This window comes from Theobroma cacao, chromosome 2, assembly GCF_053813885.1.
Source record: "Theobroma cacao isolate CCN51 chromosome 2, ASM5381388v1, whole genome shotgun sequence".
In the NCBI taxonomy this organism is placed as follows: Eukaryota; Viridiplantae; Streptophyta; class Magnoliopsida; order Malvales; family Malvaceae; genus Theobroma; species Theobroma cacao.
This window is the reverse complement of record NC_142640.1, coordinates 11577716-11649804: the sequence shown is the minus strand read 5'-3', so window position 1 is coordinate 11649804 and position 72089 is coordinate 11577716. Positions and strand designations below refer to the sequence as shown.

The 72089-nt window shown below is 33.8% G+C and overlaps 4 protein-coding genes and 1 pseudogene across 7 annotated transcripts in view; 2 read left to right on the top strand and 3 right to left on the bottom strand.

Annotated features, from left to right (window-relative positions):
• Nucleotides 1-15670: 15670 nt before the first annotated feature.
• LOC18608742 (protein TPX2) lies at nucleotides 15671-20655 on the top strand. The gene is made up of 19 exons (XM_018115988.2): nucleotides 15671-15978; nucleotides 16653-16738; nucleotides 16829-16969; nucleotides 17048-17109; nucleotides 17208-17499; nucleotides 17599-17712; nucleotides 17802-17909; nucleotides 18024-18173; nucleotides 18317-18379; nucleotides 18457-18537; nucleotides 18650-18805; nucleotides 18884-19012; nucleotides 19137-19214; nucleotides 19308-19427; nucleotides 19513-19679; nucleotides 19761-19869; nucleotides 19959-20018; nucleotides 20106-20200; nucleotides 20297-20655. The coding sequence occupies exons 1-19, from the start codon at nucleotides 15834-15836 to the stop codon at nucleotides 20415-20417; spliced, it is 2277 nt and encodes a 758-aa protein (XP_017971477.2). The 5' UTR covers nucleotides 15671-15833; the 3' UTR covers nucleotides 20418-20655.
• Nucleotides 20656-20722: 67 nt separating this feature from the next.
• Nucleotides 20723-28605, bottom strand: LOC18608741 (putative E3 ubiquitin-protein ligase RING1a). The gene is made up of 10 exons (XM_007043575.3): nucleotides 28124-28605; nucleotides 27979-28021; nucleotides 26451-26509; nucleotides 23754-23835; nucleotides 23513-23633; nucleotides 23346-23387; nucleotides 22337-22870; nucleotides 22018-22125; nucleotides 21280-21468; nucleotides 20723-21066 (listed from the first exon to the last, which is right to left on the bottom strand). The coding sequence occupies exons 1-10, from the start codon at nucleotides 28386-28388 to the stop codon at nucleotides 21034-21036; spliced, it is 1476 nt and encodes a 491-aa protein (XP_007043637.3). The 5' UTR covers nucleotides 28389-28605; the 3' UTR covers nucleotides 20723-21033.
• A 1884-nt stretch (nucleotides 28606-30489) lies between these two features.
• LOC18608739 (squamosa promoter-binding-like protein 4) lies at nucleotides 30490-34662 on the bottom strand. 4 transcript variants are annotated; one of them, XR_016024643.1, is made up of 6 exons: nucleotides 34482-34662; nucleotides 34053-34399; nucleotides 32627-32833; nucleotides 32030-32119; nucleotides 31704-31818; nucleotides 30490-31586 (listed from the first exon to the last, which is right to left on the bottom strand). XR_016024643.1 is itself a non-coding variant. In XM_088803653.1 (4 exons), the coding sequence occupies exons 1-4, from the start codon at nucleotides 34608-34610 to the stop codon at nucleotides 31815-31817; spliced, it is 687 nt and encodes a 228-aa protein (XP_088659779.1). In that variant the 5' UTR covers nucleotides 34611-34661; the 3' UTR covers nucleotides 30490-31814. The 4 variants fall into 4 exon arrangements, 2 of the variants coding, with proteins under 2 accessions (XP_088659779.1, XP_007043635.3); XR_016024642.1 differs by having other exon boundaries at nucleotides 30490-31818; XM_088803653.1 differs by lacking the exon at nucleotides 32030-32119 and having other exon boundaries at nucleotides 30490-31818; nucleotides 34482-34661.
• A 6109-nt stretch (nucleotides 34663-40771) lies between these two features.
• Nucleotides 40772-44349, bottom strand: LOC18608738 (glutamate receptor 2.8-like; annotated as a pseudogene).
• A 26352-nt stretch (nucleotides 44350-70701) lies between these two features.
• The window catches only part of LOC18608736 (protein kinase and Mad3-BUB1-I domain-containing protein), a 5521-nt gene continuing 4133 nt past the window's right edge, over nucleotides 70702-72089 (top strand). The window contains exons 1-4 of the mRNA XM_007043568.3: nucleotides 70702-70839; nucleotides 70926-71073; nucleotides 71619-71776; nucleotides 71863-71953. Of these exons, the coding sequence (XP_007043630.3) occupies nucleotides 70772-70839; nucleotides 70926-71073; nucleotides 71619-71776; nucleotides 71863-71953 (465 nt within the window). The 5' untranslated portion in view covers nucleotides 70702-70771. The remainder of the gene's footprint in view (nucleotides 70840-70925; nucleotides 71074-71618; nucleotides 71777-71862; nucleotides 71954-72089) is intronic.

The following is a 72089-nucleotide window of genomic DNA, read 5'->3' as shown; positions in this document are numbered from 1 at the left end:
GATGTGCACGATGTGGGGGGATGTACATGAGCTGGGGAGGCGGTGGATGTATATATATACATATATGTTTGCATATGTTCACATGTATTAATGCAATAAAGATTTTATGAATAACATGTGTGACTATAATGTATGTGGAATCCTGCTTGCTGAACCTTGAGTATTTTTTTTTAGTGTTCCAAATTGATTTGCATTGCAGTGAAATGGTTTATTTGGGATGAAAGGAAGTCTTTCTTGTTACTCTGTTTCTCGCCGCAGCGAGAATGAAACTTTCTGTTTCACTTATCATTTGACGGGTTTTTTTCCATATTTTCCACTTCTCCAATTTCATGTTGAATATGAATTTTCTATTGTCACATGATTTATCAACCAAGGGTTATATTTAGGGTTTTAATAAGGACTTAAGCTAAAGTGCATCGTTTTCAAATAAGTGCATTATGATTTCAAACTTTTTCTTATTATATTACTTGTTTTCTTCATATGTTCACTCACTGGGTTTATACTCATCGTTTTTAACTTCATGTTTTCAGATCAAGAGGCAGCTGGTAAATAGGTTGAGGTGTCTTTGTATATTCGACCCTTGGTAGGTGTCTTGACATTCTGTAGCTGTACATTCGTTTGAGTCTCTCTGCTGAAAATCGAGTCTTCTTTTTGATATGTATGGTCAAACCTGATGTAAATTGTTAAGACATATATTTTAGGTAATGTATGTATATTTGGATTGGTATGTCACTAAAAGTCGGAAATGGTTAGCATTATTTTGGTTTGAAATTACAAAATGTGACTTTAGTAACTTTGATGGAATAATGAGCAAGATAATATAAATAGGCTTGCTTGGGCTTAATAGACTACGTCCATTGAGTCCATGCGACGGTCACGGCTTGGAAATCGGGTCGTGACAATATGTTTCGCCTAGCCATTGCCTTTAGTTTCCATAATAATCAAGTTTTCAAGTATCCGAATTTTATGAAACTGGTTGAGTAAAACCCACCAATAGCTCAAACATAGTTGTGTAAAAGTGTGACCTTGAGTGTGCTCAACAAGTCTCCGATGAAATGAACAACAAGGTTATCCTGCTATATGGTTAAAGGCAACTTAATCATGCGTGGCATATGACTCAATGTAATTACTTTTGATTTAGTTAAGGTCTCATCTTTGCATGCATTGTATTTATTAATTACATAAAATAAATCTATTTCATGCATACTACTTACATCACATAGCATTTATTAAACAGCATAAAATAAATCTATCGCATGTATTCTACTTTGGATGATTATGGACTTTATCTATACTAATTTTCTTGAGCAATCGAAGGAAATTAGTTTGATCAAACCTGTTAGCTTTAAAATTATTATAGTTTTGATTATGACAAAATGATCAAATTTGCTTGAACATTATTTGAGTAATCCTTGACAATTTCTTGAAATGATTTAACTCCTATAAATTTGTTCTTACATAGACACAAGCTTGACTCTTGAAGTTATTGAACTATATCTATAAGCTTGTATGACTTAGGTGTATGAATGCTTATGATTCTCATTCATTAAAGTTTGATTTAAAGATTAAAGGAAAATCTTGATGCGCTCATTAAAGGAGAGTTTTGAATATCTTGTTTAATGATGAAAAAGAAAAATGAGAGAAGGAAGACTAAGTTAAATAGAGTTTGATAGGTCTTCATGTTTAATTTATGTGTGTGATGCTTAGTTACTTATGACATTCTGTTGTGATAATTGCTGATGGTTAGGATTTAACATTCTGTTGTGATAATTGCTTATGGTTAGGATTTGGATGCTGATGACTTTCTTTTGTTATGCTTTTATGTTATCTTTGTTGGCTTGTTAATGACATTTGATTCTAGAATGGATATGGTTTGTTGATAATATGTTGATAATGGTATAAATGGTCATAATATTGATAATATCTTATTACCTATAACTGACAGCTCTGCAAGCTCGTAAGACAATTCATGAATATGCTCTATCAAATGTCTGAATCAATGCTTGTTATTTTCATTAAGAAATAGATAAAAAAATTAACTGACCTGCTAAGTTGGATAACAAAATAACTTGAAAAGATCATGCATACATTAAAGGGGAGCACACACTTAGGGGGAGAAATTCCTCATCTTGTGCAGAACAAAAAGAGCTAATAGACATTATACTATTAATCAAGGAATGTTTTGTCATCATCCAAAAAAAAAAAAAAAGATTGTTGGCTCCATAAGTTTTTGATGATAATAAAACTGTCACGACCCAAATTTCGGGCCATGACCGGCGCATGGGCCCAATGAACGTAGTCCACTAAGCCCAAGCAAGCCTAATAGTCCGACGTATTCATCATTCCATCATAAACTGCTAAGTCATTTTTCAAAACTTAAAATCAAATAGTAATAGACATTGCCAACTCGTATTGGCATTTTTCATTTATTATATACATACATTATCTACAACATGTATTCCAATAATGTACATTAGGTTCGCCTATACACCTCAAAAAGAAAACTTGACTTCCAGTGGAGGGACTCGGATGAATGTACAACTATTGAATGTCGAGACACCTACCAAAAGATGGACAAAAGTCTACAAGGATACCTCCTAGTTACCGGCTGCCTCGTGATCTGAAAACATGAATTTGAAATGGTGAGTATAAACTCAGTGAGTGAACAAGGAAGGGAACAAGCAACAACAAAGGAAAATTTAAAATCATGATGCACTAGTTTCAAAACAATGCAATTTGGTTCATTCCTAATAAAACCCCTTATCGAGCCCTTAAGTGATTAATCATTTAAAAATCATGAACCCATACATAGCGAATCATTTGGAGAATGAAAGCTTCAATATTGCACAAGCAAGTCAAACACAATAATGAATCTTCGCTGCAGCGGAAAGGCATTCTCGCTACAGCTACGCTGCAACGAGAATGAATTTTCGTTACAGCGACGTTGGAATTTAGTTATTAACCAAACGAGGGTTTCTCAACTGGCCGAGGGTTTCTCACTAAACCTCATCATTTTAAAATTAACTCTTTTAATCCTTAATGTTAGAAGTCCATGCTCTCATATGGTAGCAAAGAAGTGAAAGATAGGGTAGCAATTGGACAAGATAAAAGACCAAAACAGAAAGTTTTTCGCTGCAGCGAGATTGAAAGATAGAGCAGCAACCCAGAAAACAGAAAGTTTCTTGCTGCAGCGAGAAGCTACAGTGTCATTCTTGCTACAACAAAAATGCATCATCGCTGCAGTGAGTTTTCGACAAATGTACCCTTCCAAATTAGAGAGTTTCTCGCTGCAGCGAAAGCGAAATACAGGGCATTAATGCAAAATTTACCTTTCTCCCAAAGGAAAAACCAACCTGCCAAAATGTCCAAACCAACATGAAAACACATAACAATTTCTCAAGGTTTAATATGTCAAGTTTCACATGCATTACAACCATAACCCATTATCCATCAATTTTCTATAACACACATATTTACACATATATATATACATATATACCCATTATCATCATCACACCATCCCATCATCATCATCACCAGCTCATGCGCACTCCCTACTCGCACATGGCTGGGTCATCACCGGGTTATGCGCACTCCCTACTCGCACATAACCGAGTCATCTTCGGCTTATGCGCACTCCCTACTCGCACATAGCCGAGTCAATATAATTACACAACATTATACTCAAGCATATATGTATATCAACATAATGCAGCCACATAGAAATCCATAATAATCACATTTCATAACATAAACCTTTTCTCAAAAGCTTGTTCCCAAGGCATTCATTTTCATGAAAAATTGTATAAAATCATTCAAACACTTTGTCAAATCCATCATATTCCCAAAATCAGTTTTGAAGGTAGTCCACTCACCAATTGATTGTAGAACCTTCAGTTGACTCAAATTCCCCTAATGATCCAATTGGAATGATGATGCTTCCTTAAAAACCTAGGATCACATTAACATAAACAATAGATTACTTTACACACTATGAACTCTAAAAGCTATCTCTTAGCTAGTTTTCAATTGCCACTTTAAATGGCTATCTATGTTCACTATCTTAATCACTAAAAAGTAATGGACATACTAAACAATAAAACAGCTCATAAATCACAATTACTAGCCATTTTCTGCAGCTAAAATCAAACTTGGTGCATCACTCACCCTAGGGTTCCTTTGTAGTTGGATTCTCTTCCAATAGCTTTCAAATCAATGAAGTGATTCTCTCTTTCTCTTTCTAGAACGCCCAACTAGTGAGAGAAAGTATGAAAACAAGATATTTCAAGATTTTTGAAGTCAGAAGATGAAATAGCACAAGGGTTTATGGAAGGGTGCACCAAAAGCATGAAAATTAGAGCTAGGGAGAGAAAGTTATGGAAGTTTGAAAGTCAAGCTTCCATGGAGTTTGAAGAAACGTGAGAGAGGAGAAGGGAAAAAGAAGACCAACTGCTGGAAAATTCAAGAAGATGCTGGACATTCAAGGTATTTATAGGCAATCTTATCTTTCCTTTAAATTTACGAAAATACCCATCCACCAATTAACTTACTCTCCTCCAATCTTTTATGCAATCTTTTTGCTCTTTTAACACTGGGACAATATCCATAATGGTCTAAACATGTTCGGGTTCATAAAAACTTAAAATTTTAACTCGAGGTGAAAAATGACCATTTTACCCCTGTTATGAAAATTGTTGAAACTTTTAGTTTTCTTCGTGTTTTCATCAGCACACATCATTTATACTGTCTTATGCCTATTTAGGCCATAAAATATCATAAAATTTTCTTCTGGAAGCTTATTAGAGAAAATAACGAAACTACTCCTAGCCCATATTATTACACATCTATACTTAGTTACAAGCCTATAGAAGTTGGGGTATCACAAAAACATTCCCATTCATTTATGTCTAACTCTACTACTTGAGTGTGCAGGACAAAATATATGTCAATAATAAATTAATAAATCAAAAATGAAGATGGTAGGTTCAGAAACAGAGAAGACTTAGTCGACCAAGAAGTAAGTTAGTCGACTAAGAGCCTACTGCCAGAAATCTGGACTTCAAGATAGAAACAACTTAATTTACTAAGAAAGAAGTTAGTCCACTAAGAGTTCACTGTCAAAAACTAGGATCAGAAGATAGAGACAACTTAGTTAACTAAGAGCGCAGTTAGTCGACTAAGATCATTATGCCAGAAAATTTGAATTGAGCACTAGAAGAGAAAATAACGGCTAGAAACGGCTAGTTTTTGTCTCTAAAGGTCAGAATTGATTTTGCAAGTATTTAAAGCCTCTCCAACAGTCAAAAATAAGAGAGAAAAGCTATCCATAGTGATTTTAAGCTTAGAAGACCAAAAATCTTCTCTTTACACTTGTACTTCACTCTCATCCTTTGATCAAGTGTTTAAGCTTAGCTTTGTACATCTTAGATCAACTAGGTGATTAATTATACTTCATCATTTCTTCTTTTCTTGATTACTTAGAGTGTGCAAGGCACTCTAAGGGATTTATTCAAGCTTGGATTGCTTGATTGAGTGTATAGGTTCTAACTTAGCCTTGAAAAGTTAGTTGTTGGGTTTTGGTTGATCCCGTGAAAAACCATTGTTGTAGGTTGTGGTTGAGCCTTTGAAAAATGACTTTAGGTTTTGGTTGAGCCCATGAAAAACCATTGTGAAAGGTTATGGTTGAGCCTTTGAAAAACCATTGTGAAAGGTTTTGGCTAAGCCTAGTAAAAGTCATTGTAAAGCTTGGTGAAAGCTTGTGAATTTTTTCGTTCTTAGTGGATTGATTGGAAAATCCTTGGTTGAGCAATCAAGGTAGTGGATGTAGGTCTTTAACCGAACCACTATAAATCATTGAGTATTGTCTCTTCTGTTTTATTTTTCATTTTCATTCTTTCTAAAATCGTTTCTTCATCTTGCATCAAATTTCCCATCATTGATCTTCAATTTGCTCCCAATTTGAAATCAAGTTTAGTAAGAGCCAAAAAGTGCTATTCACCTCCCCTCTAACATATTTATTTGGGACCAACAAAACCTAGGGGATAACAGACAACATATTGTAATCTTCTTCCCTGTATCTTCATGGCTCTTTTAAGTCTTCATCTTCGAATTGTAAAATAACTTCTAAACTAATCCTAATTCTACTCTTATATGTAACTAATTACATTTTAATAAAGAACCGTCGTGGTATATCCTATGGGAGTTAGGTGATGAGAGAATTTTACAATCCCTGAAAATCAAGAAAAAAGCAAAGTGCGTAGAACCTATTTAATAGATAAATACCATGATAAAATTTATCCAAACATCCACAATCATATTAAGCTTAGTCCATAATCATCCACATTTATCCATCCACATGAACATAAAATTAAAACTATATCTTATTCTAATCGTTAATCATAAGAGGCATCTGAAATTATAGAAAGTCTTTACTAATCAGTATTAGTAATATTATCTATTCATAATCTTATTATAATTAGAATTAAAATATTATTACAAATTAAAATGTTTTTAATCGTAATCTTTAAACATTTTTAGTAACTTTAACTAATCCTTTTAAATTAAAGATTTTGTCTCTTTAATTATCTAATCTCATTAAACAATTTAAATCTAATATTTAAGACAACATTATCTTTAATTATATTTAAGTGTTCCATTCGAATTTCTCTTCTTAAAAGAAGAAAATTAATTCATGATAATTACCTTGTCCATATTTATCATACTCTCGTATTTATAGGAATCAAATTCCTAAATTTATGAATATGATTAATTAAATTCTGATATCTTTATTTTAATGAATCAAATTTCCTAATTTAAATATATCAAAATTTATCTTTCTAGAAATTTTCCATAAGATATTGTTTAGTGAAGTAGTATTTTTAATTACACCAATTTAGGTTGCAAATATAGACACCAAAATCTTAAAAATCATGACTTTACAAAATTCTAGCAGCACTGTACCAGTCTCGATTTTGTGGCTTGATATGGCACCAAATCAAGGAATTTAATTCCCAAATTTTAACCATGGTCAGCTAACATATGGACCCTTTTCATATTAAAATTTTATAATTTTTGAACTTGTGTTAGATATCCAAAACCTAAAAAATCATAGTCTATGTATTATATACATAGATGTAATTTTTAGGGTGCATAAGTGGCATTATGGTAGCATAAAAAAAAAGGATTAAATTTCTTAATTTTAGTAATCTTTCTTGGCATCTTTTGAACATATTCAAATTTTAAAATTTATCCAAAAATGTACAACAATTGCACAATTTTAGAACTCTTTGAAGATGACTTTCTAAGCCAAAGTCGTGACCTGAAACTACTGCTAGCAGTAGTGGTTTCAGCTACGATTTCATGGCCTTTCCTTCACCGTTTGCATCTGGTAAGCAATCATATTGAAACACTTTCAAATTTTTCAGAATTTTTAGAGACTTTTAGACTTTTGTTAAAAACTGAAAATCAAACCATATGCAAATTTGCGCAAAATCGAATTCTGTCACCAAACCGCATCTTATTTCCCATGAATTCAAATCTTTTTCTTGCCAAATTCTTTTGTGCATCTCATGCACATATTATTCTACAAAATTGAGACACTTAAACAAGATTAGTTGCTGAAATAAATAAGTATTAAAAATCAAAAATTGAATCTGTGATAAACTATTTTAAAACATAATCAAAATTTAAAACTTACTTGATCTCTGCCCAATGCGTCACATCCAATCAAAATTGGAATTAAACAATAACAAGACATACCTTTACATTAAAGCGAGCTAAGGGAGGCTCTGATACCACTCTAAGAATAACATGATTAGAGCATCAACGCAGTGGATTAACAAAGATTGAAACAAAATAAAACATACCTCCTACCTTTGGATCACCTTTGGTTGTTTAATGCAAAGTTAAACATCATAGAAAATCAGAAAAAGGTTTCTTTATCTTTCCAAATGATGTCGTAATCAAATGGATTCCTTTTAATACTAAAAAACATGAACACCTTCTTAGTGAAAAAATCTCAGTCACTCAATTGTTTGGCCTCCAATGTTGCACACACAATTACAACGGGTCATTCTCAAGGAACTAGCTTCATGTCATGGGCTTGTGCTAGCAAGTGGACAACACTTTGTCCTTTTTTCTTCTTGAATTTTCAACAAAGAATCAATGGAGAAGTTTTTTGAAAAAACCCTCTCAAGAGTGGCGACACTTAAGAGAAAAAACTTTTAGTTTTTTTTTCTTTTGTTGTCGTTTTAAAAAAGTAGGTATGATGTGAAATTTATATCTAGATTTAATTTTATTATTAGACTTACTAAAATTTACAAAATAAGTCCTTAATATTATAACAATTATAATATTTAACTAATGCCTAATTAAACTCCTTTACTTAGCTTTTTAGTAGTTAAAACCTAGAATTTGATTTGTGTCTAACATAAATCATCACACTCTCAATTGAATCCAAATTGCAACCTTTGTGTGTGACGTATTAGGTTCCTAATATGTTGGTAATGGAATTGAATTATAATTTTATTAATTAATTAATTTAAATTAATCATATTCAATTTTAAATTAAGTAATTCAATTTCATAAACCAAAATTAGTATCTAACAATATATGATAGCCACCCAATTGTTAGGAGAGTCAAAAGATTCTTTGACAACCTTTCAGTATATAATTTATTAGTATAATTCATTCATTCATCATATATCTCAGATATGATAAGAGCTTGGTATAGTGCCTACTCTTATTGACCTCCATATTTGTTCTTACAGTTATATCATTAGCTCTATGGAGACTTATGAAACTCATTTTATAATATCCTAATCACCTTAACCAAGGATTTGATTCAGCTAATATCAATCAAGAACTAATGAGATATTTCACCTTGAATCATTTGTGGTGATAATTCTTATTTTTACCACTCATTTGCCTTCATATGCTTCATACCATACCCAAAACATCTTGTTTTGGCATCTTTGGCTAGGCACCTATATGAATGAAATCAAAGCATAGTATTCCTTATACAAGGTAACCTGGTGTCTCAAGTCTAGGGAGTAGTTACACAATTGATACATAAGAAGTATTGCATAGATACTTGAGTGAGGTACCAAATGCACTTCTCATGACGGGTCATGTTCAGTGAACTCGCTCTCCCATGGCAACCACCCACATGCTAGTTTCAAGTATCTATATACTTCAATCTATAAGAGCAGTTGTTTACTTTACAAGAAAGGAACATAACATATGCTGATCTTTAAGTATTATTGATGCCTCGTCTCAATAATACAATGATCAAGAACTTTTAGGAACAATACTTTGCTGCATAAGGATTTCATAATTGTATCTCAATACAATTCCTTTGCAAGGCATATATAGTTCCATGGGCTTTATCTATATAAATTCAAAAAGTAATTAAATCATAAACTTATGGATAAAGAACTACCTCAATGTTATTATGAATAACAAAATGTCATACATGAATATCTCAAAATTACAATTCCCAATCAACCACAAATTGGCTTGTAGGGCTCATACTAAAATTACCAATTATGCTTTTTCTGATGAAATTCTAACAAAAAAATCCATCAAAATTTTTGTCGATATTGTCACATACTGACAAAATTTCTACTATTACCTACGAAATTTTCTGTCAGTAATGACCTCTTTTTTTTTTTTTTAGTGCTTGTTTAATACAATACATAAGCTTATTGGGAGAAACTCACTCTAATGCTCAAGATTAGGATTCTTAGGTAACAAAACAAAAGTTGTAGAAGTTACCCCTTTCGGTGAATTCCCTCCATGAAAACAATATGTAATAGCTTATAATAAATCACCAAAAATTATTTCCCAACAATGCTGATAAAATAATAAAGAAAATCCATCTTACCTTGTAACACTATTTTTATCAATATTAAAAACTGCATCTCTAACTTCCTGTAAGGTTGGGTCTACAAATAAATAGATTGAGGCACTTTTTTGTGAGCAGTTGCTGAGGAACTTAATTTGCAAAGGATATATATATATTCTTCAATAGATCTTGTTCGTCTATTCTCATGGCATGTACTTTTTTCATCCTAAAAGGATCAACTATCCACGTGCATGATGCATATGTATCCCTATAAACAAAGATTTCCAAATAGATTTTAAGTGGATAACATAATCTTGCCATTAATACCATAATCAATTGGCGGTATAAACTAGTTTCTCATTTTTAGCCTGAATTTTAACCTTAAGCCCTCTTCGTTTTCACCCCTCAAACTAAACAATGTTTGAGCATCACTCTTACAAAAAAAAATTGTTTGAGCATCAAAGCTGGAGGCCATAGAAAGACAATTCATTCTTGAAGCCAAAAGCCCAATGCAAGGACATATTCTTGCTGAATCATGAATAAACTTTTTAGTATCTGATTCAGTTCTTTCACACCATCACAGCAAAGCGTGGTTGGTATGGGTAGGAGCTCCTAAATAGATACTAAGCACGGTATGGAGTGTTAAATTACATCCCCGTAATCCTACCTGTGGTACCACGAGACATGGTTGTTCCAAAAGAAACAAAAATGAAAAAAAACCTGAAATGCAACAAGGTGAGCCATTAATGCTTACAGTACACAAAGAAGCATTGATGAGGCTCGCCTTGGTTAGAATTAGAGGGTTATATTTAGACACTTCATACCGTGTTTGGGATTTATTCAGTTGCTCCAGTGATATCATTTATATAATGCCTTGGGCTAAGCCATAAAACTTGTAGACTTTATTATCAGTTATGTTTCGTAAATTATTGTTATTATGTATAGCTAAAAATAGTAGGAATCCAACCTGCATAAACTTTGTAAATTAAGTGCATATTGGCAAAACAATAGTATGTTGGACATTTTCAACAATAATAATGAAAAAATGAAATGAAGAAAGTTCTTTGAATAATTATGATTGCTTAAGAGTTGTGTTTTTTCAAATAATTATGTTGGAAAACAAACAATTATATTTGTTAGAAAATAAACAATTGTGACTATTGGAAATAGACAATTGTGTTATGTCTATTGGAATCGTCACTTAGGCCTATAAATAGACTTTCTTATGGGACAAAAGAAGACACAGAATAGAGAAAACAACAATCTCTCTTTCGTTTCTCAATATTCTTCAATTTTTTTTAAGATTATTTTATTATAGAGAAATTTTATATAAGTTACGTAATCTTGTCATACACTGGTGAATGTTCGATAAATTGATTTTATTAGTACAAAACACAAACAATTAATAGACTTCATTGTGTATTTGAAGTTTATACGTCAGTAACTATTTTACACATTATAAGTGGGGACGAATAAAATCTTAAAGAAAATGGCATAGATACATGCCTTGAAGCCATTTCCTAACATTTCCTTATTTTCCAATTATGTGCTCTAATGAAAATATGAAAGGAAGAAAGTTATTTGAAAAATTATGATTGTTCAAAAGTTATGTTTGTTCACATAATTATGTTGAAAAACAAACAATTATGTTTGTTGGAAAATAAACAATTATAATTGTTGGAAATAAACAGTTGTGTTGCATTTATTGAAATAGTCATTTAGGCTTATAAATAGATTTTCTTCTGGGACAAAAGAAGACACAGAATAAAAAACGCAACAATCTCTCATTACTTTCTCAATATTCTCCATATTTGTTTTATATCATTTTGTTGTAGAGAAATCTTATAAATTTAGGTAATCTTGTCATACACCAGTGGATGCTCAATGGATTGATTTCATCAATGCAAAACACAATCAATCACTAGGCTTCATTATATTTTCGAGGTTTATATATCAATAACTATTTTGTACATTATAAGTAAGGGCGAATAAAACCTTAAAGGAAGTGGCATAGATACACGCCTTGAAGCCATTTCTTAATATTTCCTTACTTTTCAATCATGTATTCTAACAATCTTAAGGTTTTATTTCGTTTCAACAATAATTGTTGTAAGTGAACACTAAGGGAATTGGCTTTTGATTTTTATGAAATTGGACCGAGTTGATGTTGACAAAGAAAATAGCAAAATGATTCCTCATCGAATTACAAGATAAGTTTTCTTTCCTTACTTGATATGCTTAATATTGTATGTGATATGCATGAAAAACGTATGTTAGTTGGAAAGAAAGATATTGTTATATTCATATACAATCTTGATAAAGATAAGGTTATTGTTATGTTTTCTATAATTGACAAACTTCCCCCCTCATGGAGAAATATTAAAAAATTTCTAAAGTATAAGAAAGAGTATATGCCTCTTGAGGATCTTGGTAATCATGTTTGAATAAAAAAAGATTGTTGCAACCAAGATGAAGTCACAAACAAGATCAGAAAGATAAAGGTTCTAAAGAAAAGCATCTTGTGTTGGAAAAGGTCCATGTGATAGAAGACAAACCATCAAGGTCCATGTGATATGTGGGCATATGGCATTCCTATTATACATTAAATTATAATGATGCCAATATGTAAATACCATCAAGGTCTATGTGATGGAAGACACAAGGTGTGGGCATGTAATGCTCATATTATACATGAAGGTATAATGGTGTTAATATGTAAATCTAACATCTTGATAAATGGTGCATTCATATTTTATCATCAAAGGTATAAAGGTGCAAAATAGATATTCTATATCTTTGACATGGCATTCCTATTGTGTAATAAAAGCACAATGATTCTTATGTGAACATATACCTTGATGCGTTATTTGAAATTTCAATTGTACATTAAGGTAAAATATTGTCAATTGAGAAAGAAAGGAATGTGTGTAAGCTTGTAAAGTCCTTGTATAGATTAAAACAAATGCCTAAATGATAGCATCAAAAATTTTGATGAGATTGTGCTAGCTAATGGCTACAAGATAAATCAATCAAATAAATGTATGTATAATAAGTTCCATAATGGTAAAAGTGTCATAATTTGCTTATATGTGAATGATATGCTAATATTTGGTACCAATTTGGAACAAATGGAAGACATAAAAAGGTTTTTGTCAAAGAAGTTTGACATGAAATATATGGGTGTGATAGATATTTTTTTTATTATAAAAATAATGAGAGACAATGATGGCATAACATTGTCTCAATCTCATTACTTTCAAAATATTGTAATGAAGTATGGTAAGTCAGATTGTATACCCAACAAAGACAAGCCAATAGCACAAGTAGAATATGTAAAAGTAATTGGATGTCTAATGTATGCAATGACGTGTACAAAGCCAGATATAGCATTTGTTGTTAAGAAATTAAGTCAGTACACAAGTAATCCAAGTAACTTGCATTGACAAGCAATAAAAAGAGTATTTAGGTACTTAAAGAAGACTCAATAATGGTCTTTGTTATAATGGACATCCATCAATGCTAGAAGGATATTCAGATGTTAATTGGATTACAAGTTTGGAAGATCATGTTCTTACTAGCAAATGGATTTTCATCTTGATAGGCGTGCCATGTCTTAGGGGTCTAAAAAACAAACATGTATAACAGATTTCACCATAGTAGTCAAATTCATTGCATTGGTTGCTATTACCAAAGAAGTCGAATGGCTAAGAAATTTACTCTGCAGTATACCTTTATGGCCTAAACCAATTTTTTAGTTTCTTTTTGCTGTGATAGTGAAGCAACTCTATTAAGAACGTATAATCAAGTGTACAATAGAAAGTCTAGACATATTGAATTGAGATATAATTATGTTCGACAACTAATTTCAAATAGAGTGATCACTATAACTTTTATGAGGTTTAGTGAAAACTTGGTAGATCCTTTAACGAAAAGTCTTGCTAGAAATCTTATAAATAAGACCTCAAAAGGGATGAAGCTTAAGCTCAAAAATTAAAATTCACCCATGGTGGAAACTTGACTCAGCACTTGGTACAACGTCAAGTCTTAAGTTCAGTGAGACAAAGTACATCATATATGTATGTGGCTGCTAGCACTATAATATGATATATAATATTTCATCTCAAGTAAAGTGCTAAGGTACCCGTAATGGTGAAAAAAGGATGAGTTATAAACTCTTAATAAACCCATAACATAAATTTGTTAAAATGCTTTAGTTACGAAGACATTCTTGATAGGATCTATTTATGTGAGTCTGAAGTGTGGTTGTTTTTACGAGCTCAAGAACTTGGCTCTAACCACACTCATGTAAAGAGGATACTGATACATGGCCATAAAAGCGTCACTGGATACTATACATTCATTAATGCTGAAATCATTTTGTGAGAACTGTTTGGTTAACCAAATGGAATTGCTGGTTCAAAGCATAGTCTACTATGGAATTTCAGTTAGCTTTAACATATTTCACTAAACGAAGGTTCAATCAGAATACACATTCATTTATGCAATCAATTTCCAAGATTATCGAAAATTTGGATTATTTTGAAAATAGTGGGGGATTATTCAACATTTTCAACAATAATAATGGAAAAATGAAAGGAAAAAAGTTCTTTAAACAATTATGATTGTTCAAGAGTTATGTTTGTTCAATTTGTTGAAAAATACACAATTGTGACTATTGGAAATGGGCAATTGTGTCTATTTGAAACAAACACAATTATCTGTTGGAATAGTAACTTAGATTTAAAAATAGACTTTCTGTTGGAACAATCACTTAGGCCTATAAATAGACTTTCTGTTGGGACAAAAAAGACACAAAATAGAGAAAACAACAATCTCTCCTTCCTTTCTCAATATTCTTCAGATTTTTTCTATATCATTTTGCTGTAAAGAAATCTTATAGAAATTAAATAATTTTGTCATACATCGGTGGATACTCTGTGGATTAATTTTATCAGTGCAAAACACAGTCAATCACTGTTCTTCATTATATCTTTGAAGTTTATACGTCAATAACTCTTTTACATATTATAAGTAGGAGCAAATAAAACCTTGAGGAAAGTGTCACTTCTTAACATTTTCTTATTTTTTAGTTATGTATTCTAACAGAGTGGCATCTCATGGTCACTTTTGCTAGAATTTAAGAGTTTAACCTTTCCTTCTTGTCAAAAAAAAAACAAAAGTTTATTCCATGTGTACTTTTCTTTTATATTGTCAATTGGCCACTGTATCTTTGATGTAAAAGATTCACTTTCACTTACACTAGTAATTAGGAACAAAACAAAATGTCTAGCTAAACAACTAAATTAGTTTGACAAGGTTAAAAATCTTGCTAAAAAGAAAAGATCACCCATAATGAAAGGTATGGATTATGAACACACCATACACACGAATGAGTAAGCAAATTACAATTGAATTTTTCAGGCTCGTTATAATTTCCTTTTAATTTTTATTAAGGAATTAATCAACTGGAATTTGATCACGTTTATAAGCTTACTTGATTTTTTTGTGCAGAATAAAGCAAGTCAATCATTTTACTTGAATGTGCAAAAAACATAGATAGTTAGGAACTAAATGCATAGCTGAGAAGAAAAATGCATTAAGGAACTAAATGCACATGCAAACAAGGAAAGAGGAAAAAATAAAAAAGAAAAGAAAAGAAAGGAGAACATTGAAACGACACGCTTTGGAAGTCCAGAGAGCGTGGGAAAGTAGCCGTTAGAAAGACACCTCATGCACCAAATTGTCACTAACCTGACCGTTAGAACACCTTCCCCAAAATTCAAAAAAAATTCGACCGTTGCGCTACTCCAACGTTTAACTCCAATCTTCCTCTGCTTTCCTTCATTTACCACTAAATCACATCTTCCGATATCTTAAACCGGAAACCAAAATCCAGAGACATTCCGATTCGATTTCTCTCTCATCAATCCCCCACCCCCCTAACCCTCCAAGAAGAAAATAAAAATTAAATCTCTCTGTTTTGAATCCGATGGATGAATCAAGTGGGACGATGATCGACGAGTTATACGAGTTTTCGGCGCCGCGTTTCTTCGACTTCCTAAGAGGGGAGTCGGAAGAAGATACGGGCAAAGCAGAGCTCTGGTTCGAAACCGCCTTAAGCTACGCCCCTTCTCGTATGTTCTTTCCCTTTTTGCCTTACTCTTTCTTTCTTTTTTCTTTATTTCTTAACTGCAAAATTAATAGAATTAAGTACTCTTCAAAGAATATATTCCTTGAATCATTTCTTTTCTCTGTAACTGAATCATTTTTGTCGGCGGTTCTTGATTTTCTTGGAATTTTAGGTTTTTTAGTGTATTTCATTATTGATAAGTAAATTGTGATTCCCGATTTTAACTATCTATTACTGAATCGTGTTCCAAAATTGTAGGGCTTGAGGACCTCGTAATTAGGGGAAAAGGGAAAAAAATTTTACCATATAATTCGAGTATGGTTATTTCCACTATTACTGAATCCCGTTCTCCCACATCTTTTCAAATGGTCGAATAGGTCACTGTTGAATGATGGTTTCATCGAGGAATGATTTGTGTTGGGTTGCTTAGATAAGATAGCCAAAGAAAGGAAAAGTGATATGAATTGAACTAATCATCATTTCTTCTCTCAAAATATTTACTTAAATGAATTAAGCACAACCTAATTAGGTTAATCTTCAAGGATTTGAAGTGCAAATTTAATCATGGAGTTTAATTCAGTTTCCATATATTATCTGCAACCAAGCAAAACTGTTGCATTTTCTATCAAGGAGAAAACTGGAGATTTCATTTCCTTTTGGTTTATTTCCATAATGCAGCTTTTATGGCTAGAATCAAGGCTGGTAATAGATCCTTTCAAGTGGAAAGTCTCTGCAATTTTAGTGAAGCGGATCAAATGCAGAAGGTGGAATTACTTTATCCTTACTAAATTCAATAGCTTATAAAGCAATTTCTCTCACTCAATTTGGTCATGGTGAATGTACTATTGCTGCAGGCTTCGGAATCATCAGAAGAAAAAGCTCCCAACAGTACCTCAGAAGAAAAAGCTCAATTCGAGCCCGTGCCTGATAAAGTGAAGGAAGATGACGTTAAACCCTCAGAGGCAAGGGTTGAAATCAGTCAAATTGTCACTCAGGTAATTAGCGAATTTTTTTTTTATTCATTATCTTACAGATTATTCTTCTGTTTTCTCATGGGCATAACTGTGCCGCAGATTGCTAATGATAATAAAGACAAGGAAAAATTAGGGACTGTATGTGGTCAAGAGAATGGAAGGTATCTTTGGATTTTGCATATTGTCAATACTGATGAAGTTCCATTTATTCTCGGATTCTCATAATTGTATTTTTCGTTCTTTTCTGTTGATTTTTCAGTGCCCTGGCCAAAAAAGTGCCTTCTACTGTAACTGGTGATAAAGAGAAGAGCAAATCTTCTGTGCAAGTAGAAGTTGAAGCTTACACCCCTAAACCATTGATGAATATTCAGAAAAAACTGGTGAGTGACCAGAAGAAGCACCAGACAGCTAAAAAGATCGCTAGCATGGTACGGAATCCATCTGCCTTGAAGCCAAAAAACCAGTTACAGGGCAGTACTGGAACTCCCAATTTGGCTCAAGAAAACCAAGCCGTTAAACGTCAGAAACTAGACGGAGGGAGATCTAGACAGGTATCTTATATGCTCTCGTCCTTTTGCATGTTAACTACAGTTGTTTTGTAATTTTTATCTGAAGTTTTGTCACTTTGTTGCTACCCTTCTATATCTCAGATCCTAAATGTAAAACCCCACAATTTTCCCCATAAGTCAAAACTTGGTATTACCAGTGGCAGTTCCAACTTGTGCTCTTCTACTGCTAAAACTTCTAACAAATTGGAAAGAAAGGTGTGTTTCTCTGTGCTAAGTTGCTTCATTGCATTTTTTCACTAACAATTGTGAGTTGGTGTTAAACAATCGGTTTATTTCCCTTGAAGGTTTATGTTCGAGAACCAGCAGCACCTTTTGTTTCAATGGCAGAAATGATGAAAAAATTTCAATCAAGTACCAGAGATTTGTCGCTTCCTCAAAGCTCTCTGTCACATGTAAATAAGATACCTGGCTCCAACATGGATTTGGTTTTTTAATTCTTTTCAGTTCCTTTTTCTTCTTTCACAAAATTCCCTATGATTAATCAGGATGATGCTATTTCTGCTCAGATGAAACCTATCAAATTGACAAGGCCCAAAGAACCTGAATTCGAAACAGCGCAAAGAGTGCGCTCGGTAAGAGTGAAGAGTACCGCGGAGCTTGAAGAAGAAATGATGGCTAAAGTTCCAAAGTTCAAAGCAAGACCATTGAACAGAAAGGTGCCTAATGCTTATCCCATCTATGATTTCCAGCTTTTATTTGGTTTTTCTGAATCGAACTGATCTTTCTTTGTTCTTTACAGTTAAAGATATTTATAATAAGTTGTAAACTAATTTGTTTTCCATTTCCTTCTCTCGTGCAGATTTTTGAAGCTCCAACACTACCTGCATTACCAAGAAGTACTCCAAAGCCTCCAGAATTTCAGGTAAATAGGTGGCAGCATGAGATGAAAACTTGAAGACAGTCTTTGCTAATCAGACTAAAAAAGTTTATTTGTTTCAGGAATTTCATTTTAAGACAATGGAAAGAGCCTATCAGGATGCGGAGACTTCTTCAGTAGCTTCAACAGAGGTTTCTCGTCAGGTTTGGAGAACTATATCTTACATTTGATTCACTTTCTTTTGGAGACCCTGAACACTTACCTTTCTCTCGCTTTTTTCCTCATTCCTTTTTGGTTCACTACTTTCTGTAACAGAATAATCAGTGGAAACCTCATCTCACAGAACCTAAAACACCTGTACTTCAAACATCGTTAAGGGCGCGGCCTCCAAAGGTCAAAAGTTCTATTGAACTTGAACAGGATGAACTTGAAAAAGCACCTAAATTTAAGGCAAGGCCATTGAATAAAAAGGTACTCTCTCGATCACATCAATTCTGCTCGGTATCTAGCAACCAAAACCTTCAGTAATACTAATTTTTGCTTGTGTAGATATTTGAAAGCAAAGGAGAATTGGGTATCTTCTGTAATGCAAAGAAACAAGTGACTATACCTCAAGAATTCCATTTTGCGACAAACGAGAGGATACCACCACCAGCAGTTACTGATTTATTTGAAAAGGTAGTTGTACAAACGCACCAGTTATTTATTCTACTGGTCCTAGCACATAAAATGCAAACATATAGCATGTATGATAGATACCTCTCTACTAGTACTCATTACATTTTTTTGTTATCCTTTACAGCTTTCTCTGAAGTCAGAACCTAGCCACGATCCAATTCCAAGAAACACCATTCTCAATCCATTCCATCTCCAAACAGAGGTATTCTTGTTTTTTTCATTCTCTTCAGGATGGTATAATACTAGAAAAAATGGAGAGTTGTGCTTTAACAAGTCCCAAATGGACGTACTTCAGGAAAGAGGAGCTGAGAAAGAAAGGAAGTTTGTAATGGAAATTATAGAGAAGCGATATGAAGAGGAAAGAGCCAGGGTTCCCAAGGCTAACCCATATCCTTACACGACTGACTACCCTGTGGTATGTTGGTTTCTTTCATGTCTCATTTCAATGCTTTAGTTACACATAATTATAGAGAATTGAGTTAATGGTGATAATTGTGCAGATTCCTCCAAAACCAGAACCTAAGCATTGTACAAAACCAGAACCCTTCCAACTGGAGAGTCTGGTGAGGCATGAGGAGGAGATGCAAAGGGAGATGGAAGAAAGACAGAAAAAGGAGAAAGAAGAAGCCCAAAAATTAATCTTCAAGGCCCAGCCAATTGTGAAAGAGTAAGAGTGATCCACAATTTGTGATTTGTATTTATAAAGTTAAAAGAAACCTTGTAAATTAATCCTTTCAATTTCTTGCAGGGACCCAATTCCTGTTCCAGAGAAAGTTCGCAAGCCTCTGACACAAGTGCAGGAATTCAATCTCCATGTTGATCATAGAGCGGTGGATAGAGCAGAATTCGATCAAAAAGTAATTCCCAGCTTAATTGGATCAATAAAATAAGCCTCTCTTGTATTGCCACATGATAATCATTCTCATTAAGGATTCCTTTTTTACAGATTAAAGAGAAAGAAATGATGTACAAGAGATACAGAGAGGAGAGTGAGGCTGCTAGGATGGTATGCATGCGCACACATAATCTTCTGTCCTACATTATATAGTGTCTGTCTTGAGAATTATAACAACATTATTCTATATATCGGCAGATCGAGGAAGAGAAGGCATTGAAGCAATTGAGAAGGACGATGGTTCCCCATGCTAGGCCCCTTCCCAAGTTTGACCATCCTTTCTGCCCACAAAAGTAAGACTAGTAGTATTGCAGCATTCTTGTTTGGCTGGCGAGTATCCTGAATTGATTATTTTAATGTGTGTATGTATGGATGATAACATTGGCCAGGTCTTCCAAGGAAACAACAAAACCGAAATTACCAAATCTACGTGTTCTCCAAAGAAAAGAAAGGAGGAAAATGATGATGACGGCTGCTGCAACTTCCAGTCCCGCCACGCTTATGAGATGAGGATTGTTTGGTTGATGGACAAGGCTGCGTGTGTGTGTGTTCAAGAACTTTTGAACCCCTGTGAAACCACCATTATTAAACTTTTGCAGGTTACACTTTTTGAACCCGTGTAAAATTTCCGTATTAAAAGCAAAAAGGTCAAAACAATCAATTCTTTGTATCATTTATTCCATTAGACTCCAGAAATGTAACGTGTTCTACTTGGAAGGAATGTTCTACAGACAAATTGCATGTTGCATATTCTTCAAACAAATTGCACCGCAACTTGTTTACTCATATTGAAAATAATTGTTGAAAGAGATATATCTCACAATCAAAGCAGGTTAAGCAAATTGTATGGAAACATGTATATAGCCCGTGTTAGCAATCTGAAGACAGTTACTGTTCCCTTTTTGTTTTATCATCAAACAATTTAAACTAAATTTTCCTATACATAATAATAAAACTGTTACTTCTACCATCCTCGGAAATCTCAACTCCATTATCCTAAATTCTACTTCACCCAAGAAGGCAGCAACTCAAACAATGCTTCCATCAAACGACCAGACACCTCTCGCTCTGTATATTTACATACAACTCATCTATGAATTATCAAGCCAACGTTGGCACAAATTTGCTAGCTAGTTTGCTTCTGCCGATATGCTAGAATCTGAAACACCAGAGGAAACAAAATAATGATATTCAGACTTGATTTTATTCGAAAACAGTTAACATTCTTCACAAATAATAATATAGACAGAAATGATTGTGACCCCTTAATTTAAGAATACTACATATGGATATGATTAGGAGCTATTCTCATATAAAGCTTGAAGAATGCTACAAGACAGAGATAATATCAAATACCAACAAATGTACTAACCAAATGATTTCTTCCAGAACTGCTCTTGACTTTGAGCCCTGCCAAAGTTTCTTGACCTTCCAAAATTTGTAGCGCATCCTCTGAGGTCAAAGGAGTTGGGATGGAGTGGTTGTCATCAGTGTTGTATTGTCCCTTTACCATTAGTATTTCTACTTCTTCAGCTCGCAATGGTGTCTGGAGAGCAATGTACTGTGCAACATAATCACTTTAATTTTTAGACAAGCATCATAGAAGTTGAAGCCTACTAAGGAAAAACATAAATGATAGATCCTTAGAAATAAGGGAAAAAAGGGTTGGAAGAGCAGTATAACATCAAAAATGCATCCAGCATACAAATAAGTTAAAAATTGAATGAGTTAAATTCACGTCAGAATCTTAAGTGGATCCAAACCTTACCTATATGGGCACAGCAATTCAAACCCTATGTATTAAGGTGACTGGGTTGGATTTGCGTCAATTGAAATCAGTTGCTCTCACATCGGAAATTAAATGGACGCCGAAAGCAACTCAAACACTATGTAAGGTGACTGGGTTGGATTGGGTCATGTGAAATCAGATTTTGCCCAATTTACATGCCACTATCTTTCTATATAATTCATTATACCCATTCAACCAATGCAAGTCAGCATTTGGAGAATGTCAAGGCTCATTAAAAAAGGTCATTTTCCTAGCATCTACCTTCAGCTACACAAAGATTGAGACAGTCTACATATTAAGCTGGTGGGAAAGAAATCTCACTTCGCATAGCTGCTTAACTGACAGACTGGGCCGACAACAAAGGTAGGGTTGCTGCAAACTGGATGTACTGTGTTCATCCACAGATATAAGCTTGAGATGAACATCCAACTGCAGGCAAAGAATATGCTTTAGTTATACAAAATGTGGAACTGCATACAGAATGGGGAAGGAGAAAAGGGAAAAATGAAAAAGAAAAGGGGGTGGGAGGGCAGAGAGCACAGAGAGAACAATCCCATAGCAATAGTGGCAGCTTAATACCAGTGATTGACCTAATCAGAAATCATAAACTAATAAAGAGTCCAACAATGTCCTATCATACCTCATCATTGCTTTCCTCCAAGCTCCGCAGGTACTCTACCAGTCTGCTTAAGCGAGCACGAGAACTCTTGCCACTGCCACCGCCAGAATTTCCATGTCGAGTGTGACTCCGAGCACCACCTGCCCCCCAAGCAAGCTTGTCTGTGTTCCAGACAAGCCCAGGAGAAATTCCTCTGCTGTCTCTAGACACCTCTGTATCATTTTCAACACAGCCACCATCTGAGTTTACCACTGATGAAGAAGGCTGGGATGGCCGAATTCCAGCCCGTCTTTTGCGCCTTCTCTGCCTCACTTCTGTGCAGCGCTCATCAGTGGAAGATGAATCTTTGCCTCCATTGTCATCATTTTCATCCTCATTGTCTTCAGATCCTTGATGCTCAGCCCCTCGAGAGTTCCGTCTCCTACGTGGATGAGTACTCCGATGATTGCGTTGTGACCTAGTCATAAAGCCACCTGTGCTCTCTTTACCAAGACTACGTCGTTTAACGAGTGCTTCTGATTGTCTCTGAAATATTTGGGCAATTGATGCTTGAATCTGGACGACAAAACATTGGGACAACCATTTGGAAGAACAGAGAATATGTGTCAAGGTCTTGAGCTTATAATAGTCCAATGATAATTCTCAGAACGAAGCTGTGAAGAGGGAAAAAAGGGTACCAAGCAATCATCATTTAACAGTCTATCCAGGTCACTATCTAGGACAAGGAATTGAGTTCTTCCATTTTTGGTATGATATCCCAGATCAAAGTCAAAAAGACAAATTGCAACAATAACACTTGTATCTGCTTTAATAATTATACAATTGCATAAATGAATGCACATAATGCAAGTAACATCAGGAAATTCATGTTAAGCACGTTTCAAGCCAACTGTATGAACAGAAATCACCACCACTATCTTCCAGGACTCTTATGTAGATCTAGAACATAGGATGATTGACCATAACCATGAACACAAGCACAGTAGTGAAAAATAAATGCATGTAGTAACAAAAGTACAATATATCTGACCTGCTTATTGCGAGTCCTTTCTTCTTCATGAAAAGCCAATTCCTGAGACCAAATGCACAGTACCAGTATTTGATTAGCAAGATCATGATGTAAGAAAGTGATAGCAGCATGAATAAAAAAAATACCTACTGAGCAAGCAAAAAGTAGAGAAAGGAAAGAACGTATACCTCCTCTTCATACTTATCAATATCTGGATATAAAGCTGCAATTAATGCATCATAGTTTGGATCATCTCTGAGAGAACGTCGACTTGCACAATGTGTACGGCAAGCCGGACACTCATTGTTCCTGCAATCAAAATCAAGTAAGCAATTTTGATTCTATGAGTCATCTATCCATAAAATTTTCAAACATTTACAAAATTAACCCAAACAAAGGCAAGACAGTAACAATCCATTTATAACATACCCCAGTCGCATTGATTTGTCAATGCATTCTCTGCAAAAACGATGCAGACATTCCATTACAGTTCTTGTTTTCTTTATGATTCCTGTACACACAAAAAGAATAAATAATGGTCTTCTACCAGATTAATGTCCCGCTATGGATGATAGGAAAATCTGACTGAGCTAACTAATCACATGAGGGTGTCAGAGGTTGCTTCTGATCAAATTCCAGAGCTAGCTAACAAACTGCAATGCACTATAAATACCTCAAGCAATAACCAATGGGATAACTGCTGATTACATAACAGCAAGATTAACAGTAGACTAACAAGCATACCCTGATGCAATCAGATATAGCAAACATCTGTTTCCTGTATGTGTCTCCATAATTAAGTATAAGCAGAACATCCATATTACATGTGTGAATACAAATACTATAGAATTACCCTTTCATGGTTTTTCCTTCAGAGAAATCATCTTTGTATATTTATATATATTCAACTAAATTCTGTTCTATAGACATGATAGGTCTAAAATATGACTAACCAACCTCCCCAGCTACAATTTACCTATCCCAAAAAGTCCCCAAATTGATAAGTGCTTTAATAATACATGCTCATATGATCTAAATTATCTGCATTTCTTAAGTAATCACTTCTCGTATTTCACTAAGGCTACATTTGTTTTGCAGTAAAATGTTTTCCAAAAAACATTTTCAGGAGCTAAGGCTGTTTGGAAGACTGAAAACAAAATCAAAATGGAAAACATTTTACAGGTCAACGGGAAAAAGACCCGTTGACCCCCGTAAATTGTCTTATGCCTTGAAAGGGAGCAAGACAATTTCCAAAAAACAAGCTCCCTCTCTGTCCCGACCTTCTTCTTCCTCTCCCCTCCTTGTGTCGCAACCCTCCCTGTCCCAATCCATTTTCTCTCCCACTTGATCTGCTACTTCTCATTCCTCCTCCCACCATTGACGGCAGCATCACAAGTCGTCTTGACCAGCAACCTTTCCTTTGTTTCCTTCTTTCCTCTCTTTCTTTCTTTCTTTCTCCTTTTTGGCTATCAAAACTCTCTCTCTCTCTCTCCTATTGCAGAGGCCACCAGTGGCCTGAACCTCCCACTCTCTTTACTTTCCTCTTTTCTTTCTTTATCTTCCTTTTCTTTTCCTCTTTTTCCTTTCTTTTTCTCAAAAGAAAACTCCTTTTTCTTTCAATAACCTTCCCCTCTCAAGATCTGTTGTCGGTTTGAAGAGCTTGGTACAAAAATTCAAAGCCAACCACAAATACTTCAATGAGCAGTACTATCTACCCAAAGAGCAGATCTCTAATTTTTAGATCCCAAGATTCAAGTTATCATATCAGTTTGAGGCTTAGAGACTAGTTAACTATAGTTAATCCCTCAAAAATAAGTTTTTTTTATCATGTACGTAATTTGAGCAATCTTTCCTTTTTTTTTTTTTCCTATTGCATTTGGATAATATTTGTTGAGTTTAATTAAATTGGTAAGGTTTTTTTTTTTTTGAAAATGAATAGTGGAAAATATTTTTCATAAGACGATCCAAACAACAGAAAATATTTTGAACAGTTTATCCAAACAGCAGAAAATATTAGATTTTCCCACATATAAAAAATTTTCCTTCAACAAGTTATTTTACAATTACCAAACAAACCCTAAAAACCATGTTATAGAATTTAGATTTACATAACATCAAAATCCCTTTCTCCTAATCCATTGAAAACATCAATAGAAAGACATGACCTGAATTTAAGCACCCTGAGTCAACAATCTTCATTTATCTTTCTTCTTATCTTCTCAACTTTAGATCTTTTAAGGAGAATCCAGATAAACAACTTTCTCCCTGGTTTTCTATATTAATTTATAGGTACTTGCCCACTCATGGTTAGAAAACTTCTTAAAATTTCATTAATTTTAGACTAAATCTTCTAATAGCATTAAGCAGAACGGTGACAATACTTTCCAACTCAAGCGATGTCAGAAGGAAAAATGAAATGACCATTATGCCTGATAGAATATTCAGCAAAGCATAACTCTATTCGAAGAAAAGGGACGGGAGGGATCTATCATTTGGGAATGAAATTTAAACAATCATGTTTAAAGTCACATTCAGTTATGTACAATTAAACTTTATATTTCATTGTAGGACACATTCAAATTAGATTGTGGATTTGTTCTGGTAATTCATCTTTAGTTACACAAAAAGCCTCATTTTAACTTCAGCACAAGCTAGAGAGAGGGGGAAGACAACATTTGAATTGTACAAAAACCAAGCAAAAAAGAAGATCACCATCAGACATTGCAACTGGAAAAATTCAACATGAATCTTAAACATTTAAGGAAGAAACCTCTCTGTTTTACATAGATATCAGGTAAATAAGACACAATTTGTTAATTAATACTACAATATGTGTATAAAACACACAACAATCAATTTGCCTCTTGCCCTTGTGATGGTTTATATGATTTTGAAAAGCAAAATTGAATAACAATGTATGCTCACAATAAAGATTTATGCTAATAGGATTCAAACTTTTAAAAAGGTCATGGGTTTGACCTCCACAGTATGTAAACAAATACAATATTTTTCATAAAGATACATTACACTCACATTATACATGTATCCCAACTCCTAACCAGACACATTCAATGGAAATACCAGAAGAAAAAATATCGAATGATAGGAAATTGAAGTAAATATTACCTAAACAAATTGGACATTGAACATCTTTGCGAATTTCTGGAAGTTCCACAAAGACAAATCTGGAAGAAAAACATATAATGTTATTAGAACTTTCTATCAAGTCATTTAATAGATATAAGTTGCAATATAAAATTCAGTGCATGTGCTTGAAGCTGGCAGCAAGCATGCCAGCAGAGAAATACATCTATTGCTATCATCAAGATAAGAAAATATTCCAATCAATGTGAAGCAAGTAAATATATGACTACAAGAATATTTGCACTGGATGGGTTTGAAGAGCTGGGTTTACCTACTTTAAAAGGGTAAAATGAATGTTTCCAAGCAATCATATAAGTAAAATGCCATAATGAGCAAGGAAATCCCAAAGTGTCAACTGACACATTACAATTATTCTGAAAACACTATGAGAAAACAAAAAGAAAAAAGGTGTTATTTTTGTGTGCATCTAGACAGATTAAGGGTGTAAGAAATACAAGCAAGCCCTAAATCTACTCAGTAAAAGAATCCTCACATGTTCTATATATATTAATATATAGTACTTAAACTAACAAAGAAAAGAATGGTCAAATATTATGGTTTGTACATAAGACAACACTCCCTTTCATTGTAAGTTAGTACCCAACCTCTGATTCCTATTGGTGGCTAGAATTGAAAATGGAACACTACTTTTTAAAACCCTACTAGATTGTCTCCACTCTTACTTTCTTTCTTGCTCACAGAGCCATCAGCACCAAATCAATAAAATTGGTAGTAGTATTTTACTGAGATGATATTATTTGAAGAAAATTTAAAAGACCAGGCATGTAGGCACCACCCCAGTACCGCTATATGACTCTGTGACTCACTGCTTAGCAAAGTTAGGCTAGTGACTTATTAAGGTTTTATCAGATTCCATGGAGTTGAACACATATCACATAATGGAACACCAAAAATCAAGGGTGAAATAAGAGGGAAAAAGAACAAAAAATAAATCCAGAATCAAAGATAAAAGTGATTTGGTTTAAAATAAATCAAGCACATTATGGACGGTAGAAGGCAACCAACTACAAGTATACAAGCACATGTTAAGCTAGTATTTCTACAAGTTGGTAACGAGCATGCGAAGTTTTTTACTTGATAAACATAGGACCCTGCACCAATAAAGACAATAACAAGAACAAATTTCAGTATTTTCCAGCTTTATGTGGTTACGAGCATGGACAGCACAGGACACGGATCGTTGACATGCAAAATGCAATCGACTAAACGATGAAGAAATAAATCACAAAACACAATGCCATACAGCGACTAACATAAAAACCCAACAAATAAAACGCATATCCCTTTCTTTTTAACAGCTAAAACCACCCAAAACATAATACAGGCTCCTTAAAAAATAAAGAAAACAAAATCGCAGCACACCCAACTACAAAAGCAAAGCCAAAGCTAATTATGCAGCTAAAACTGGATTCAAAATTTATTAACGACAACAAAGCAAAAGAAAAAATGAAAAAAAAATTATTGGCAGAAAAAGAGAGAGAAAGAGTACTCGGGTTTCTCTTGAGAAGTAGAAGATTGGCTTCCATCAGAATCTGAGAAAACAGAATCCAACAATCGCAATCAACTTCAAAACACGTGTTTCCAACTATGCATCGACCTACATATGAAAATAGTAAAAAGGAAAAGGACGTTACCATCTTCATCTTCTTCATCTTCATCTTCGTTGTCGCCTTGGAGTTGTACTTGGTGGTTTTCGTCATCTGGGTCGTGTTTATGATATTGTTGTTGTTCTTGCTCTTGCTCTGGCTCGGGCTCTTGTTCTTCTTCCAGTTGCGTTGTCTCATCTTCAGGTTTGTGTTGGTCTTCTTCGTTTCGAGATTGCTTGGAGAGGCTTTGGTGATGAAGGCTGGACTCTTCATCGTCGAGATTCTCTGGCAATGACCGCTTCTGGGCTGGCATTGATGCCTTTGCTGTCTCGATTCTCCGCCCTTTTCCTTTTCTACCAGAGACACCCAGCCGAAGAAGAGGAAGACGACCCAGAGATTGTTCACTTGTTTTTTTTTTTTTTTTTTCTCTTTTTGTATGGGTCGATAAAAAGAAAAAAAAGAAAAAGAAACAGTTGGGGAGAGATTTAGCTACTACTGCCCTTTTCTTTTCTTCTATTTTTTTTTCCTCTCTGTGCCAAGGCTCTAATAATGTTTATATTTAATTAATTAAGAAGAGATCACAATCAGCTGTTAGAAGAGCATATGTTGGCTCGGTGGGCGGCCTTCTATCTCTATCTCTACTCTTCTCAAATGGCCTGCTTCGGTCATTTTATTCTTTTTCCTTTTCTTTAAAACGATTATAGAGGTTTCTAAAATTAGGGTTAAACCTTTCTATGTTAAAATAAGTTGGCATAATATTTTTAAAAAATTTTAATCATTAAAAAATTTAATTAATTAATTAATTTTTGATTATGTTGAATCTAGTATATATATTTTTATTTTAATCAAATAAATTCTTATAATTAATGATTAATTAACTATTATTACTCAAAATATCAATCGTGACCAAAAATAAAAAAAAGAAAGAAAAAAGAAAAAAAAAGGCATGTTGCATTGGTTTTTTTAACAATTAAGTTTAAATCTATTTTTTTAAATAAAAAATTTTACTATTTAATTCATATTATACATAATTGAGTTGTTTATTTCAAATGACATAATATTTAAAAAAAATCTTTAAACGATTTAGAAAAATTTAAATAAATCTTTAATCTTTTATTACATTTAATTAAGTTTATATATTTTCATTTTTAACTTTTATAACTAATAATTAATTGATTGTCATTAATCAAAATGTACGTTGTCATTCTATGCTTATTTAACACTGATATGACATTGATGTAAAAAAATAAAAAATATCAAATGACCATATCATCATGTCATGTAATCATCTACTATGACATGTCGATATATATCATGTCAACACCACATTATATAAAATAACAAATGACATATTAACTAATAATAGTTAATCAATCATTTCAAATTCATTTTATAAAAAAGTAACTAATTTAATATTAGCTCCTTCCTCATATGACTTAACGTTGTGAAGTTATTTTAATTTTGCCTATTTTCATGATTTTCCATTAGGATATCACTGTTGCCAATGAGAAAAATCGTTTTTTAGTAAATAGTTCTGTATTTTGTTTTTTATTTCATTAAAATGGCAACAACAATAGTTACAGAAAAAAAAAAAAAAAGGACAACTATCAATGTGAGGAAGCAATAAGCATGCAATATTCATGAAAACAATATTATCACAAAAAAGAACTAAAAATAAGTGAAACTCATCCTTAAATTTTTAGTTCTTTTTATTAATACCAAAAATACAAATCATGAAAAATGTGGAAAAACGCACTTTTATTTTTCTTTCGGTGTGGAAAATGGGAAAGCACTTTTGAGTTTTGGCAAGCAGCTAGGCACGCATGCAGGCAAAATTATGAAGAAAACAAAATTAAAAGCTATGAATGACGTGGGATCTCATGGCTCATCTGTACATACAGTCCACACTCCGCACCCTATTTTATACTAATCGTTTCAGTCGAACAATTGCTACTACTACGTTGGATGATAGAACCAAAACCCAAAAAGCAGTCCAGGTTTCCTCAACATTAACATGTTGTAACTTTGTTTATGCTACACTAAATTGAAGCGGCAAAAATTGGCCATAGCAGATGCGGCGTGGCCATACTCCAAGCCTGCCCACCTGCCCCTCTGTTGGACTCATAAAAATAGTGATTTTACACAGAAATAATCAGCTTTTTCTTTTCTGTCTTATTAAAGAGACATGGATTAGCTTCTATGATTTGATAACCCAAGACATGCTATTAAGGAATGTTAGAAAGGATTGGAAAGAAAAGTGCATGATGCACTATCTGTCTAGCTGTCGCAAATATATACCCAGCAAGTTCTGCAAGCAAAACTGATGGGTGATGGCCGATGGCCGAGTAAAACTAGTCAGACAGTAATCAATTATAGAAAGTCATTCCCAATCATTTCTTTGTTGTGACAAACAGAGACCAAAGCAGATGTAGCAGAGCTGTAGGCATGTTAAATATGATCGTGATTATAACAGGTGGAACTTGGAAGTCATTTCTTGCGATGATAACAATGTAAGCAGTGCCATACGCTCTTACAAGTTACGGCTTACAAGAAACGTGAATAACCGAAATCAGAAACTTAAAAAAACAAAACATGTCAAAAACACACACATGACAGGTAATAACTCCTCCACCTTAAGACAAGCCAAGTGGTTGCTTATACTGGGAAGTTTCCTCCCGTGACATTAAGTTTGCCATGTGTTTTGTTTGACAGCAATAATTACCTTCGTCCTCCTAAAAAAGTAGATATCAGAGGCGCATTGAATCATGAGTAACCCTGTCATCTTCTAAATTTCACTTGAAAGTCTTTGCTACTAACTATTAAAATGATTGTGATTATAACAGATGAAACTTGGAAGTCATTTCTTGGGATGATATTCAGGGACCATATGCGCTTCGTTCTTGGCATCTATTCTGAAAACACTGGCACAGAGGACTCTAACTTGGCTGAATTCTATGCTATCCACGAGAGCGACTCTTTGAATGCCATTAGCTGGGTCAACAACCATAATAAAGCTCCGTGGAGGATGAAGAACATCTTGAATGCCCTTGAGGTTTACCTACTCAACAGTGTAGGGATCTCCTTCAACAACATCATACGAGAAGCCCATACCTTGGCAGGCGGATTGGCCAAGGCAGGCGGTGATAAGAGCTTCAAACTTCAGATCCTACTTTCAGAACCATCAGAGAAAGGTGATTAAAATGCTCATTTTCAGTTGGTTATTTCTGGAGTTTATTTGCTCAGTTGATGTCACTGTTTCATTGATGTCTTAAAATGCTTCCATGCTCTGTTTCACTTCACTTTAACTTCAGAACGTAGCAGGCCTCTATCCTTTTGTAGCCTGCTACTATTATTCATGGCATGCTTGATCCCTCTTTTGTAAGTCTCCTCTTGCCAGACCTTTAAGTAATAAAACTATGCCTTTCAAAGAAAAAAAAAATGTACCCGTGAAGGCATCTTTGTCTAAATGAAATAGCAGCATTTCCCTCATTGTTTTCTCCAACACGGGCACCTAACCATATATAGGTAGAACCAGAATCAAGGAATGAGTTTTAGAGTAGAATTACATCTTGTTACATGCCGAATCTAGCTTGCAAAAGAGGAGATAAAGGGAAAAGGAAATCCATACAAAAGAAATTTTACAATCTTAATCATCCCTGACATCTCATACTGCAATGCAGAGTATGGATGCCCATGTCATTTGCTGAATTTGGGGAGGAATACCACAATTCCATCACCATCAGCTGTAAGATTACAGAAATGCATTTGCACTTATATGAGCTTTATATTTACATTGAGTAAGACGAAAGTTAAAAACAAATTTCAACAGCATCTGAAGTTCCTCAAACAATAGAAAATCTCTGGTTGGTAAACCACTAACCCTTCCCTTCATCCTCTTACCAAGAAGAGTTAAGACTGTAGATAATAGAAACAGAATAATTTGCATATAATTACCTTATACTTCTCCCTTAGGCAGGTGTAACCAAATGTTATTAGAAGCACAATCAATCATTCTACTGTAAACCTTGGAATCGGCTACCAGTTCTAGACCATGGAATCAGTTAATAGCAAAATAGTATGAGTGAACAAATATCTGAATTAGTAACAAAGAAGAATAAATGTTCAAGCACTCTTAACAAACTACTAAACATAGATGCAAAATGTATCCATGACTCCATTCTCTTCAAGACAAGTTCATTTTCACATGATTAAAAAAAAAAATCAACTATAATGACAATATATAACATTAAAGGGCATGATGATGGTCAAGGCAGTACATGCAACAATATTCTAACCCAGCAGCATAAATGAGTTATGTAGTTAAGCCATATATTGCATATAGCTAGAGCCATGACTAGCAACTCTTGCACCAATAAATGGATGCCAAACTGCTGTTGCCTCTTCTATTTGACCTATATACAGATCTGCAGTACATATATAAAACAGAATGATAATATGACTAGCATTACATCCCTACAATGACAGAAGAGAGAGAGCATATATGCTGCAGAGCAAACAATTAGATCTCATCTGATCTGAAACTGTTCGTACGTGGAAGTTTCTTGAATAGTCAACTTAATCCTTCCCCTATCATCAACCTGCCCACAGATCATATCCTTCAACTGGGTGCCTGTTCCTTTGCGGCCTGAGCCTTCCCCATGAGATTCAGTGGAGTTCTTCCTCCGTCGCTCATTATGCCCAGCCAAACGCCTGCGACAACTTCTTTTGGCTTCATCAAATTCAGAAAGCACGTGGAATCTGCATCAAGTCAGAATAATCAGATAAACTTTTGTAAGAAATGGAAATTCCAATATATTCTCCTCCAATAAATTAGACATCGGAAAATAAAGATAGCATAATCAAATAGCAACAAAGCAAGTATATAGCATGTGACAGAAGAGGCGGAGGTGCAAGGGTGTGTATGTGTTAGAGAAGAAAGAGTAAAATATCCAAGATATTAGTCAATAAACATGTTTTTATTTTTGGGAAGATGAAAACAAAAATCACTGTAATTGTAGTAAGGAAAAAAAAAATCTTAGACATTGCAAGGTGAAAATAGCATCCAAATGCAACAAGCATGTACAAAGTGTGTGGCAGTTACTAAATTTTGAGTGCTTGTGAACTGTGGAGGGGAAGGAAAGAGTGAAAACGAAAGTTGGTATAATGTCCCAGCAATTAATAACCAAGCAAAGGAGGGAAAAAAGAACTTCATAAAATGAATAAAATCAACCTGAAAAGAGAGCAGTTGCAGTAAAATCCAAGATCATAAGCAAAGTAGATCAGACAAGTTAGTGAAATCATCTGAGTACATAGATAGAAAGGCAAAGTCAATGCATATTAAACAATAGACATGGAATATAATCTTCAAACCAGTCATGGATAAAAGAGAATAGCAAATCTACGAATACCAGTTAAATCAAGTTTTATTGCTTTAACGACATGTGTCCTCGTTTTTGCATACTCCTATAAAACAACATTATCCCAAAAATTGACCAAATATTCTGCGACTATTTAAATGAATTAATAAAAAAAAGTAATAGAATCAGAGTACAAGAAAACCAACAGCCTAAAATTGTAACTTGCAAAAGAATTATTCAAGATTTGTTCAACTGTTGTATCCTACCACTCTTTACTCAAAAGAGAATCTTCCTTTACCACTGAGAGTTGAAAAGGGGTGTGACTCTTGCTCAAGAAAAGCTACTGTAAAGCTTTAGCTATTGAGATTAACCTTGTAAATTCTTTTGAAGCAAGCATAAGAAAATTTGCAATTTTCTCGATACAAGTCAAACCAATTCAACTTTATTCAACAAAGCTTTCAAAATTTCCAACTTTTTGGGATCAATTACATGAATCATTAAAATCAGGCAAAATAAAGTTGCAAATTTGCCATAACAAATAAATAATCAATCATTTGACATTAATACTAACCAAAAAAACATGATAAAAAATCCAAAGGAGCAAATAAAAGAGCCGAAACCTGCTACATTGTTGACAAAAGCGCTGCCTAAATCCAGCCACGAGCACAACCTGAGCCTTGGAATGATTTTCACACACTTTATGCCTCCTATGATACTGCTTTGCATCACTCAGATCAGCCGTACAGTTCTCTGCCTGACAACACCTCATAGCACCAGCACCAGTTAACCCCTTCCTCCCAGACCCAGCAGCAGCAGCACTGCCACCAAGGACGACCACATTCTTCCTTTTCTTATCATCATCTTCCATAGACCCACCAAATTGCAGCTCACTCCCATCATCATCAGACTCCATATCTGCCTCCCTTTTCACCCCCTTCCCCATCTTTTGCTTCCCTCTTGCTTCCATCTTTCAACAAAATTAGTAAAACTTTTAACAATAATAAAGAAAGAAAAAATAGTACAAGAAAATATATACGTACGCTACTTACACAAGTACTATCTGTGTGAAGAGAGTGAAAAGAGCAAAAAAGCAAGAAAGAAGGAGAGGAAGCCACAAGTAAGAGAGGCGAGTAAAAGGATGAGAGAAAGAGTGGATGAGTTAGGACCACAAGCTCCATTTTGTTTCCTCTTTGCTGGGTCTTTTATGCGTGTGCTTGGTTGTGCACAGGGGAGGCTGATGAAAATAAGAAATTACTGAGAAAAGTCCTTATTATTTTTTCCATGTGTGCTTATTCTCGTGAATGGTGGGGCCCCGCAGTAGTTATATTATGTTGCAGTAATGAGTGGAAGCGTGATTGGCTGTTAGGTTTGTGTGGTTTGTTCTGCGGCGTCTCAAATTATTCAGGATGACAATCTTCTACGTGTTGCTTTGTCTATTACTACTTTGCATCCGTTATGGAATAATTATTATTTAAAATAATTTTAACTATTAGTCCGTTTGATAATTGAAAAAATTTTTATTTTATATTAAATATTTAAAAAAATTTATTATTTAAATTAACTCTCAAAAATATTTTTTATTATTTGAATTATTTTGTAAAAAATATTTTCTATCTTAATTGGTGAAGTTATTTGAGTGTGATAATTAGGAGTTGATTATAAAACAATAATATTAGTTGGCTTTCACTCATTTGAAATTAAAATTAGGAATAAAAGGGAAAATAGACTAAATAAATAATGATATTTACCATAACACTATAAAGATATAAATATTCATCAATTGTGAAAGACATTTAAAATCTATACTTATAAATGCGTATTCATCAAATGATAATCATTTAAATATTTTTTTATTATAATTATTAGTAAAATTTATTCAATTTATAAATAAAAATTTTAACTATATTGAATAATTTCTTTAAAAAATATTTTTTTAATTTTAATAGTATTGAATAATTTAAATATTAATATTTATCAAACATATACTCCTAGACTTAGTATTAAGAGTTTTTTTTTTTGTTTTCCAGAAAATGTCTTACACCCCTCAAAAGTGCAAAACATTTTACGTGATTAATACATGTTTTTTCTATTAATCTGTAAAATGTTTTATATGTGAAATAAATTTTTCGTTTTCTAAACAAGTATAAGTCTTGAAAATATTTTTTGAAAAATAGTTTACATTAAAACAAATGGTATTTCATTCTTTTATCTAATGATCCTCAACTGTAGTTAATGTAAGTATATTTATTTATTCTTTTACCTCTCTTTTATTGTTTACCAATATCATCCATCACTTAACTCATCGATGTATCTATTATTTTTTAGATATCTTAACTCAAACTTTATTATTTAATAAGGCATTCAAATCTTATAAATGCTCAAATAAAATTTTGAAATTGTTATCGAATCCGTATCCGAAATAGTCTAGACACTGCCCATTAAATAATGTATTAGTTAAAACCTTGATTAAAATAATTTTAAAATTAATTTTTATGTATATTATTAGTAAAAATTAAATTAATAGATTAAAATTAATTCATAAAAATAAATTAAAACTTAAAATCACATTTAAAACAATTAATACCTTTTAAAAAATATTACATTAATTACAAAAAAATTTATAAACAAAAAATCATATAGATATATATATATATATAACACAAAAATTGAATATTAAAAATTATTATTTATAATCGGATTCACCCACTACTCGAAGTTATGATGAGTAATAATTTTACTACTCAAATCCGATTATAAAATATCTCAATTTTAACTAAGCAAATCAAATACTACAAAATACTCAATTATAAAATATCTATTGACTCCCTACTTAAACATCAATAGAATACTTATACTTATGAAAATATACACTACTACACTAGTATCAACTTTTGATAAAGAAAAATGTCACCAGCTTTTTTATACAATTAGTAGGAGCATCATAATTACAAAATCTACTCCTACATGCCACTCTGACTTCGATGACTATCAAATAGGGAAATCACAAGTAAATGCCCAATTCAATCCCCATTCTGAGCATTTATCAAACATGGTTTCCTTAACATATTTATCCAACATAATTATTAGAGTAGTATTAATTTATCTTACTTTTATTATTTGATATTGTCTTACAATAAATAAAACTTGTAAATAGATCAAATCTCAATAGCTTAATTGTGTGAGTTGGTAACCAACAATGAACATAACCAATCCATCTCTTCTTTCCTTCTCAAATGCACCACTTATTGTACTTCATCAGCGGCGGGCCTACCTTCAATAAAGCGGCGTTACATGACATAACTCAATTGCAAAAAATATTTACTTATTATACTACTTATTTAGGATTTTATGTAGTTAATATACTAGTGAATTTATTAATTTTTTTTACAATTTTGTAGGGAGTGGAGTTAAAGACTCTAAATCAAATAAATTTATCAAAAAGTATTTTATATTAAATACTATATGAAAAAATAAAAAAATTTCATTTTATAATTTAAAATTTTATTAAAAAAATTAAAACCTAAATTACTCTCCCTTCCCAAAAAACTCAAGTCTTACATCTGCAATGACGTTTTTCTTCTTAGTCCTTGACTGTATTTTTCACTCTTTTAAAACAACTTATCTAGACTTTAATTGTAAGTAGTTTTCAATTCAAATTAAGTTTTTAAACGTTTCATGTCTAAATTTTTTTGATTAATTTGATAGTTTGGATCCATAATTATAATCTAGTTAATAGAAAATAGTACTGCATGTCAAAAAATATCTTTAAATTATGAGTTTTTTTTATTTTATAAATATATTATTTGATTATTTAATTTTTATATTTAATTTTATATTGTTTGTGGATGCTTATATTTAATTTTGATCAATGAATAAAAAATTATCATGTTTTAGTGCTTGAACTTGATAATTTACAATGTTACATCGTATTTTATTTAATTCTAATATTTAAGTTTATGTTAATGAGTAGTAATTTTTAACAAATTTTTATAATTTTAAATAAATAAACTGTGTAAAAATATTTTAAAAAAATTGACTTAGAAAACTCAAATGTAGATAATAATAACAAAATTCTACTAATAGTGCATGATATTTTTATTTTAAAATATTAAATAAATGTAATAAATTTACATTTTTTAATTTAATATTAAAATTTATAATTTATAAATTTTAATATATTTATATCATTGTTATTTTAATTATAACATCATTTAAAAAATATTCTTCGTCCTTTCGTATAATTCATAATAACTAATATGGGCAACACCTCGTGAGGCGATGAGTCTGGTGACGTGGGGCTACTTGATTGAGCAATCCTAGAGCATCGTCTTTCGATTATGGATTCCAGACATAAAGAATTGACAGGTGAAAGGATCCAGGAAAATGATGGTGTTGACCTGTTGGGACGGGAATATACGGGTCTCCTTATCTTTTCTTTTCTTTTTTATCATAATTAATCTTATAATTATGCAATTTTAATAAAAAATTATGTGAGGATCTCCACTTATGAATGTAGGTCATCCAATATTTTTATAAACTCTGTATAAATTCATTGACTTTGATTACACAATTGTAATCCATCACATTTTATAAATATAAGTTTCATATAATATTTTGATATATTCTGTACAATTTTTTATTGTTATTAAATTATCATAATGACATAACTATAATATTGATATATTTTTGCAATGTTATGATAATATTTATCAGTGTTTTTTTTAGTATATTCAATGGTCCAAACCAAAAATAAAAAAAACTAATGATATTATGTATGAATAATACAAGTTTTATTAATTAAACTTAATTTCTCTCGTGTGCGTTAACATTTTCATGCCATTCATCTTACAACTCATATTTCTTAATTAATTTTTGAGCTTTCTAAGACTCTTTGCGTTTGCTTTTACAGTTTGTTGACCCATACGAATACCATGACTGGCTTCGTGTGGCTTATCATACACATGTGTGGAAAGAAGAAAAAATGAAAGTTTTAAAAACTACACTAAAATTTAAGTCCATGATTTTAGATTTTTATCTTTACATGAAATGCGTTAATTCGGTCTGAAACTGTATATCGTTTGCTCTTTTATTATTAAACATGATTGGTTTTTTAATTATTTATGTTTTACTTTTTCATACACATTACGTGTACTTAATTGTTTTTATTTGTAAAAAAAGCGAGGAAATGGAGAGAGAGATTAATAAAAAATTAACAATCCAACTTAAACTTTTGTAAAAAAAAAAAAGACATAATACTTGAAAAAGCTTATGAATTATTTAAAAAAGTTCAAATAAGCACTTAATCTTCTTTTGCGTTCAATTAAATATCTCTATTTTATTTTAAGTCAAATAGAAATTTTTAACTAATAATTGACTGATTGTCATTAATCAAAATATTACTTGTCATTTTATACTCACGTGGTATTGACATAACGCTGATGTAGATTAAAAATGCATATGGTTATATTATCATACCATGTCATAATTTATTATAACATGTCAACATACTTTGTCAGCGTCACATGATAAAATGATAAAGGACATTTTGATTAACTGTTATTAGTCAACTATGAGTTATAAGGATTTATTTGGATTAAAATAAAAATATTAAAAAATAAAAATTTATTTAAATTTTTTAAAAATAATTTAAAATTTTTTTAAACATTATATTAAAAATGAAGAAGAGGTAGGCAGCAACCTTATCTAAACTTAAGGTATCAGGATTTTGAAATTCGTTTGCCATGGTTTGTTAGGTAAATTGATTAGAAAATCAATACTTTTTCCGATAGCAAACACATGTATGGTTATACATGTAGGAAAATTGAGCAAAAGATGTGGATAGATTTAGTATCCTTATGGTATGACCAGGGGTGAAGTTAGTCAATTTTTGTTGGGGAGTCAAAGACGAAAAAGAATAAAAGTTAAAAATTTTTAAAACTAATATATTAAACTTAACTAATAAGCAAAAGATTCATGATATATAATAAATTTATATAATAATAAATCAAAAGAAATAAAAAAAAGATTTATAATAATTTTTTAAAAAAATTATTGACGCCGGGGCGTTGTAAAGGCACCTAGGCGTTATGAAAAACACCAATCGTGACGAGATTGAAAACCCCACTAAGGTGAATCACCAATTTTGGCAAGGTTGAAAACCCCACTAAGGTGAAAAATAGCCAAAATCTCACTTTGGTTAGCTAGGCCAAAGATATTAAAACCTCTTACTCTTTAAAAGAGCTTAGAGAAATAAGCACTCCTACTTAAGAAAATATTATTTATTAACTCTCAACTCTGAATGTTTCGAAACTAAGCCTAAGGGTCCTATTTATAGTATTATAGACCCAAATCCTAATAAAACTCTACTCCTAGTTATCTAATACAATTAGAATAATTAATAAAAAATTTAAATAAAATAGGTGTTATATTCCTAAATAGAACATGACTATCCTAATCAAATACTAATTCTTAAAAGTATTAAAATAAAATTAAGAAAAAAATCCTAATTTAAATAAAATAAAGAAAAAAAATCCTAAATCAACTAAATTAGCAAAAACTAAATTTAATAAAATACAATCCTTGACGCTCCTACGTCAATTATGCTCGACATTTGAAAAATGAAGTGTGTTTGAGCAGTGAGTTATAAAGAAGAAAGTAAAATAAAAATAAAGAGACAATGCTTGCTGGCTTTAGCTTCAAAACATATGCAACCCATCAAGAATTGTATTTATGCACTATGTTGCTAGTTTGAAAATTAATAGAGATTCTCTATGTTAGTCGGTAAATTAAAATCAAAGAAATGAATTGATTTTCCTTTCAGTATTGATGTAAAGTTAGAGTGAAGTTTGTCCAGTAAGGATGACAACTAATGCTTGCTTAGATTTTTTGTAAACTAGAGAGCTCTATATGGAAATTGTACAAGAGCCATGCGTTCAAAAGGAAATGGCTTTAAACTTTGGTTGTTCTTGTTGGTACACTACTAGATTTTAGATGTGTTCTATTTCATTATATGCAGCTTATCTCATATTAGGAACATATCTTATATGTTTTTATTGCAATACTACCAAAATGAGGTAGCTTTTGCATGCATCTATTAAGTAACGAAATTTTATTAAATGTTTTAAAAAAAATAAGAAAGAAGAGAAAGAGAAAAAGAAGAGAGAGAAAGAAGTGTAGAGAAAGTTAAAAATTAGGACAAAATTGAATAGGATTTATGATATCATTTTATCAAAAAATCATTTTGAAAAGAATTAAAAAATATATAATACTTATTAGGGACCCTAATAAATATACTATCTTTCACTGTTAATTAAAATATATATATAATGAATAAAATATTTTAAAATTTTTGGGAGGGCCACGGCCCCCCATTACTTAACAACCCTCCGCCCCTGGGTATGACTGTAATAAAATTCTGTGTCCTTGACCTAATGCGAGTATTGTCAACGATAGCATCATCTGCAACTTGATTGGAAGTACTTGAGCTACTCGGAGTACTTACAAAATAAGACGAAGCATCAACACTTTGAGAACTGGTTGCATTATCATCTGATCTCACGGGATATGGAGATTGGTGATCAAAACGCTTTACCAATTCACTAATTTTTGACCAAATTGAACCGTCTGGATGCATAGTGTCCACTGTTGTCCAATGAGACTATAGAAATTTTGACACATAAATGATGAGTGAAGACACTGAAGCCATTCTTGTAATGATGAACAGACCCTCGAAGCTGTACACGCTGAGACTATCGGAAGAAATCGCTGTATCTTGATTTTCACAAGCATGATTTCGTGAGAAACATTTTTGCTCCATGGCATCCATTTTTGCCTTATCTTCAGTCACATTCAAGATTGCCCTGGATGTATAGGCCACTAGAGGTGACCCTTGTGGGAAGGCCTAAGCAAGAAACCAAGTTTTAGTTTCTTGGTTAAATGAGATACATATGATTAGCAATTGTAAACAATGTACATTTCAAAAGTAGGGTGGAAAGAGACCTACGAAACCTAGTCAATCAGTTTTGTATTTTGGTCCTGCTGTCATATACTTGTCGCAATACTTGGAAAGAAATAGCTCAACGCAATGTTGTGCACCAAAAATTATAGCAACACTACCATTTTGGCTTCCCTTTGATAATGCTTCGTCAACCTCCTCGGTAGTGCCATAGTTCTTCAACTTAGACTCATCAAATACAATTGCTTTACCAAAAGGTCTTTCACGAAGGAACCGGGTTCGTATCCTACAAAATCACCATTCCTTTTGAGCTCATTGATATCTACTGCTGTCGGTTGCAAACGTTGCACTGTTAACATTGAAGTTAAGCTTGCGGTGTAACTTTGGGTGAGGATGAGTTCCACAAAGATCCAGATAATAAGTATACATTTTGACACATTGTTCATTATCTTCTTCCTTGAAGCCAGGCAAAGTCATTAGTCAAGTATGCAGTGACTAATGAGCTTGCTTGATTAAATAATATTGTTCTTCAAAAAAGAATTATTTATGATTAGATTAGATAGAAATTTTACTTACTATAAGCAAAGACTAGAATTGAAAAGGAAAACTAAAAAACGGTGCCTACTTGTTGCTGCGGGGGACCTCTGAACTCGTTGTTTATACGGTGTTCCAGAACCCAAATTACTAAATCAGTGCAGATGAAAGCTGCCCTTGTTGTTAACCAAAGATCCCAACTAAGCGGCTTTAAGAATATCCGCTTATTCTTTTTCTTGTCATCTTCGATTTTCACAACCATTGACACATGTGACTGCAAGTATGGCAATATAAAATCTACATATTGAGACCGAATCGCCAGAATTGTTATATCTCCCACTACTGCATCAAATTTCTACAAGGACAAAGTATATATACATATATAGGTATTAGTATTAAAATGGAAGGAAGTAATCTGAAGAAAAATTGCTGTCTTTTCTAAAATTCTTTTAACACTACTTCAAAGGGAGGGGAATTCATCAAATTTGTGGTTTCCTTTTTTAGAGAAGATACGGTTACGGATTAGGCTAAACGCACCTGAAGGTTGACTTGGCTAAGAAGCTCATTAATTATACATTCCTGCACTTTGCCCGGAACCGATTGTGAAAGGAATCACCTTATGCGGAACTGCAAATGTTAATACCGCTAATGCCTCAAGGAAGACGTCATAGGAGAACCTTGATACGATGGACTCGTTGGTGTAAGGATCTCGTTCCACTTTGATATATGCATCAAAGCCAGGTTCAACTTCTTACCATTAATAGGTATTGACCAAACTTTGGGTCTAACTTTTGTGTTTCCTGGCCAGATAGGCGGTTTAAGTTCATACATGGAAGTTGAATATGCTACCTTTCCAGGTTTGCGTAGTTGCCCAATATATCCATTCTCAGGGGTCCAATAGCCAATAGCTCTTTCGTCGCTATCTACCACATTGATGATTTCAAAAGCTGAAAACTGCAACTGCCCTTTAACCAAATTGAAATCTCCATTGAGGCCTTTAAATGTGGTATGTAATAACCTATTTCTAATCTTTCGCTCTATTTTAGAGACTCTTATATCAGGAAACTGACTTGCATTTCTGTTGTAATTTTGTTCGATAACACTGGAACTCTGATCATGTCTAACCATTTCAACGGCCATAGCTAGTGCCCAAACAGTATCATATGCCCAAAAACCAAAAATGTTTAATTTGGTAGAACTAAAGTGAATCCCACTTTTCCATTTCCGTTTAAATTTTTCAAGGCTCTTCGAATGCAGTACGTATGGCCTTATACCTAACACACCTTTCATTGAACCGAGGACCCTTGCTCCCATGGGATCTAACAAACTCGATAGTCCATCAGTGATGATCCATGCGTATCCTTCACTATTCATGCCTGCTTCTTTTACAAGTAAAAAGAGATCAGACCCTAAGGAAGAAGTCATATGTACCAAAATCACTTTCGTCTGCTTAGCCATTAGCTTGTTTAGCATTTTTCAAATCCTCAATCTCGTTGAGTTTGGGGAGATGGAAAACCTGAAAGATACCCAAATGTCAAATTGTCGAAATTCATCCGCTAGGTAGGGAATCAAATCACTTCCATATTCTGTGTCCTCATATAAAAGGATTATTTCGTGCCATCCATATGCTTGAACAAGGGTCGCGATGGCTTTCGCCTAAGTGCTCTTATCTAGGGCTGTCCGAATAAAGAAAAGGCTTTGGGTTGTAGAGAGCGAGTGACTTGTGGCTGAAAAAGAAATAATGGGAACTTGAGCTTTCTCACCCACATCTATCACAAATCTAGCTTGCATTGACCTTTGGGGGCCCGGAATAGCATTAACTTCTTCCTTATAAATCAAATCTAGAGCTGCAATTTGTATGGATATATATGATCAAAAGAAGCAATTAACTATATTAACCATTTGGAACAAATGTATTCCATATATAAATTTATAGAATTCATTTTTTCAAACTGCAAAAGCACTCTGGAATTAATGAAACAAAGTTTAAGACTTCTTCCAATATGCAGCTCTAATACATTCAAGGACTGCATGATGCCTAACTATATATAGATAAAAGACAGGTTAATAGATCAGTTGGCATATTCGGCTTACACCTAATTAGACGATTGAGTTTATCAAGTAAATTATCTTTGTAACACCAAATGCTGTTATGGGGATAAAATACTTGTAAAAGCAGCACCAAGAACATCATTCGAGTCCCTAAAGTGTAGATATAATCTTGTTCTGAAGTTGGGATAAGTAGTATAAAAATGGGGAATTTTTTTTAACCTTTAAAAATAACTTTTTTTGTAAATAAGCCTCCAGATAATTTTAACTGTTTTTAACCAAAAAAATAGATTTTGGGATAAAAATGCCCTTAACGAGCCATCTTTAGAATTATCGTCCAACTGCAAACACAAATAATTATTTTCCTCAAAAACATCCATTTTTTTCGCGAAGCTTGTGCAAAACAAAATAATGTTGTATGATATGGTTTTTTAGAGATTTTAGACATGACATTCAGATAATAGGAGAAGAGTGATATTAAACCGAACAAGGAACCGGTCGTTATGAATCGAAAGCTTGGAGAATAATGTGAAACCAGAAATCCGTGATACGGTGGTGAATCGAAAGGAGAAAGATGTGAATCTAAAGCACGAAATGGCCGTGCTACAGCAGGCCATATGTGAGACGGCTATGGCAGGGCAGGGTTTAGAGTTTGTGAAACAGTATGTTCAAAATGTGTGACACTACATGGTGGGAATGTGTGGCAGAGCTGTGACACGAAAGGGTTTAGAGTTTGTGACACGACATGATTGGAATGTGTGACACAGCTGTGACACGACAGGGTTTAGAGTTTGTGACACACCATGGTGGGAATGTGTGACACGGTTGTGACACCAGCGTTCAGAGTTGGTGACACACCATGGAGGGAATCTGTGACATGTCAGCGTTCAAAGTTGGTGACACGTCAGCGTTCAAAGTTGGTGACACGCTATGGAGGGAATCTGTGACACGCCAACGTTCAAAGTTGGTGACACGCCATAGAGGAAATCTATGACACGCCAACATTCAGAGTCGTGACACGCCATGGAGGGAATCTATGACACGTCAAAGTTCATAGTTTGTCAGACTCCATGGAGATCCGTGACACGATAGGGTTTAGAGTGTGTGACACGACATGGTTTGAAAAAGGAAAAAAAGGGGCAAATAACAGGAAACCGATTGAACTTCAACTGAATGAATTCAATAAATGAATATTTATAGAGGAAATTATGAGGCCATTTCATTTTAATTAAATATTTTTCAGAAATTGCAAATGTTTGTGTGAAGAGGTTCGTTCGTCATTCTTTACTGCCAAAGATACCACAGTGTTCGACTTTCTTCTTTGCAAGCTTGACAACACCACAACAACAATGTCGGTTATCAGTGAAGAGGTCAGTCAGTCTGAAAATAAAACTTCTTTTAAAACTTTCTTCTGTTCGTTGATTTTTTACTGGGTTTGTGTGATATGTTCGTGTTTTTTCAATCTTTTTCAATTGTTATGTTTAAACTGTTTTCTTCCCGATTTTATGGTCGTACCAAAGTTTTAAACTACAACAGATATGGCGTACAATGGGTAAACTACTTTTTGGGATTTTTAGCGTGTCACGAAATTGGTAATTTTAGGGCAGTTCGTGTAACGGGTTAGTAATTACACTGATTGGCATGTCACACGCCACAGGTATTTTAGGCTAGTTCGTGTAAAAACACAATAATTGTAGTGATTGGCGTGTTAGCGTTGGCGTGTTACAACATTTTACGTTATATGCATGGCGTGTTACTACATTTTACGTTATATGCATGGCGTGTTACCACATTTTACGTTATATGCATGGCGTGTTACCACATTTTATGTTATATGCATGGCGTGTTACTGCAATTTACATTATATGCATGGTGTGTTACCACATTCTACGTTATATGCATGGCGTGTTATCACATTATACGTTATATGCATGGCGTGTTATCACAATTTACGTTATATGCATGTCGTATTATCACATTATGGGTTAACTCACTTGTGCATGTGTACCATATTTTGCAGATACAATCCAGACAGTATGAGGATCTTGACAATTTGCTTATTGTGCCGTGGGAGAAGTAGGCGTTCAATGTCGCTATTAACACCCACTGTAAGTGGTCGCAACTCCATTACATCAACAAGACCCTCTAAGAGAAAAAAGAGTATGATGCAGTGAAACGTACGTGCTTCGGGTTACTATTGGATGTATATCTGCAAGGCTACTTCTCCTCTAGTCTCTTGCATAACATCATGATCCGTCGAATCACTGTGACAGATTCAATGGAGCATGAGCTATGGTTTGCCATTGGGAAAAGCAAGGTGCGTATATCAAAGTAGGAGTTCTGCCTTATCACTAGACTGAAGTTTGGTCGAATATCGGATGTGTTCACACGACCGTACGAGGTTGTTGCGGACGAAATTCATGCGTGATACTAGAACAGGCAGCAGAGCGTTAAGCTGCAGGCCTTGCTTGATACGTTTCACGGAGGTAACTTTCAGCGACCAGGAGATGCGACCAAGATGGCATTCATCTTGATCGTGAATAACATTTTGTTTGGTTAAGACTACCGTAAACAGGTAACGCCGTGTCTCTTCTCATTGGTGGAGGACATCGACGCTTGGAATGTCTTCCCATGGGGTCTTTACATTTGGAGGCTGACCTTAGACTACCTTTTGAAGGGGTTCGAAGTGCCTTCCTCGAACGTGCAGAAGGCTCATTTAAGGTACAACATTTACGGATTCGAGTGGGTGATACAGGTATTGTCACGTAACATTTTTCATTTTCCTTGTGACATAATAATTTATGGTTGCAATCGTTTATCATTTACGGTCTGATAATGGTTACATTTGACTTGCAATTCTAGACAATGGAGGCAATTTTGACCTTGCGAAAGATAGTTGCCCCCTTTGCTCTGAAGGATGTCTACCCACACATGTGCAGATGATAATGCAACCATAAGCCAAAAGACTTTTATAAGGCAGTTGAGATGTTGGAGTCATCTCAGCAGGTGAGTGAATAGCTACTAATTTCTATTGTGAATTTGTATAATAATTTTTCCTAAAATTTAATCACAATCCTTATTTTGTAGTTGTGGGCAGTGGAGACCTTGGAGCCCACCCCAGATGAAGCCAACCGGGATTATTTTGTGGACATTGATGTCCCGTTATCTGAGGGCCACCAATACGTGCCAATAGGGCACATGGAGGATCGGGTGGATTAGGGCTTAGGTGAGAGAAAAAAAGGAGAAACTTGAATCACAAAAGAGCCACCGGTTCCATGAAGCAGATATGCATCGCCTCTGCTATCGTCAATGAGCTTTCAATCCTTGAGTTGATGGAGTAAGGTGGCGACCATGGCAATGGCAGTGAAGAGCCAGTAAAGATGGTTCTAAAGGTTTGTGTTCAACAATTCCATATGTGATTATCGAATAACATATTTGTATTTGCAGTTGGACCATGCGATGACAGATCCACAATCACCGATAGATCCTCTTTAGACTCACAGTGCTAATGAGGAGCCGGTAAGGACGGTTACAACGGTTTGTGTTTAACAATTCCATATGTGATTATCAAATAACATATCTGTATTTACAATTGGACGATGCAAAGACAACTCCTCAAACAGCAATCAGTCCTGCTTAACTGCAAAGTGGTAATGAGCCGCTGATAAGGATATTAAAGTTCTAACTGGTAATGTTCAACAATTCTATATATAATTATTGAATAACAAAGTAATATATGTTATTGCAGTTAACCTAGTCTACAAGAGTCAATGACGGAGTAGTCATGTAGCGTCAGCTGCGACGGATCATGCATCGATATGAAAAATACATGTCAAAGCTGAAGGCTTCAATTCAGTCATTGACTCTGGCGATGCAAACTTTTGAGGACAGTGCCATTCGTCAGATTCTAGATGACCTGAAATCGCAGGTACTTTATTCTATCTTCGCTCATATATTGGTCATTTACATTTAGTAGATATAGTTCTATTTTTTATTCTCAGTTTATGGTTTGTGGTATTATATAAGCTAATGGATTTTTCCATTTATCTCGTTATGTAGGGTGGTCTTTTATCTGACGGTGCTGGTGAGGACCACGATAATGCTGATGATGGGCACGATGATGAACCCGGTGTGCACATTCATGATGATGTTGCTGGTGCTGATGGAGACCCTGTTCTTGAGGCCGATCCAGTTATTGATGCATTTGCTGGAGAGAAGGGGACCTTCACTCAGTCATGGCTGAAGAAGAGGATCTTCCTTAGGCCGATGCATTAGTGGAGCCAGCAGTAAGAGAAGACCATCTTCCTCAGAGCACTCCTGAAGCCAGCGGCTCACGATTGTCGTCACTAGAGTCATATGATATCCATCATCGTGCAGCAAAAATTTTAGACCCAATTGAGCTGGCCTAGGTGAAAATGACAAGCAAATACAAGGCAAGCTCATACGTCGACCCCTCAGTGAGCTGTCGGGATGTAAAGAGCACAACGGTTGAAGCGTATGAAGCTTTCAAGAAAGACGAGTGCGCGAGGTAAGCTTATAAATAATATTGCAAATATTGTTTTTTAATGAAACATTAATCCACCAAGGCTTTTCAAACTCATTCTGTTACATATGCAGGCATAGCATTGGGATCTTAAGAGATCAAGGGGCTGACTTTTTCACAACATTAGAGGATCTCAAAAAAGAAATGACTAGTGAACATATAGACGCATGCCTCAGCGTACTTTGTAAGCAGATGACAGGGCCGAAGTCGAAGCTGTACACTACCCGTGCATGCGTGGTTGACATAATATTCTTCGTAAGTTTATTTAAAAAATTTTCAATTACGAAAATACTAAGTTTTTGATTGCATTAAGTGTAAGCTAATGTATACATGCTTCATAAGACACCATCCATATGCTACACACCTTATTTCCAACTGAAGATGCTCGATCAACTATGGTAATTCCAGATGAGTTGAGGGTGTATGTGGAGGGTGAAAAGCCGACATACTAGAAAAAATGGGAAAATGTCAATTTCATCCTCGCACCTTGCAATGTTGGTGGGCATTGGGTGGTAGCGAAGATCGACTTGGTGAGGTGGACGATCGAGATGGTGGAATCCACAAGAACTTTGGATGCTAAGGATAACGGAGTGTGAGTGGCTCAGATGACACCCCTTACGACATTTATGCCAATCATCTACCACCAAGCCGGTTATTTCAACAAAACACGACGAAAGACATGGGATTTGACACCGATGCCATTGGACATTCATTTGCCAAAAGCTAAAGTGCATCGGTAGGATGACAGTGTCAGCTGCGGTATGTTCATGATAAGGTACATTGACGATATCTTGCAATCAAAATCGATCAGAGTTAAGCAGAATATGATTGCAAATATGCGTCACCAATACAGTCTAGAAATTTTTTTCAACAATTGTGAGAGCGAACCCTGAACATATCGACCCTTGTTTGTACATTTTTTGTATATACAATTAATTTTATTAATTTTAATATTCGTTCATTTTATACATTACTTTCTTTCTCAATTCAAACACAATGCCTTTAAATTTTAATACTGAAACCACGTGGTGTGTCACACAATTCGGGCTTGGCATGTCACCCTTGAAAACTGGAACAAGTCAGCGTGTCATGCTAAGTATCTGGTTTCATTCAGCCTGTCACCACAATTAGGGCGTGCTATGTCACCCCACAATATAGCAAGAAGTCAGCGGGTCACCACAGAAATCTGCATGCACTCAACGTGTCACACCAAGTATCTGGTTCCACTCAGCGTGTTACCATAAGATGGGGTATGCCGTGTCACCCCACAATACAGCAAGAAGTCAGCGTTTCACCATAAAAAATTGCATGCACTCAGCGTGTCACACCAAGTATCTGGTTCCACTGAGCGTGTCGCACCAAGTATATGGTTCCACTCAACGTGTCACCACAAGATGGGGCATGCCGTGTCACCCCACAATACTGCAAGAAGTCAGTGTGTCACCACTGAAATCTACATGCCCTGAGCGTGTGACGCCAACAATCTTGTTTCACTCAGCATGTCACCACAAGATGGGGCGTGCCGTGTCACCCAACAATACTGCAAGAAGTCAGCGTGTTACCACAGAAATCTGCATGCACTTAGCATGTCAGCTTAGCATAATATAATTTTCAAGAATTTTCATCTTTATATTTTTTATTTTTAAATGTTTTAATTTAATAAAAATTAATTATTATGATTCATAGATCAAATTTGATTGGATGATCCATAAATTTTTTAAATTTGATTGGATGATCCATAAATTTTTTAAATTTGTTTGGTCAAGTCATGTGTTTTAATCTTAAGTTTTATATCGTATGTTTTTAATTAGTCTAAAATTTTCTTTTTCTAGACTTGCATCCTTTGAAGTAAACTCCTTAGTACAATATTATTATTATTATTTTGTTAATTGATTGTCTTAAAGTTTTATATGGAGGTAACAGTATAGGGACTTCGCAAGTCTATTAAGTGTTCAAAACTACGGACAAAATGAAATGAATAATCAAATAATATATCTACAAAATTAATAAAAAAAAATAAAGACTCATTTACAATAGGAAACTAACAAACACAAAATCCAAATATGAATGAATGTAAGATACTGCAAGAGAAAATTGTGACAAAAGTATTGCACATGGGTTACAAATTTAGTTAGGTTGACAAACTGTCTTCATCCACAAGACACCCTACATTTTCAAACATTATCTTTCGTATTGAACAGTTGTTGTGTGTGTGACCTGTTTGTCTATAACTTGAACATGCTTTCAGTCGGTGCACTCATGAAGGCGCCTATTGACTTGGAGATGGTGCTGGATTTGTGGATGGAACTGCAGATGGTGATGGGCAATTCTGTCTATTATGGTTGTACCTCTTGCATTGCGAACATCTTCGTGCTCGATTGCCTTCACCGATCGATGGAATCCTTTTCCTCATAGGTCTTCCTGCTTGGCCTCACTAAGGTGGTGGCAAGACGATAATTTGTTTCACATGAAGGGGGATGTCCCACTCACTAGGATGGCCTACCGGGTGAATGGACCCTACATAACCCTCCACCAAAATGGTTGTTTTGTAGTAGTCAACGCAAAATTCAATGGCTTCGTGTTTGCATTTATTGAAAAATACAATGAACTCAATCTTCAAGCACAACATAAATACTATGTCAATTCGGGTTCAAATAAGAAATAAAGATATTCTAACCTTATTGCTGCAATGGCATGGCTGCATGGTAGTAAATCTGTTTGGAACTCACAACATGAACACGTTTTCGTGGACAGGTTTACAAGTCCATCCATCTTCTCATCTTTAACTTCGAACTCCACTCGATTGATAAGTTTAACAACAAAGCAATGTGCATCATTGAACCGTTTGCTCAATTGCCTGGTAACCCAAAGGTTGAGGAGCATGGTCACCTTGATGGCCTCCTCGTATCGGTCATGGAACCAACACTGGAACATGTCTCTGATGAACTCGATCAGAACAGTGATTGACATTTGTCTTGCATGCTTCAAGCATGAGTTAACACATTTCGCAATGTTGGATGTCATCATTTGGTATCACCTTGCCGGTGAACAGGCACGTGCCCATCTCTTAAGGCCTATTCTCATAAGGTCAGCGTGGGCTCCCACGTGAATCTGCTTGAGCTGGTTCATATGTCTGTTGAAATCGAAAACCTTATCACAATCTTGAGCAAGGGTGAAAATCATAGAAACGTCATCACGCTTGAACTTGTTTTTAAAGTTTTTCTTCAAGTGGTACCCGCATAAACCGTGGGGCACTTCTGGGTATGCATTTTAGATTGCTTTCTTAATGCCAAGATGCTGATTAGAAATGAACATAGTGTTTTCAAGATAACCAACCGTATCACGCAACTTACTAAGAAACCACGTCCACAAGTCTTTGTCCTTAACATAGCCGATGCCAAACGCAACTGGATATACACACTCGTTCTCATCTTTGCATACAACGAAAAACAAAACACCCTTGAACATGCCTTTTAGATGTGCCGCATCAATTGTAACCGTAGGACCCATTACATCCCTAAACTCCCGAATACAAGCCCCGTATTTTTAGAAACAATATTTGAATCTTTCTGCCTCATCAGTAGCCACTGTAGTGATTGTGCCAGGATTTTCTTGTTCCAACATATAAAAATACAAAGGTAGTAGTTGAAATGACTCCTCTAGGGGACCAAAAACAAGCCACTCCGCATACTCTTTCGCTCGCCAGACCTTACCATACAAGCATTTCAATCCCCACTGAACCCTCATCTCACCAATTATGTCTTTAGGTCTTAATGCTACTCCATTAGCCTGAAGCTTGTGACATAAGTTCACCAATTATCTTCACACTCGCAGTCACAAATCGCCATTGCAAACCATCGACAGCACACGTGTGTACTTTATGGAACGTCTGAACTTGCCAATATTCTCCTCTTTCAGGTAACTTAGTTGCATGCACACTGAGCTTGCATGCCTTGTCCTTGCAACCAACCTCATAACGAGCTTTACATGACCTTTTTACTCTTATCCCAAACTGCTCTTTTAGAGCCAACATGTTCAAAGCTCGTTTCAACTCGACCTTCGAGGAAAATATTCTTCTTTTGTATAAGCAATCATCGGCACATGTCGACTTCTCAGTTGTAATTGTTTGAAAGGAAAACCTTTTTGCACCTAAAATTACCCACGTACGAGATATCCCTGCATTTCCTCTTTCTTGATAATTGTCATGGAGCAATGTACTAAGGGAATGAATCCCGTTCTCATCAACGATGGGGTTATTGTATATGAGGTCATCACATTGAACATCTCTTACATCAACACCTCCAACAGGTTCTGTTTCACTTTCAATATTATTGCAAATTGGAAGTCATTGTCATAAAGTCAGTCCTCGTCTAAACTCTCATCATGCCATTCATCAGGCCCATCATCCGAATTGTCATCAAATCTATCTTCACCGGTAGGGAACAAATCCTCATTTCCCTTATCACATGCAATATTATCCTCGAGCATCACAGTGTCACCTTCCAACGTCACAGTGTTCTACTCAAGTGTCGCATTCTCGTTTGAAATTCCCATTACATCTTGTACAGTTTCACCTGATCATTGCAATTGTTGGACAGAAGTAACTAATTGGTTCGATGCACATCTTGATCGAAATTGTGCAGCCAATTGTTCTGTGAATGTCGTGTGTCTACCGAGCTGCACAAACTCTTGTGCATACGTTAATTGCCATTGTTGTGGGTTACGGACCGAATGTTGTGGTATATGTGAAGCATTGTATATCTCATTTTGATTGAGCTGATTACCATGTTGTTCAGCTTTTTCATGTGACATAACATTCGTTTGACATCCCTTAATGTTGACATACACAGCCGGAACATTTCTCAGTTCTAGCAGAATTAATGCAACATCTTCATCGTCCTTAATAATTGGCCGCGATAACTCTCTAGGTGTACTGATCAATGCATGTAACTCAATCTCGTCAATTTCTGAATTTACCCCAACAACATCTTCAACCAGCTTCATCAATCAGCTTCATCAATCCCACAAATAACAAATCACTCATAATCCCCCACATTCGTGACTCACCACCCTTGTAAATGCTATCCACCCACTGATCATCGTGTCTTATCACAAGTCGCGTAATTGGAACCCCACTGAAATTTTGAAAACAACAGTAATTTGTCAATCATTTAACATATTACATGACATGCCGTGTTCTAGAATTTGTCAGTCATGTTGTAACACGCCATGCATATAACGTATAATGTGGTAACACGCCATGCATATAACGTATAATGTGGTAACACGCCATGCATATAACGTAGAATGTGGTAACACGCCATGCATATAACGTAAAATTTGGTAACACGCCATGCATATAATGTAAAATGTGGTAACACGCCATGCATATAATGTAAAATGTTGTAACACGCTAACGCTGACACGCCAATGACTATATTTACTGTGTCCTTATGCGAACTGGCCTAAAATACCTATGGCGTGTGACACATCAATCAGTGTAATTATTGACTCGTTACACGAACTGCCCTAAAATAACCAATGTCGTGACACGCTAAAATAATGCTAACACATGTTATAGATGCATGGCATGTAACAACTCTGGGCAATGTTTATAATCCATATTCTAATTTACACCAAATGTTTCAGAAATTTAAGTGTTGTAGCAATAAACCCAAACCCAATAACATACCTTGATGTCATCTCTGCTACAAGGTTTGTTAATCTACGACAATATGGCCAAATGTCGAGAGATAGACCACATCTCAATGACGATGGTGCTCAACAAAGAGTTGACAAAGCTCATACAGTTCAAAGAGTTGAGAGAGTTGATGACGATGGTGCTCAACAGAGAGTTGGCAGAGTTGAGACAATTTAGAGAGTTGAGAGAGAAAGATGATCGAGCTCAAATAGCTGAGCATTTATTTTTTCTATTTTCTCTCTGACAGAAGGGAGATATCGGGACCCTAAGTTGAAACGATGTTTTTAAGGGTATTTTGGTTTACTCTTGCTTCTTTTTGGCTAGAAACAGATTACTTTATACGAGTGGTTATTTCTGAAATCACCTTATCACGAGGTCTATTTCTCACAATTTCCTTTATAGAAATCTGAGATTGCCATGGGAATGCATGCATTTACCACAGAACCAACTGGTGAGTTCAAATCACCAAGTACTCCAACATGTACCAGGGTATTCAATTTTGCAAATTTATTCATTATTTCACTAGTCTCAGAATTGACTCCCAGTCGGTAACTGATAATTCTATTTTATAGAATTATTTTATTCTAATTTTGTTATTAAATATTAGCTAAGTCCTCAATTTTCAATTATAATTTAATTATTTTTAGTTGTTTTTATGATTAGGTTACTTTTTAGTGAGTTGTTTTAATTTTATGTTATTCCTTTTATTTTAGTTATTCTTTATTGGTTTTTATATTTTTTTTAAGATTAAAAGTGATTGGGCTTAATTTTGGAAAGTAAGGTATTGAAAGACCTAGAATTTGCTTGTGTATATTTTAGTATTTTGGCCATATCTCAAGCTACAGAACTTCAAATGATGCGATTCTTAGACCATTGGAAAGCTAACAGACAGAGATACAACTTTCATGAAGATTACTTTGCCCAGTTATGCATCAAAGATAGAGAAAATCACATTAGAAAATGGCTAAACATACTGTACCAGGAATGAAAATTTGTAAAGATTAATAATTGATTTTTAGGCCTTTTATTACACTTTTAAGCCCAATTAAACCCTAGGTCAGCTCAAGGAACTTTAGGTTTAGTCTATTAGTATAAAGAAGATATGTTTATCAACATTAGACACACAACCTTGAGAGATTCAAGAAGTTACAAGTTGAGGCTGAAACTTGGAGATCAAGGCGGAAAATATTGTTTTGTTTTCTTCCTTAGCTTTTATCTTTTTTTGATACTTTCAATGGTTGAATTTTATACAATGTTATTTTATTTTGCAATTATGAGTAGCTAAATTTTTTTTTCTAGGATTGCAATTGAACCACATGTAGTCTAAATTTTTAATCTTTTTCTTACTTATCTTTAATGGGATTTGAATTATTTATTCTAATTTGTTCTTGTCGTAACGTGCGGGTCTAGGAACCCGACCACCAGACGTGATGAAAACACACTAAGAGTCGCCACCAATTTTTTTTCTAAGTGTGATTGGCCACCTATTGACTCGATTCTAATCGACGAAGTCTTAAATTAATTTCAAACCTGCTAAAAGAATCTTAAACTGGTCTACATTTTTCTAGATCTAGGTTCGAGAGTACGGTTACGCCCGGAGAAGGATTAGCACCCCCGGGACTCCCGTTCCATGAACGACACTATTTTTAGATTATCTTATTGGGCTTTAATCTTTAAGTTCATTATATTTCCTTAGCTATAATTTGCTTATTGTATCTCCAATTTTATTAAATTATTTTTATTTGATTCTAAAATGAAATGCAAGTGTGAGGTAAGATGAAATGCATGGCGTGAGATAAAAAATGTCAGACAAATAACCTTTTATCGAGGACGTTCTCTAGAATCCGCCCATCATACTAGTGGGATCCGGGGTGTTTACTCACCTAGAGAATTATTTGAGAAATTCACCTTCGCAAATTCAACGAATAAATCCCATCATCAAGGTTATCGTACGTTTTTCTTTAAAAATAATGTTTTTGTGAATATGAACCTATTATGAGCAAAAACCTTTTTATTAAAGATGTTTCCCGAACCCTCCCATCATACTGGTAGGACCCGGGAACATCCTTTCACCTATAGAACTTTTCGATAAATACTTACCTTTGCAAGATCCTCAAAAAATTCCATCATCGGGGCTTAACTCGTAAACAAAAATACTTATATGCAATGGTATGCATGATGCAATAGAAATATATGTTATGTTTGTGAAGTTTATGCTTATTTTATTTTTATTTTTTATATATTTTTTATTATTATGTTTTTTTTATTTTTCCCATTTTATCTATTTATTATTTTTGTTATTTAATTTTTTTAATTATTGTCATGGGTATTAATATTTTCGTAAATTATTATTATTATTATTATTATTATTATTATTTGGACAAATTAAATATAGCATTTATTTTTATATTTATTATTTATTATTATTTTTTAAAAAACTAATTTTTATGTAGTAAAATTTTATTTATTTAAAGTAAAAATCTCGGAATCTCAAAATCGAGGCCCTCCCATCGTACTGGTGGAGCCTTAATTTGGATTCCGGACCTAGGGAAAATTAGCTCAAGATTTCGACTCCTCGCGTCCCGACCAATCATCCCATCATCGGTAAGGAAATAAATTCTTACTTTATTTATAAAAATAATTCTTTGTTTTATACCATTTTCATATATATATATATATATATATATATATATATATATTTATCTAGACTTAAACATTTATTTATTTCTTATTTGTAATTTTCTATAATTTTCAAAATCCCTAACCATGATAAAACTTTTAATTCTCTTCCTTGATTATCTTATACTTATCATGCTCCTCAACACCACTAGGCCAATCAACAAGTTTATAGAATAAATAAAGGAGAGGACTTTACCCTGTTTGGGCTCAAGTGTTGACCCAAAGTAATTGACCCACTATGCAGTGCCCAGAGCCCGTGTCCTCAGCTCACCAAGCTTTCCTAAAATGCACTGCCCCGGTGCTTGAGTAACTGCAACTCCCAAGTGCCCCAAAAACAACGACGTCGTCCAAAGAAGAAGAACCTTTTGGATGGCCTAATGCGACGTCGTTTCAAGGCTCTCAAACCCCAAGTATAAAAACTATTTTTTCTCTCTCAGCGACTCTTTCACTCACTTTCTCTCTCTAGTGACAACACCCATTTCCCAGCTCTATCGTCGTCGCTCTTTACCCTTCTTTTCTGCTCTCTCCTTTTGCCAATTGGATCCCCACTCTTTCCACCGATCCTGGTGCCGCGATGATCGACTTTCTCTATCTCTTTCTATGCCCGCCGGCCACAACCCCCCAAAATCTCTTTCAAAAGATGGCAGGAGACCCAAAATCCACTCCTCCCTAAACCAGCAGCTATGCCAACCAAAGAACAACCTCCCTAAAATTAAAATATCCCCCTAAAATGAGCCAAAAAATTACCCAAAAGACCCAACCATTCTCTCTTTCTCATTGTACATATTTTCTAATTTTTTGGGTATTTTTTTAATTTGTGGATTGTGGTTTTTTGGCTGCTAGAAAGTTAAGGTTTTTGGTCTGCAGGTGGCTAGGATTTTCTAGGGTTTTGATTACCGATTTCTCGCTTTGTGTTGTGCTACAGTGGGGTTTTTATGCCCGGTTCTTTAAGCTTCATTTTGGCCTCTGATGGGGCGTAGTCCCACTACTTTACCAGACGAGAGTTTTTCACGTCTGACACTGTAGTGGTGCTTGGCTGGTACTGGCAGGGTGCGTCCGCGCCTTGCCAGTACTCTTTTTTCCTTTTTTTTAATTAATTAATTTTATTTTTTATTTTTTTTGTTTATCTAAGCAAATTTACAATGTCTACAGTTCTTAATGCTTTTAATTACTTAGCCACCAATTAAATTGATATAGGAACCTAAACAAACTTGGGAAAAGGAGTTTACAGTAAACTAAAATTGGGATAGTATATGATCATATTAATTGATTTGCATATAGGATAGGGATATACTTATAGGCCATATATAGCCAAATTAGAGCCTGAACTTAATGAGTCTGCTTTAATTTCAATTCACATAGGGATATAGTATTTTGATTAAAATAGATATTTTTATAAGATAAGTCGAGATACCCTTATAAATAATTTAGGACTTTAGGTTAGCAATTCAACCCATTGAAATAAGTTAAGGAAAAGATGTAAGATTTAGATGAAATGTGGGGGATATTGTAATCTTAGGTTTGTTGATTTGATTTTTTTTTTCAAGTTATTATTTTTTTGATTTTTCTTGTTGGTTTTAATTTTAGTTAATTAGTTTTGGTTAATTAATTAATTTTGATTATTTGGATAAGATTAAATTGTTATAATTTTAGTACTTAGTAAAGTTTTAGATCAATTCCCTGTGGGATTGATACTCTGCGTGCTAATATACTATCTATTCAATACGTATACTTGCGTAGTAGGATTTTAACTGACAAGTTTTTGGAAGAAAGAAACATAGAAGATGAAACAAAAGGTAAACCAAGTTTGACATGGGGCAAGGTAGCTAATGTCTTTTTTCCTCTTCTTGGAGTTAGAGGACAGGTTAGTTTAATCAAGGATTGCATGATATGATGCCTAACTATACATTGATAAAGGTCTTCATTGAGAGTAATCAAATGCACGAAACTGCAAAAAAAAAACTCGAAGTCCTATAGAATATTTTAAAAAAAGTACAAAAACTAGTTTTCTTGTTGGTATCAAGATTAAGCGGGGGAAGATACATTAGCCAAGTGAAGACGTACCATAAGGATTAATATATCTTTAGAAAACTTAGTAGAGGGCGTCTCCACGAAGTTGTCAAGAGCATTTTGATAGTTTAGAGGGTAAGTGTGGGTTAAAATTTTCATTTTAGATTGCTGAAGAGGACATACCCAATATGTAAGCTGGATGCTTTGCAGAAGAAACAATGTTAAGTTTTTTATTATTATTATTTTGACATATCTTACACTTCTTAACCTATCTTTCCTTTCCTTTTTCAACGAAACAAGGAAGATGCGATGCAAACTCAAGTTTATGTGGATTTCGCATGCCTTTTTGCCTCATGGCACATGAAAATGTATCTTCAATTCATCCAAAAAGAAAAAAACTCAAGTTATTACTAGAATAATTAGCATATCTTAGATGACAGCTGAGGAACATCGAATTTGTTTAATGGAGTGTTTAATAACATTATTGTTCAAAATATAACTAAGTAATTGCCATTTACTTCCACATGTTGGTCACTACAAAAGCACGTATGTATGTCCATACAATAAGTCAATAACATAGTTTTAGCTATTGTTTCTTTATGTCATTTGTCATTTTGAGGTTGTCCATACCAAGACTTCAAATCCTTGATTGTGCTATTCAATGAATCAATAATGAATTTTAGCGGATTAATGAATAAGTCCAACCTAATTTATACATTTACCTTGAATTCTCCTTTTAATAAAAAAAAATTGCAACGTTAATAACCAGATATAGGAAAATGGGAACTTGATTCCTTAAATACCCTTTTCATCACCTTTTGTTATGCTGTTGTATCACAATTTATTTTATTTTTATATATTCGTCCTTTGCACAAACTTTCAAATGCAAAGGGACAAATTAATTAACCTAGACAGAACCTAGGATGTTAAGGTGAAATCCTCAATTTGTGAAAAAAATAAAAGACTTAGTAGTGGAAAAATGTATATCACTACTAAAAAATAAGATTATTCCCACAAAATGTTTCAAGAGAAAAGGCTTAAATTTCTTTCTTTATATAGTGAATCCTTAATCTTACTCATCATAAGATTTAAAGTTTTCTATTCAAGTTTAGACCATTAACACCATATAAAATATTGGAACTTAAATCCAATTTATTAGATCATATTATGAATTATAATGTTGTTTCACTATTTAGACAAATTAAGCTAACTTGATTTTGATAAAATATAAGAAAAAAATTGTAAGTCCACACTTTAATTATATGAAAGAATATTGAGTAAAAAATAATTATATGAAAAAATCTAACTGCCTTTTCAGGGTAAATGTGATTGTGTCATTATGCATTCAAAATGCAAAATAATGAACACAATCGTAACCATTTAGGTCACTCAAGTAAGAAAAAAGAAGAAAAAAAAATGAAGCATCATTAGTCAGGTCAAGTTACACTCAAATGTTTATAAAAATGAAAAACTCAATTTTTTTAACCCTTTTTCTTAAACAACATATAGTAGCAAATAAAAAAAAAATTTGAGCAAAGAATGAAGTTTTTTATATAAACATTATTAAATTTTCCCTGAAATTACATCATGTATTAAATTTATTACTTTGATACGAAGAACTAAAGTTTAAAGTTTTAACTAAACTAATATTGAATCAATAATTTTAGCACCCAATATGAATTTCATAAAAAAAAAGTACAATAAGAAATTCCACTTAAATATATAATATGTTAAATAGTTTGCAATATAAAAAAGTCTTATTCAAGTGTGATTATTTAAATTAAGTGATTATTCAAATTAAGTTACTATTCAGATTAAGACATGACTCTTCAATAAAGAAGAGATGGTTTCTAACACAACTATTAAATATGTTGATTAACTATTCAGTATTTTCAAACAAACACATCTCTTGAAACTTAACAAGATATGTTTGTTGAAATAAATTAAACATAACCTTTCAGTGTTTATAAAAGGAACTTATATTCAACCAGATTTTATTTATTCAAAGCATTATGTAAAAAGGCTTACTGTAAACTGGAGAGTCCTTGTCTGCAAATCCCCATAATAGGCAACAACACTATAAAAAAAGTGTGTTATAGGATGCCTCAAATCTACTTTCTTCTCTTTTCTTCTTTTACTGAGTTTCTAACAATTTTAAAGAGTTGTTGCTAATGGAGTCTAATCCAAATTCAAGATTTCAACTCATGAATCAAGAATTCATTAAACTTGACCGATTTGATGGAACCAATTTCACTGGCTGGAGAGATAAAATGGTGTTTTTGCTCATAGCCTTGAAGGTTTATTATGTTCTAGATCCAACACTTATCGCACTTTTAAAACCGGTTGTTGAAGGCTTTGATGCACAAAAGGCAGAGAGGGAAAACGTGAAGAAGATAAATTGATATGTCGTGCACACATCTTAAATACTTTGATAGATTGTCTATATGATCTCTACTCCAACTTGAAGACTCCAAAGGAAATTTGGGCAGTCTTGAAGACTACTTATAAAAACGAAAAACGAGGTACTGACAAATTTTTATCTTTAAAATATTTCGAGTTCAAGATATGTGACAATCTGCCTATCATGGATCAAGTACATGATTTATAAGTTTTAGTTTCAAAACTAAAATACCTTGAGCTTAAGGTTCCTGATGTGCTACAAATAGGTGTAATTCTTTCTAAACTGCCTCATATTAGAATAATTATAGGAAAAAGGTTCTGCATTCTATGGAATCTTTATCAATAGAACAATTCATGACTCAGATGCTATTATAATGTGAAACATGTGCTCGTGATGCACAATTTCAGCCTTCTGATTCGGAGGTGAATCTTATAACCCAGAATTCCAAAAATTTTCAAAAGAATTCTATGAAATTCAATTCATTTGCACTGAAAGTTTCAAGACAAGCCTTTAAGAAAAAAATATAAGAAAAATATAAAATGTTCCATTGTGGAAAGAAAGGCCATATGATTAGTGAGTGCAAATCAAGAAAGGCAAGAAAGAATTTTGGTTCTAAAAATCCTGATAAAACAAATATAATAGAAGAGGCTGTTAATGAATTGGTTGCCATGGTTTCTACAATGAATATTATAATGGTAACAAAATTGTATATGGCTATTGATTCCAATAAAAGTATAGATTGGTGGCTAGATTCTAACGCTACAATTCATGCAAGCAATGATAGAAACTTGTTCAAGGCATACATGAAAGTTAATAAACCAGAAAATGTTTTGATAGAAAATCATGTTATAGCTAGAGTTGAAGGAAAAGGAACTATTGAGTTGAATTTCACTTCTGGACAAAAGCTGATAATACTCGATGTATTCCATGTTCCTGAAATTCGAAAGAATTTAGTTTCTACTAGTTTGCTTGTAAAGAAAGGTTTTAAATTGTAATAGAATCTGATAATGTAATAGTATCCAAAGGTGGCCTCTTTGTAAGAAAAGGATACTTTTGTAATGGCATGTACAAGTTCAGTATTGATGAATTAAATATGATTTTTGCTTACACTGTTGAGTCTAATTCTTTATTATGGCATGTTAAATTAGGACATTTAAATTTTGGTTCCATGAGATTTATGTCAAAAAATGGTTATATTGCATGCAAACATAAGCACCTAGAAAAATGTGAAATATGCATACAAGCAAAAATGACAAAGAAACCTTTTGTAGTGTAGAAAGAAACTCACAATTATTAGATATTGTACATTATGATATATGTGAATTTAATGAAAAATTAACTAAAGGAGGAAAGAGATATTGTATAACTTTCATAGTTGATTATTGTAGGTTCATTTATGTCTATTTAATTAAAACAAAAGATGAAGCTTTTCGAAAATTTAAAAAATATAAATTTGTTGTGAAAAATAAAAAAGGTAGGAAAATCAAAATTTTAAGAAATGATAGAGGAAGAGAATATTTTCCTACAAAATTTGATAATTTTTGTGAAGAAAATGGTTTGATACATCAAAAAAGGGCTCCTTATTCACCACAACAAAATGAATTGGCTAAAAAAAAATAGAACTTTGGTTGATATGACAAATGCTATGTTATTGAATGCACATTTATTGCATGATTTATGGGGTGAAGTCTTATTAACATGTCATATATTGAATAGAATTCTTTCCAAAAGTATTAAGGTCTCACCTTATGAACATTGGAATTGAAGAAAACCAAATTTGGATATCTTAAAGTGTGGGGGTGCTTGGCCTTTAATAAAGCTCTAGAACCGCAGAGAACAAAACTTGAACCTAGAGCAATGAAAGGCATTTTTGTTAGCTATGCCCAACATTCTAAAGTATGTCGAATATTATATTTACAATCAAATGTTATTGTAGAGTCTATACATGTTGAGTTTATTAATTTTTGTATAACTCTAATAATATATTTGATTGTGAACAAAATATCTTAATTGCAAGTTGTGACCAAAGTGATATGACTTCTCATGATACATCCAGTAAAAAAAAAGGATGATACTTAAATTGAGCCTAGAAGAAGTCAACGAGCCATAAAAAGAAAGCACTTAGATCCAAATTTCTTTGACTTACAAGTATTAGCATTACTTGTGGAAGGACGTAGAACGAAAGTGTATAAAAAGATACATATTTTGTTAAACGTTGAAGATGATCCAAAAACATTCAAAGAAGTTATGTTTTCAAGGGATGTAACTTTTTGAAAAAAACCAATAAATAATGAAATGGATTTAATCTTGTCAAACAGAACAAAGGTTTTGGTTGATCTTTTTTTGGATCAAAATGTATAGGTTGTAAATGGGTATTTAGAAAAAAATATAACATAGATGGTTTGGTGCAAACCTTTAAGGCTAGATTAGTTGCCAAAGGTTTCACACAAAAAGAAGGCATTGATTATTTTGATACTTATGCTCTAGTAGTAAAAATAACGTTCATAAAAATGCTTTGGGCTTTGGTGTCTATTCATAAATTACATGTACATCAAATAGATGTTAAAATTGCCTTATTAAATGGAGATCTTAATGAAAAAATATATATAGAGTAACCTGAAGGTTTATACTTCTTGGAAATGAAAGGAAGGTTTATAAACTAATCAAATCTCTTTATGGACTAAAACAAGCTCCAAAGCAATGACATAAAAATTTTGATAGTACTATACTTTCAAATGGATTTGTACATAATAATGCAGATAAGTGCATTTACTCTAAATTTACAAAAGACTATGGTGTAATCATATGTCTTTCTGTAGATGATTTGTTGATTTTTAGTACAAGTATGCTTAGAATTGTTGAAACCAAGAAATATTTTACTTTAGTTTTCAAAATGAAAGATCTTAATGAAGTTGACATAATCTTGGGAATTAAAGTTAAAAGAGATCAAAATGTGATTTCATTAAATCAATCACATTACATAAAGAAAATTCTTCATAAATATAATCATTTGAAAATCAAAGAGTTTAATACTCTTTATGATTCAAGTATAAAATTGACTAAAAATTGTGAAAGAGTTATGGCACAATTAGAATATGCAAGTGTCATAGGCAGCATTATGTATGTTGCGCATTGTACCAGACCAAACATAGCCTTTGCTGTTTACAAACTTTCAAGGTTTACAAGTAAACTTGGCAAAGATCATTGGAAGGCTATTATTAAAGTACTTGGATATTTAAAGAAAATAAAAAATTTAAAAATTTGTTACAATAGTTTTCCTAGTACTTTAGAAGGATTTTCTGATGCTAGTTGGATAACTAATAGTAATAATAATGAAGGATATTAAAGAATTATGATAGATATCATAGTGAAGGATAGTGGGGATCATGACAGATATGCTCCTTGACTTAGTGATATAATTTCATGATCTAATTCTCTTAATTCCCTTCATTATAAGATGTTACAATCTTTATTTAAGCATTACAGTTTATTATACAGATTGTTTTCCTTTTATATTGATGCTATGACTTGTATATAAACAAATGCATATTAATCGAATAAATCATTCAAGAGAGTATTCAAACACTTCATGGTATCATAGCAAAGTTGCAGACAACCTAAGTTAAAATTCTCTAATGGCTGATAAGAACGGGGAAGAGGTAAGTAAGGGTAATGAGAATTTAGTATCCACCATCCTGGCTTAATATTTGTTACACATCCACTGAGTGAAACTGGGAATAATTACTTCACTTGAAGGCATAGTTTCTTGAATGCTTTCCAATCTAAGAACAAAGTAGGGTTCGTGGATGGATTGGTTTTGAAGCCAGAAATCAACTACCCAAATTTCCAAAGTTAGGTACAATGTAATGCAAGTCTTATCTTAGTTAATTAATGCTTTTTCAAAAGACTTGTAGGGAAAAATAGTACATATAGAAAATGCAAGTGAAATATTGGCAGATCTCCAAGAACGGTTCACTCAAGGCATTGCACTTAGAGTCTATGAACTCAAGCGAGCAATTATGCTTTTACAATAGGAGAAGGTCCCAATCTCTACTTATTATGAAAAATTGAAAGCTTTATGGAATGAAGCACAAACCTTTCGACCTTTACCGTTTGCACTTGTGGTGTCTTGAGACAAATGTAGGAGATGCGTGAGGAAGAAAAGGTATTTGTCTTTTTGATAGGATTGGACGAAAGCTATAAAACCTCATGCTCCCAAATTCTCAACTCAAAGCCCATGTCGACTATTGAATGAGCTTATGCGATCGTGGCATAAGAAGAGAAGCAATTGGTAGTGGTCGCATCACTATCCACGGTGCTCGAAGGAGCTGCTTTGATGGTGAGAAACTGGACAATCGACGGTGTAAGGCATGGTAGTGGGCAAAAGGTAGGTGATTGATGAGACCATCGTGGAGGGGAAAGAACTCATCGCCGTTGCACTCACTGTGACAAAATCGGGCATACTTGTGATTCTTGCTACGAGATTGTGGGCTACCTACCACATTGGTAGTGAAGACAAAAACCCAAGGGAGATCTGACAAAAATACCGACGATGGTGGCTGGGACGTAAATCCGTGCGTTTGTAGTTGAGGGAGAAGCGAACATGGGTCATGGACCTTATTCATCTGTGCTTGGGCTCACATAAACCCAATACGAACAACTTATGGATCTATTGGGCCGACAAACAAATGAGTCCAACTCTAATATTGGACCAACAGTCAACAAGGCCTTAAATGTCCATAGTACAAATTTTTTCGATAAATCATTTGGCAAGAACAACTCATGGATGACTGATATTGGGGCCACAACTCATATCACTCATCAAATCAACAGTTTGTTCAACATGGTTAAATGCCTGATTTTTGTTTTTATTTGCTATCTATGAGCAAAATAACTCATGACTTGAACTGTTTACTCATCTTTGGACCTGATTTTTGTGTGACACAGGACTTTCTGTCAAGGAAGCTGATTGGAGTGGATAAAGTGTAAAATGGATTATACTACTTGGAGCCAATGAGGGCGGGCAACGTTCTTTTGGCTAAAGGCAAAGATAATGCATTATTGTGGCATAATCGATTGGGGCACATTCCTTTGGATCATTTTTTAGTAGTTCTAAATTTATTTGTCACTTGCACCAGAAAGAACAACTTTCTTTGTGATCCTTATTGTAGAGCGAAACAAACTAGATCGCCTTTCCCAATTCACAGAAATAAAAGTTTGCATGCCTTTGATTTAATTCATTGTGACATTTGGGGGCCTTATCACATTACATCCTTTTCAAAAGCACATTATTTTCTCACTATTGTAAATGATTATAGTCAGGCAACATGGGTTTTTCTTATGAAGCATAAATCAGAAACTAGAAATCTCTTACTTTATTTCTTCCAATGGGTCAAGACACAATTCAATGCACAAATTAAGTTATTGCGAATAGACAACGGTTTGCAATTTAAACATGAAGATTTTGTGGATCATTATTTTGAGCATTGCATGGAAAAATAAACCAATTGCACAAACACACGTCAGCAAAATGGTGTGGTGGAATGCAAACATCACCACTTCTTAGAAGTAGCATGAGCACTTCGATTTTAAGCTAACCTTCGCATTACTTTTTGGGTTGAATGTGTACTCACTGCAGCATATCTGATCAACCATATGCCACTCTTAGTTATAGACAATTAGACTCCGTATGAGAAATTGCTTGGCTGACCTCTATCATATGATCATCTCAAATTTTGTGGATACCTCTATTATAGACATGTCAACAACAAGCCTCGTGATAAATTTACCTTTCGGAGTAAACCAGGAATCTTTGTTGGCTACCCTTCAGGGCAAAAGGGATATCGCATATATGATATTGAGAGTAAAAAGATATATGTTTCTCGATATGTGCAATTTTGGGAAGAAACATTCCCATTTGACAAAACGAAAGTTAACAATTCAACGACTGAGGGTGCACATCAACATACACAAACCACTTCTTTTAGTCCATTTGATAAACCTCTTGGACACTCAAGCCTTGAACGTATCTTGCAGCAAAAACCAATAGACAATTCACAAATGCCGCAACATTTGGAACAAAACCAGGAGGTTACATCATCAATGTACCCCAAGAAGAGTAAACACATTTGGAAAACAACATCAACCAAACTGACGATTCTATCTCCCCTTTGATTGAGCTAAGGATGGCAATACAAGAGAATAACGTTTCTTCATCACATACAGAACAACATAATGCTATTCCTATCAAACGACAGTGACAAGTATCGAAGCAACTATCCGGATATGATTATATTTGCCCTCCTCACTTGTTCTTGATTCGCACTCTTCCTCTCTTTCGGTCAACTCGACGGTATATCCTTTATCCCACAATATTTCTTACTCTAAATTTTTCAGAGCTCACAATGTGTTCTTAGCGGCCATTTTAGCCATTGATGAGCCAAAATCATTTTTTCAAGCAGTCAAAATATAGCATTGGCATGATGCCATGGCTAAGGAGATATCTGCTTTAGAAGTAAATAATGCTTGGACTTTGATCTCTCTACCTTCCAAAAAACGAGCCATTGATTCTAAATGGGTGTATAAAATCAAATACAATCCAAATGGAACAGTAGAACGTTATAAAGCAAGGCTCATCGCTAAAGGCTATACACAAATTGAAAAGGTGGATTTCCATGAGACCTTTGCTCCGGTTGCAAACTTGGTCACAATACGCTATCTTTTGGCTATCGCTGTCGTACATCATTGGGAGTTACACCAACTGGACGTCAACAATGCCTTTTTACATAGGGATTTAGAAGAAGAAGTCTACATGAAAATACCTAAGGGCTCTGCTAGAAATGAGGAGTAGCGTGTCCATCGACTCAAGAAATCTCTCTATGGACTTAGTCAAGCATCACAAAATTGCTATCAAAAGTTCACTAATTCCTTACTAGCCATTGGATTTGTTCAATCTCATGCCGATCATTCTCTATTCACGTACTTTACCAAGGAGTCATTTGTTGCAGTATTAATCTACGTTGATGACATTATAGTAACAGGGATTGATGCACTCAAGATTTCCCAACTAAAGGCTTACTTGGATCGTGAATTTTGTATTAAAGATTTGGGCAAGCTAAAATCTTTTTTAGGCATTGAGGTGGCACGTTCTCCATCCAGCATTGTCTTAAGCCAGCAGAAATATGTGCTTGATATATTGGCAGATAGTGACCTCATTGGTTGCAAACCCGCATCGTCACCTATGGACCGACAGGTTAAAATTGATCCTGATAAAGGACCACTTTATTCAGATCTACGACAGTATAGAAGGTTAATTGAAAGAGTATTATATCTCACCATTATAAAACCTGATATTAGCTTTGTCGTTCATGTACTAAGTCAGTTTATGCATTACCCATGTCAGCCTTATTTTGATGCAGCTCTACATGTTCTTAGATATCTGAAAAGGTCCCCAAGCTAGGGTTTGTTGCTTCTTGTTAATAGTTAGTTGACCCTCAAAGCTTACTGTGATGTAGATTGGGCAAGTTGTCCAACGACACGTAGGTCAACCGCGGGATACATCATCTTTCTTGGTTCATCTCCTATTTCATGGTGATCCAAGAAATAGTCAGTTGTTTCTCGTTCCTCCGCAGAAGCAGAGTATAGGGCCATGGCCATGACGGCAAGTGAGATTATATGGCTTCTTAGATTATTAGCTGACCTTTAAATTTCACACCCATCACCAGCTTCATTATTTTGTGACAATCAAGCTACACTTCACATTACTGCGAATACGATCTTTCATGAACGTACCAAGCACATTGAGATAGACTATCATTTTATCAAACAACATATCTAGTCCAGAACCTTTATTCCACAATCCATCTCATCATAATTTCAGTTGGTAGACATTTTTGCCAAGGCTCTTAGACAAAATCGTTTCCATGATTTAATGGCCAAGTTAGGCATTACTAATCTTCATGCTCCAACTTGAGGTTGAGTAATGAAAGATATTAGAGAATCATAACAGATATCATAATGAAGGATAATGGGGATCATGACAGATATGCTTCTTGACTTAGTGATATAATTTCCTGATCTAATTCCCTTCATTATAGGATGTTCCAATCTTTATTTAAGCATTACACTTTATTGTACAGATTGTTTTCCTTTTATATTGATGTTATGACTTGTATATAAACAAATGAATATTAATCGAATAAATCATTCAAGAGAGTATTCAAACTCTTTAATTTATGACAATAAATCCACATTATGATGGATTTTTACCTTAGGACGTGGTGCCATTAGTTGGGTATCTAAGAAGTAGACTTGTATTACACATTCTACAATGGAATATGAATTTTTAGCATTAGTTGTTGTTGGAAAAGAAGTAGAATGGCTGATAAATTTGTTATTAGATATAAAGTTGTGGCTACAACTAATGCCAGCCATTTCCATATATTGTGATAGTAAGGCTACAATGTATGTAGCTCATAATAAGATCTATAATGGAAAAATGTGGAAAGAATCTATCTTCCTATTTGCAAAATTGTATCTGGGTATTCTCAAATTCTTTTCTAAAATTCAAAACTATCTAAAGAACGATTTTTAAAAAAGAAATAGGAATTGCATATAGGAAGATGACATTCTAATTATAAGGTACGTTGGTTTAGAGAATGTAGAGAAATTCGAGAATACTCAAATAGGATTTTAGAAGAAGAAGAAGTTAATAATAGATTCTCTCTCCACACCTTTCACAGTTTTTGAAAATTCAAGATTGCACAAAAAATGATTTTAGAAAAAAATAAGAATTGCAGACAGGGAGAAGACATTCTAACTATAAGACATTGGGTTTAGAGAATGTTAAAGAAAGTAAATATTTGTTTGTGAGCAAAATGGCTTCAATCAAACTGAAAAAATTGAATAAGGTTTTTTGTACTAGGAAAGAAGGCTTCAATTAAGAAAATGGTAATTAGTTAAGAAGATGGTATTTGTTTGTTAAGAAATGTTGATCAATTTGAAATAATTAGTTTTTTTAATTTATTAAATCTCTAATTAATAATTTTTGGACAATTGAATGGGTAAAAGGAAAAAAAAACTAATTCTTAATAAACAATTGTTTAGGTTACATCATTTGTCAACGTTATCAAGATGACAAGTCAATATGTCATATGGTAAATAACATAACATCAGAAATTACTGATTGTATCGTTAATTAATGGAAGTTAGTAAAGAGTTAATAAAATAGATTTATTTAATTCAAAATAAAAATTTAAAATTATATTAAAACATATAAAAAATAAAGATTAAATTGACTTTTTTAATATAATTTGACAATTTATTTAAATATTTAGTCAAAAATTTCCTTATAAATTGGGACCCACCGGCGCCCAAACCTACGAATTTGAAAAGCAATTATTTCCCTCTTATTTTAAATCCTCCCTCGTTTTCCCAATCCCGCACTGAAAAAGGAGTCGGAAAAAAAAAATGGGTGTAATTCTCACAGAATCGAATGATTCCTCCTCTGCTCACGACCCTCTCTTCCCATGGCTCACGTATTCTTCTCTTTCTTCTTAGAATTGAGTTTCAATAATTGTTTGCTGTGAACTGATTTTCTTTTACTAACATGTTTCGAATCCAGGTCGATAAAGAAGGCATTGGATGAATGGTACTCAGGGAACCGCACCGGTGCAGATCTCGACAATCTTTTATCAGATTGTATCTCTACTTTCAAGCACAATGCCAAGTACCGAAACGACCTCAGATTTCTCAAGATTTGGTTCATTTATGTAATTATAGCTACTTACTCTTGCTCCTGGGGTTTTGTCTAGCTTTTGAAAATTTTAAAATGTAACTGAATTGGGGGATTTTTCGGGATGTTGCTATTACTTATTCGGTTTGATGGGTCAATTATTTGATGGGTTTAATTTGATTTTTCGTATCCTGTGTAATTTATATCGTTCGAGCTTATGTGCCCGTACATAGAGAGAGAATTGGAAATTTTCTTAACTTATGTAATCATGTTCGTAGTGGATATTTTTGAGGGTTCAGATATCTGAAATAGGTTAATTGAGTTATTGCTTTTGCATTTTAGTACTGCTTGAATTTCGCTTGTACATTAAGGGGCCGTTTGGTTCAGGATTTGAAAATATTTCTGTGGTAATGAGATTTCCGGTATCCACCTAGGAGGCATTTAGAGACAACAAATTATTCTATTATTTGGTTTGGTCAATATAGTATTGGATATATTTGAGTTTTTTTATTTACAAGTAATGCTTCAATTTTGCTGTGGATTTGGTAATGTTGCATCAACTAAATTTCGTGGTTCTTTCAGTTGGAAGGTAGTAAAGATTTCGAAAGTGTTTTTAGAGAAATAGAGGAGAATGAGATTTGTATTGGACATTCTCTACTTTATGAGTGGTATGCATATTTCCTTGAAGCCAAAGGGAAGTGGAAGGAAGCACACACGGTTTATCAGATTGGTATTTCAAGGTTTTTCTCTTTATTTGAATTTTAAGTTTTTGTTAGTTGGGATTCATCATTTATGTTTTGATGCTTTGATCATGTTCTGAGAATAGGAAAGCTGACCCGCTTGAGAAGCTGAAGGGGGCACAATCCTTATTTGTTGAAAGAATGTCTGATAGGCTTAATGGTTCCTCATTTGGGAAGGTAATTAAAGCTTAACCAGGAAAAGGAACTCATGTGGTTTCTAAACATTTTCCCTGAATTGTCCAAGCACATATGATATGACTGTGTGAATGCATGCGTGCATAATACAGTATAGTTTGCAAGTAGAAGTCTATCA

What these genes read in the sequence shown, in the direction of transcription:
- LOC18608742 (XM_018115988.2), top strand. Translation starts at nt 15,834, where the DNA reads ATGGATGAATCAAGTGGGACGATGATCGACGAGTTATACGAGTTTTCG. An exon ending in CATTCCATCTCCAAACAGAG is followed by an intron (nt 19,215 to 19,307) that starts GTATTCTTGTTT and finishes GACGTACTTCAG; the next exon opens with GAAAGAGGAGCTGAGAAAGA. An exon ending in ACACGACTGACTACCCTGTG is followed by an intron (nt 19,428 to 19,512) that starts GTATGTTGGTTT and finishes ATAATTGTGCAG; the next exon opens with ATTCCTCCAAAACCAGAACC.
- LOC18608741 (XM_007043575.3), bottom strand. Translation starts at nt 28,388, where the DNA reads ATGCCAGCCCAGAAGCGGTCATTGCCAGAGAATCTCGACGATGAAGAG. An exon ending in TCAATGTCCAATTTGTTTAG is followed by an intron (nt 23,836 to 26,450) that starts GTAATATTTACT and finishes TTGTGTGTACAG; the next exon opens with GAATCATAAAGAAAACAAGA. An exon ending in AAAGGACTCGCAATAAGCAG is followed by an intron (nt 22,871 to 23,345) that starts GTCAGATATATT and finishes TTTGTCGTCCAG; the next exon opens with ATTCAAGCATCAATTGCCCA.
- LOC18608739 (XM_007043573.3), bottom strand. Translation starts at nt 34,610, where the DNA reads ATGGAGCTTGTGGTCCTAACTCATCCACTCTTTCTCTCATCCTTTTAC. An exon ending in TTCACACAGATAGTACTTGT is followed by an intron (nt 34,400 to 34,481) that starts GTAAGTAGCGTA and finishes TTTTGTTGAAAG; the next exon opens with ATGGAAGCAAGAGGGAAGCA. An exon ending in TTTTGTCAACAATGTAGCAG is followed by an intron (nt 32,834 to 34,052) that starts GTTTCGGCTCTT and finishes GACTTGATGCAG; the next exon opens with ATTCCACGTGCTTTCTGAAT.